Below are 72,089 nucleotides of genomic sequence, written 5' to 3'. Positions count from 1 at the left end.
TAAACTGCAAGAACAAGTACAGTATTTTTTCACATTTATATGAAAAACCTAACCACTTAAGAAACTCAATTTATTGTGACAAATTAATGTTTTCCAAGTGTACACAATTGCCTGCTAATATCTGAGCTGTTGTTCCATGTGTACTGCATGCTCATAGACTCCATACTTGTTTGTGCTTTCTGTTCTGTGTTGGATTCTAATTATGAAAGCTTTCTGTTGCCTTTATAATCAACATGCTCAGTGTACTTTAAGTATATAACCAACACTTTAACTTCTAATAACACTTAGTTCTCATATATGTAAATGCAGTGCAAGTATTTAGAAATTGGGTTAATGGTGCCCTCTACTGGTTGGCTTAAAGAATAACATTTCAGATTTAAAGAAACCAAAATTTTGGAGTTTGTAATTACCATTCCTGGGTAATTTATGTTTCAGTTTTGTCATTTTGATTATTTGTTTGATACGCACTTGATTGGTACTTATGTACTTACTGTATTTATTTAGTTAGTTCTGTTTAGATACCACACACATACGCACATACAGTATCTATTAAAGTGCTTGCTGAAAGGGTGTTCAAATGACTCTCTGGTGTGGCTTGCTATTCTTTCTGATAGAAGAATTAGGCCAGCTGGTGTACAATCAGACCAGTAGCATTCAACTATCCCTCACACCAAGTCTCTAAAAAAATAAGTTCAACTTGAAAAATAATGAAAATAGCCCTAAAAGCACATTATTATCAATTATTGAAGCCTTCATTTGCCAAAAATGACACTGAGCATGGCAACACCTGAGCATCAATTTCAATTCTCATTTAGTCGATAACAGAGACAAATGTCTGCCACGAATACCGCTACTTCCAGAGAAAAAAATTGAAACTGTAAACTATCTAGGATTAAATTTGTTTAGGCCTGCAACTGTAACTCTGAGAAGATTTAATGGCTTTAATTTTCTACTTTATGACAGTAACTGGGGCTGAATATGTAAATCCAAAATTAAAACCAGCAGAATACTGAAAATTAAACAACTGTGCTAAGTTTTGTAAAAAGGGTGAGACTGGAATCATTGTTTATAGGGTGCTTAAATTAGAAACTTTGCATTTCCAATAAAGTAAAGCTTTCTGTTTCCAAAGTAAAGTTCAAACAAAGCAGTCTCCACAACCCTACATCTTTAAATAGCTTGGTATTTGTTAAAGAACTCACTAGCACTAGTCCTCACAACAGCATCACTGCAGGGATGCATTCATGGAGACCAGAGGGACACTACATTTCATGATGTCATCAATCCCTGACCAAAAGAATGTGATAATGTAAATTAAAAAAAAAAAAACAGAAACAAAATTTTATGAACACCCAATTGGTCAAACACAATAGAAATCATACTAAAAAACAGCATTGATAGATTTGATTTAGATTTTAAACAACCATTTTGTTCCATTGCTATACAGGCACACTAAAGAAGCGTGAGAATGTTAAAACATACAGTATGTTTGGAAGGAAGAAAGCCCCCAACTGAAAGAAAACAGGACCAGCACATTTAGTGCATGTTGTTGTGTATCTTGCCTTTGTTAAGCAGAGATGTTAATACCCCAATTTACATAAAGAAATGTTGTGTGCTTTGCCTTGTGGGAAAAAAGAAGTGTTGGTAACTCACATCTGAAACAGAGTAAAGAGCAAGTGAAGTTAGCCGGTGTCTCTGTAGTTATTATTTGTTCGGAGTTGGAAGGAACACAATATACTTAATCTCTAAAAACTTGGCTTAATTGAGCACAACTCTTTAAATTAAACCAATTAACCATCGGCTCCTCCTCTTATGTTCCTATTAGTAAAGAAGGCAAAAAAAGTTATTTGGAAAAGACTGATACCAGAAAAAAAGAACATAATGACAGCAGTAAACTTGCAAATGACAAGCAGTTATCCATCAAGATCATTTAGTCAGTGTCACACACGTGCGAGTAGGAGGCAGCTGAAGGGCTTAAGTAATGTCAATACCACATCCGACCAGGGGAGGGCGGGGTGCACTGACTGTCTTTCTCAGTTCCCTGCAGACCTTTCCCGAGAAAATCCTACCAGGTTCCGGTGCCTTAGAAGACGTCACTTCCGGGTCCCGCCTCCTCAATGACATCACTTCCGGTCCAGATGACGACACTTCCGGGTTCTGCTGCCTTGATGATGTCACTTCCGGTCCTGGGCCTTTGGTGACGTCACTTCCAGGAAATGGCCCTTTGATGACGTCTCTTCCTGTATGGGCCTTTAAAGCCGCCATTTTACCACCATGGAATCAGTTCTGTTTTGGATTCAGTGTTGTGAACATCTCTGTTCAATTCTACAAACCTTTTGAAGCTAGGGATATTATATGGGTGGCTGCCCCAAACCTTTTTATGATGTCTGGTCTGTGTTTATATCACATCAGGTACTAACTAAGGTAATCCATTATCTTATTTAGATATTTTTATAAGCTATTATAGTTTCCACTACACCTACATAATAAATCAATTTGTTACAGATATCCTCATCCCTTTTGTGTGATAAGCAAAACAATATTTGCTTAGTTTGCCTCAAAGGCCATTGGTTCTATTTTCTATTAATTTCTTAAACTTAGGCTTTACATCCCTTGGTGAAAAAGAGACATTCGAAGTTCAGAACTATCAGATTCTTTCTTTCTATGTTTGCCTACAGCGTCAGACTCTCAAGACCACAGCCTGAAGTGTGGACAGTACAAACTGAAACCTGTATTTGGCCTAAAGATTCTTAAACACCTATACCCATGCAATTTTCAGATTAGTAATACTTTTAACAGTCTATTTGTATACAATCAAACATTACTTCTTTTATTTTCCAAAACCTCATATTACAGTGTGGGTTTGTTGGCTAGATGAAACCTCAATTGCAAACACTCATTTTAATATTAATTTATCCAAAATAAATAGTGAATATTAATTTAAGACATGCATAACATGCCTTTCTGATGTAAAAGGTCACATTTTATACTAAACAAAGTGAATGGCGAAATAAGCAGCACATCACAAACTACAACACCACTGACACAGTGTGACCCTGAGTAAGACACTTCACTTCCTGTGTTCCAATTGGTAAAAACAAAAAGAAATGTAAGCAATTGAATCTTAAACATTGCAAATCACTTTGGATAAATGTGTTGGACAGATAAATAAAAGTTAATGTAAAATGAAAATGTACAAAACGTAACAATTCAATTCATTGTAATAGTGGACGGCAGCATATTCAGGCAGCATCGGAACTGGGCAGACTGGGACAAAGCGTCAGACCATCGCAGATTCCAATTAAAAGGCAAATCTATAATAATAAAAGGCAAAGCCCTCACTCACTCACTCACTCACTCACTCACTCACTCACTCACTCACTCACTCACTCACTCACTCACTCACTCATCACTAATTCTCCAACTTCCCATGTAGGTAGAAAGCTGAAATTTGGTAGGCTTATTCCTTACAGCTTACTTACAAAAGTTAAGCAGGTTTCATTTCGAAATTCTACTCGTAACGGTCATAACAGTCGATAACGTTCGACAACGTCCGCCATGTTGAACTTTCTTATTTATGGCCCCATCTTCACGAAATTTGGTAGGCGTCTTCCCTGCACTCCAAAACCGATGTACGTACTTATTTCGGTGGTATGATGCCACTGTCGGCCGCCATATTGAATTTTCCAAACGTCACTAATTCTCCAACTTCTAGTGTAGGTAGAAGGCTGAAATTTGGCAGGCCAATTACTTACCAGCTTACTTACAAAAGTTAAGCAGGTTTCATTTTGAAATTCTATGCGTAATGGTCATAACGGTCAACAACGTCCGCCATGTTGAACTTTCTTATTTATGGCCCCATCTTCTCAAAATTTGGTAGGTGGCTTCCCTGCACTAACCGAAACCAATGTACGTACTTATTTCGGTGGTATGATGCCACTGTCGGAAGCCATATTGAACTTTTCAACAGCCTTTGTTACTTATGGGCCCATCTTCAAGAAATTTGGTACACGGGTTCCCAACGCTAAGGGCGGCACGGTGGCGCAGTGGTAGCGCTGCTGCCTCGCAGTTAGGAGACCCAGGTTCGCTTCCCGGGTCCTCCCTGCGTGGAGTTTGCATGTTCTCCCCGTGTCTGCGTGGGTTTCCTCCGGACGCTCCGGTTTCCTCCCACAATCCAAAGACATGCAGGTTAGGTGGATTGGCGATTCTAAATTGGCCCTAGTGTTTGCTTGGTGTGTGGGTGTGTTTGTGTGTGTCCTGCGGTGGGTTGGCACCCTGCCCAGGATTGGTTCCTGCCTTGTGCCCTGTGTGGGTTGGGATTGGCTCCAGCAGACCCCTGTAACCCTGTATTCGGATTCAGCGGGTTAGAAAATGGATGGATGGATGGGTTCCCAACACTAACTGAATCCTACTTACGTACATATATATGTCCATAGCCAGCACCTCGGTCATCGCGTGAGGTGGCGTTGTGTCCTCCATCCCAACGCCTCCCACGTTGTTGGCTGGCTGCCTGCCTATATAAGACTGTCCGTCACTCTGGTCTCTACATTCCCTTCACTGCTTCGCAACAGGATTCACGTCTGCCTACTGATAACTACAGCCCTAATTTGTTTAATCCACGGCTTCTCCGCTGTTTTATTGTTTGTTTATTACAATTATAGTTATTGTATAGGTATTTTACACTTACTTTACATTGTTCAGGCACCCATTTCCTTTATCATTCCAACCCCCATTACCATGTCTATCGAGATGATCACTATCGATCAAAGAACTGTCACTTACCGAGTGGTTTCCATGCCCGGAGATAGCACCTACCTTTTCCATTCTCTGTGATACATATTGCACGGCCATATCAGGCTCACTCTTGATATCCGGAGGAAGATTCTGTCTTATGTATTGAATGACTGGGACAGGTTCAAGGTGTGGACTGATGACGGTACAGGGGATAATTATACTACACAGGAGCACTAGAAGAGTGAAATGCTTAAGCCCTTCACCTATGGTTCTGCATGTGAGTTGATGGTTGCCGCTGAATTGTTCGGTTGTCGCTTTCAAGTGTACCGAAATGGGCAAATAGTTTACACCTTTCGACAACCGCCAATGCCTCTTAAACATCTTAGATTCACAGGTGACGATTTCAGTAGTGGACACTTTGATGTTTATGAATGTTTAAACTCTCAAAAGCTGGATGTGATTTTATCAATGAAACTGGTGTTGTGCTTACAACGCTTGACAGATGCCAAATGTCACTTCAACACAACAAATCCTGCAAATACTGTCATAATTGAAACAAACCATGAAACTCAAACCGATTATGACAGTAGCAATCCAAGCTGTGAGATTTGAAACAAGATTACTGTTCACATGGCCAACTGTAAGTTGCATGCTCAAGAGTAAGCTCAGTGCACAGCTTGGTCATGTTACAACCGGAGGGCCGAACTGACAACATGGTATACAAAGAGATCCTTAACAAATAATTATTGGCATATTTTCCCTCAGTTTAAAAAGGTTTAATTTTCTTCTTAATAAAAATTTTAATGCAGTACTTCGCCGCTGCGAAGTGCGGGTATTTTGCTAGTACTATATAAAGTTAAAGGAGCTGTTGGATGAATTTAAATTTTTGTGCTAACACTTTGTTGTGGTGTACAAAATCTGTAAATATATTTAAAACAACATATGTTGTTCAAGCCAACAATAAGTAAGTCTCTTGAAGTGCCAGGCTATCGTGTGGTTTAAAGTGCTAGAGGTTAACCAGCTGTGTGTGTGTCATTCATGGGCACTGTTGTATTTCTGTGTGTATGTTTGTATCTATGTATGTGTGCGTTAATCTTAAGGTGCGAGAGTAGACCATCCCAGTAATGAGCCTGATGAGTACACTTACTCCTAGGTAAAGGGTAAGTACAGGGAAATATCACGATAACACATTTTGGCGTAGTCAGCAGGATTTTGGGGGTAACCATGTTTTGCACCCTGTTTGTAAATACTGTTTTTATGTATGTGTGTGTGTGTATGTATTTGAATTTTAGGGCATCCAGTGTACAAATGCAGTGGATGTAAAACAGTGATTGGTTGCTGAATTAAATATAACGAAAAAATGTTTTGAGACTTCATGTGTACCCCTATACACCTGGATGTTTGTTAGCGCTGGTGGTAGTGAGTTCCTGATTGGAGAATAGTGGTGGTGATTGATTGTGCAAGCATCACTCACATGTACCTGAATGTATGGAATCTCAATGCGAAGCACTAATGAATGACTGGCAGAGTAGACATCATTCATAGTAAGTGCTTGTGTGGAAAGGAATGGTGTCTGTGTGTGTTAGTGTTAGCTTACATGGGCAAAAGAAGGCCAACCCATAACAAATTTGGCAAATTGTATTACAGAAGCATTGTGGACTCAAAAATGCCTAAATTCATATTAAAGCCAGCCATCTTCCAAAGGAGTGGCTGAGGCAAGCAGGCTAAAGCTAGGAAATAGAAATCTGTAGCGCAGGAAGAGAAAGAAGAAGCTGAGCTGCCACAAAATGGAAGACGGCTGGAAGGATTAAAAACGGGAAAACAGAGATCTTAACCATCAATCCACTGCTGTTCTTATCAATGATATAACACTAATGTCTAAGTTACAAATAAAGACATACAAAATATTTATCAACTTATATACAAAATTTCACACAACAACACACTTTGATCATGAATATTATACGTGAACTGATACCAATGAAGCACAAGCATTCACAACTGGCATACAACATAAATAATTCAATGTTTGTTATCTACGTTTGTGGGTCTTAAAGAAAACTAAAGTTCGATTTGGTAATCCTTACTATAGCCTGTCTTTTAGTTTTAAGGTTTGTTCTTATTATTGTAAACACCAATGATTGTTGCTACAGCACTTACCACATGACTGATTTTGTAAGGTTTGTCTTTAATATATTCTGCACTTTTTATACTAAAACAAATCAAGATTAATTTAAAATTTTCTTTTAAATTTTGAAGTGAATTATAATCAAAATAAAGACAATAATAATAGTATAACATAAACATGGAGCTAGCTGGTACTATTGGGTCTCATATTCTGGTTAAGACAGCAATTCCAGCTGAACTAAGTCAAACCACCTTACTTTGTTAAATTATCTAATAAAACTATACAAAACTCAGAATCATCCATGTTACATTGTGCAAAACACGTCACTCTTAATAAACTGTCAAGTCAATGGTAAATTTAATGTGAGTGGGCAGTATTCTGTGACTCGTATCCTGTAAGGAGGGGGCTACCTTCAAAGAAAACAGACAAACGGACAAATTATACTTCAGAAATTCAAAACTGACTAGCAGATTGGCCAATCACAGTTTAAAATGGAAACGCTTTGCCAAGACACTCAGCAATGTAGTTTGAAAACCTTCGCCTGTGTAACGAGTGAAAATAGGAAACAATATTCGAATTAACATGAGAGTTTGCTTGTGATTATTAAACATATTTCATTGTGGGCAATACATCTATGAAGCAGTGTAAGTAATATTAGTGTTATGCCAGGTCTACATTTTTCTCACACAATTTGAGTATTTTTGATTGTGGTATGTGGAAAAAAATCAGCTTTCGCAGGTTACCTTTTTTGGGTTACTTTAAAAAAAAAGTGGAATTCTGGGCTATTTTTCAACAACCCCCCCAAAATGAAGTTTTACTATGTTTTTCATCCATCTAGTACTCCTTGCCCTGCTATTTGCATTTGTATCATGTTCTTTACTGTTCTAAACCCCCCATTGTGTGATGGTATATCTCAAAGGTGACCACCCTTCTCACTGGGGCTTTGGTATGTACCTGATCCACTTGCTCTAATACCAATTCCCCCCATTTTCTAGTGTGTCATTTTCTGTACCTCAAGCACTGGACTATTCTTTGGGAAACCTTTTAAGCAGTCATAGGGATACGAAGTTTTTTGGAACCTAGCAACACTGAGTAAAATCAACGGTTAATTAGGCACAGTCAAATACGTATAAAGTACACAGAGCACAGTTTCTTAAAGGTGCAGAATACAGCTCATGGGGTATTTTTTGTAGTACTATTTTTATACTAGTTTCTTACTAATAAAAAAGACATAATAATAAAATATGCTATTCATAGGGCGTAGTGGTGGCTTTGAGGCTAGGGATCTGTCCCCGCAATCAGATGGTTGCCAGATCGACTCTACTCTGTTGGGCCCTTGAGCAAGGCCCTTAACCTTCATTTGCTTGGGTATGACATTAAACTGCATCCAGGCCTGCAAGGAGGTCTTCCAACTTACAGGGAAAACTTGGGGGCTGGTGGTAGGATTGGCACTCCTACCACTGTAAAAAAAATTACTGTTTCAGTGTGGTTTTGAGGTGTCACCCACTGCAGTTGGGTCCCAATCCAGGTGGTTTGTCATGTGGTGCATGTGGCAATGCATTATAAGCGCTTGCTCCCAACCCTTCACTCTATTAATTTCCTATAACGTAAATTTGTAGTGTGTTAAAAATAACATATGATTAGTAGTAGATTAGAAATGTCATTCATGCAAATTTCATTTTATGGAGTTGTGACAAAGGCACAGTGAGCTATAATTTTACACTTGGAGGGGATTGGGTGTTAGGGAAACTGCAATTCCTTGCTAAGCCTTTATTTTGAAAAGACTGCCAGAGGTAATGTGAACACAGGAAGGACTTTTATATTGAAGCAAAGTGTAACAGGAAGTTCATCATCCTGAGGAAGGTAGAGGAAAGGAAAACATGGAAATGAAAAATATATGAAGCCACTGGGGAGCAGGAGATCCTCCATCTTGGAAACAGGTTTGTAGAGTAAACTGCTGGGACTGGTCTTAAGGATTACAAAGTGGTTGTGGAATTCTAAGTGGAATGGAGAAGCTTTTAGATAATTTCTTTAATGCACTGGTTCTCAAACTAGTCTTTTTTTGGGAGCATTCTAGAATTCAACCTTGGTGTTTTAGTAGTTCAACTTGGTGATTGTTGATTGTTGCAGAGTCACTTAGTATTGAAATTAACAGTAATGCTTTGGCAATTTAAGGATATACAAGCACACAGAGTTGCAGCAACACATTCCCAAAGTTCAGTGTTGTCTCTCCAAACTTCATTTCTTCTTTCATTGTGGGAATAACCTTTATTAAATCTTATATGTATACAATATCTCCATTCAACGTATAGCAGATGGGCTCAGTGCATAAGTAAATTGATAATTTGTTGATGACATCTGATTTGAATTGCAAATCAGGATTTAAATGCTCACTTCATACAGTGTATTCTGAAACCAGTAAATTGAATGTTTACCACATTACAATGCAATATAAAATTTACTTAATTATGTAATATTAGGAATAAATTAACAGATGGCAGATATATGAAATAAACTATTGGTAGACAGTTTCAAAGTACACCCAAGAGATTTTACATGTTAAGTTTCAAGAGAATCTGTGGTATTAAAGAACAGAACAGGGAACACAGAAATACTGAGAAAAGAAGTACAGCAAAAAAGCTAAAGGGATTGAGTGTAATTAACAAATGAAAGGGGTACAAAATAGCAATATGATAAACTGAAAAAAACAAAGCACATGGGTCAAGAAAAACAGACATATCATATAGCAGGGCAGTGATCAAAATATAATTGACCCTGGAAATCCATTAATGAAGGCTCAACAAACCAAACTCCAGAAATAGCTGGTGGGTTTCCAAAGTCAAGAATATTGAAACCTCATGAAAAGAGTATTTGCCAAAATATAAGGAGTCCAACATCAGAAAATCTCAGCTCTTTGATAGGTTTATATGGTGTAAGCAACACAGGCGCCTTTTGTACAGGGTTGGAAAAACACCTTTGTAAGCCAACTTTAGGGTCTGCTGTTTGAGAGGATGTTGGTGTGGATGGGTACTCTTAGGGGTCATGTGGTTATTTTGATGAGAGTAGTTAGCCACAGCATGCTTTCCATCAAAAGGCACAGCGCAGTGATATTTACATAGCTGAATCTACTCATATATAGTATAATAAGAAACAATATGTTGTGCCATAACATTGATCCTCCAGATTGAAGTAGTGGAGAATTCTGACATGTATAAATTTATTATAAACACAAGTAAGTAATGTATAGCATTTTTAACATTTATATTTATGTTATACTTAAAGAAACTGATAAAGTTAATTTAAGACAGAAGGAAGCCAGGAGACACATCATTGTACAAACAGTCCTGTTAATCTGAAATAAGCTCCCGAGGCTATGCCCATACTACTACATTTTCATTTAAAAACAACATTTTCAAACAAAAATTATCTCTGTCCATACTAGTGTTTTCACATCATTTTTAAGAGTATCTCCACACTAAAACAACAGAAAATGCATATGAAGTAGCCATTCGCCAACACTGACCTAGAGCGCGTAATTGAAAAACTCACCACAATGAGCCCCATGGAAAGCAACTCTTTTTATGTCTGCTGTGTTGGAATATGTTCTTCTGCCCTAAAAGGTGAACAATCTGGGAATGAAATATTGTAATAAGCAGGATCCAATCAGGGAATGGGCATGTAACAAGCAAAAACAAATAAGAGCACTGTTAAGAGACTGCATTTTCAAAAGTCTATGTTTTCACCTTTTCACACTGTAAATCCAATCTGGTGTTTTCAGAAGTATTCTTCTACGATTAGAATTTAACCTCTTGAAAACAAAAGAAACTGAACAATTCGTCTTTACTATGAAAACAGAGAGAAGGCTAATAAGATCTTAGTTCAACAAATACACAAGCAGGAAGTTTGCATTGCAATAACAGAAATTACTAATGCAAATAAAAATAAAATCATTGACCATAAAACAAACCCATACATTTAAGGAGTACTATAAATCCTTATATTCTACTCAATTTAAAGAAAACAAGACACAATCCTAAAGAGTTTTCTGACACAATACAAATACCACAGCTAGATACTCTTAGTGCAGAGGAGCTGGACAAACCTCTGACACTCTCAGAACTACTGAATGTTATAAACTCACTCCAAAGTGGGAAAACACCATGCTCACATCGCGATGTATAAAAACTAAATTTGGCATAAAGCCATGCACATTCTCACAGCAGTTCTCCCCCTTGTTTACACGCGTTTCTGCTCAATTTTGTAAACTGGCGGCACCCAGCATCAAAGTAGTGCTACTGTTCCTGTGTGGTTTCCCTTTCTTTTTTTAGATTCACATCCATAATGCAGGCTTTATCAAATACACTGAAATTAACCGCATATCGTTTATTAACTTAAGGCACCTGATTGTAATTAACCTGTAACAATATAATGGTATGCAGAATGGCTAAGCTATTCCAAATACCATAGCTACGTTAGCATTGTTACTCCCAGTGCACCACTCAGAGTATTTTAACTCATTATATCTGAGTGTGGAGCCACAGCTGTACAGCAGCTGATTGGAAAGCTCTATGGCAGATTGTGTCGAGAGCGCAGAGGATTGTCGGCATACATCTTCCATCCCTGGAGGACATTTATAGCATATGCTGCCTTAGGAAAGCCACCAGCATCTGCATGGATTCCACTCAGCCATGCACACAGTCTATTTGAACTTCACCCATCCAGCTTCATAGCCTTCAGACCCTTTCCTGCATGGATCTCGAGGCTAAGAAACAGTTTCATGCCAAGAGCTATAAATGCACCCAATTAGTCCATGAGTGCTCCTGGTAGAACTGTTTGTACTTATAATTAAAATGACCTGACACAAAACTTGCAGTACAACTGTAATACTGCACAGCCTGAGTCACTTTATGAACCATTTGCTCTATCTACATTCTATGTACATGTTTATTGTACTTAATGCTTTCATACTATACATTTTTCATTGTTTTTATATTTATTATTGTTATTATATCATTTTTTAGGAAAATAAGTTTATCAAGTATCTGCATAGTGAATCTCATTGTACCATACAATGGCAATAAAGGAATTCAATTTAATTTAGTAGAAGAGAGTGCTTATTTACAAATGATAATGACTGGCTTCGATTTAGATTTCTAAGCTCTATCCTCTTGGAGCTGTGAGCTGTTAGAATACTAGGATGTATACTTGGTATCATTTTTAAGATGAAATGCATTAAAGTATGTGTATTACATTATATAGATAAATTCTTAATTTAAATAATGTATACTGTTAATAATTAAACATGTGGGGGCACAGTGGCACAGCAGTAGCAATGAGCTGGCGCCCTGTCCAGGGATTGTTCCTGCCTCACACTGTATGCTTGCTGGCACTGTCACAACCATTTAAAGTGCTACTTTAGTTACGATGGGATATGAGAAACTAGTAAATTAAACTTTGATTATAAGATGATGTTTCTGACGTTCTACTTTGATGACAAAATAAACTACAAGATTAGAGTGGAAATTTCAAAATTAAGTCAATTGTTTTACCTCTTTTTCTTCACTGTGTCCCTTTTTTTCTTTTCTCTATACCTTAGTACACTTCCGTATGACACTATGATGGTGAGCGACGACTCGCCTTTTCACAGTGACTTTGATTTCTGACTAATTCTTTTTTATTTCAGGAATTGGACAGCTTTCTGAACCAGAACTGTTGAGTGTCTCCACCACACTGTATCACTCGTTCAATTTCCTTTTTTTGCTTATACCCCTGCTTAAGCCAACAAATAGTATGTTTTCCATTACCTACAATTTGCATTTACTGAAATTCTTCTTTTTTCCCCAGTGGTTTTGCCATTGTCTTTTCACAAAATACTGAACTTAAGGGGCTATTTATGTTGATTTGCATATTCAAAGGGGCAGGAGTAGGGAAGGGACTGCAGGAACGTGCACCTGCATTACATTTCACGAAGATTGAGGATTTATATAGCATGAAAGTTGGCTTACGCACGGTTTTGTGCATCTGAATTTTTTTGTGTGCATGCACATTTCCGTTTTTTGACCGTACGCCACGTGTTAGTGTACATTCTACGCATGATGTTATACATGAGACCCCAGGCATATGCATAACCTTTTTGCTTGTTAATTACATTTATCTGTGTAACTTTCTACCAGTTAAATACCAGACATGATTGTAATATTAACCATTTGTGTAGTCTACCACATACATTAGAATATTACACACAGTCCTGAGTGAAATTAATAATCAAAAAGGTTATGGGCTCACACATGCACATACACACATGCACACGCGCACACACACACACACACACACACTGCAGGTCTGTCGAGTTTGCTTGGGAGTGGTTTGGCCAGAAAAAGAAACAAATGTCCTATTAACTCAACTAAATAAAACACTACCTATATAAGAGTTTAAAATAATAAAGTTATCTCATTGACACAGTCCAAAAACAGTTCTGTGGCTGAGTGGGTCCATAAAATGGCATTTCTCCAGCACAGCTTGAAACATTCTGAAGACCTTATTTGTGCAGTTGGTATAGTTCTCATGCCTCAATTCTTAGCAGTCTTTCAGTCCAAAACCAACCACTGTAGTGTTTTAAATGTGTATCAAACTTGTCAATGATCTTACAACAGTGAATAAAAACACATCAACGTAGTGTTTTGATGTTCAAGCAAATGCTCAGCTGGGCTTTACCCTACAAACTTAAACGCATACAATAGTTATTGCCAATCTTTACCATCTTGGCTTAAAATTGTTTCTCTCTTGGTTTCCTTTTTTTTTTTCCTCTTCTCAGCTACACCTGCATGTGTTTCTAAACTTATACTTGCACATCCTTTTTTCAACTCACCCTTACCATTTCCCAAATAACCCACTACAATTACCTTACAAAGTAAACCTGTGCTTTAAATAAATGCATGGCTCACAAACTAAACAGATTAGATATCCTTTACAGGGAAGCAGTTCTGCTATTTGTTGTTTTTTTTTTTTTTGCAGTAACAACTCAGCTGAGCTACACATAAAAGCTACACTTAAAATATTCAATGACCTTTCAGTATTTGTTTAATTTAAATTTAAATTAATTTTATGATTTCTCTATAATTCATTTTTAACTTAAAATAATTGCTTACTAAATTCTTTCTAAGGTTAACTTACAGCCTTTTAATTCTGTTACCTTAGAAAACCATTCCAAGTGATTAACTTTTAAACGGTCAGTACAAAATGTCACAGACGCTGGGGTTCTTACCCGGCCGGGACGCCTAGAAGGTCCAGAAGGTGGCAGTAAAAGCTTCCAGGTCAGGAGGACACAACCGCCCTGGAGCAGGAGAGGACCATGGGAGAGGAGATGAGACTTTCCAACTCGTTGGGACCCGTAGCAACCGCCAGGGGGCATCTTAAGCCTCCTAGAACCTGGGAGAACATTACTTCCGCCACACTTGGCAAGATGGCGGAGGAACTTGCCAGGGACGCCAGGAGTGCTTCCGGGGCAAAGGGCAGCACTTCCGCCACACCAGGAAGTGCTGCCAGGAGATCGTCATCAGCCACCTAGAGCAAATCTGGGTGGGAATAAAAGGTGCCGCCTCCCAGCAATCTGGGAGCTAGAGTCGGGAGTGGGAGCAGGACGAAGCTCCCAGGAGGAAATTGGCAGCGAAGGACTGAGTTATTGAAGAGTTCATTTTGGGTGATTATTGCTTTGTGCTTTGTGTCGTGTTTGGGACTGTGTTTATTAATGTTTAATAAACGTGTGACGTTTATAAAGATGTGGTCTCCGACTGGTGGTGTCCGGGCAAGACTCACAAAAGTTATTTATTGTTTTTCAATTTTCCAGGTTTGTAAACAAGAGAAAATTGCGAGGTAATTGTATTTATACATTCTGGGGCCAAAGGTTTGGATACAAATAGGAATCAGTTACCACCCAACATCCTCACAAAGATCCCACTGTACAAGTGGTGGAGGGATCCTTTCCAGGCAAGGGAGTGACACCGCTCGATCAAAGGGCATTTAAGAAATACAGTACTCTTTCATTCTACCTGGTCCCTATTTATTCCTAGTTTGAAGACTATAGATTAACTTGAAGAAGCCAGCTTCATGTGACCAACTGGAATAATTAAACACTGTTATGAGCAAAGTGAAAAATACAGCTTACCCGTTAAGTCTAGTTTCAAGCTTTTCTGAGTCCTAGGTATCAATGTAAGCCTTTCCCCAAACTTATACACTTTGGCCTATACAGACACAAAAAGGAGAAAGGCCCAAAGATAGTTTTAAGTAATCTATTAAGAGTATCAAAAAATCTGGCAAGGCAAGGAAAACTGCTAAACCTCTGGCCCAAGTAACAAAAAAGAAAGGCTCTTTATTCACATTAATGTATTTGCATGAATCAGGTAGAAAACAAAAGAAAGTAGGTCACATTTAAATGTTTTGCTGTATGTTTCCTCACAGTAAAACTGCTAGTGGTAAATTAAAACTTTAAGTGCATACAGTGGTGTGAAAAACTATTTGCCCCTTCCTGATTTCTTCTTCTTTTGCATGTTTGTCACACAAAATGTTTCTGATCATCAAACACATTTAATCATAAGTCAAATATAACACAAGTAAACACAAAATGCAGTTTTTAAATGATGGTTTTATTATTTAGGGAGAAAAAAATCCAAACCTAAATGGCCCTGTGTGAAAAAGTAATTGCCCCTGAACCTAATAACTGGTTGGGCCACCCTTAGCAGCAATAACTGCAATCAAGCGTTTGCGATAACTTGCAATGAGTCTTTTACAGCACTCTGGAGGAATTTTGGCCCACTCATCTTTGCAGAATTGTTGTAATTCAGCTTTATTTGAGGGTTTTCTAGCATGAACTGCCTTTTTAAGGTCATGCCATAGCATCTCAATTGGATTCAGGTCAGGACTTTGACTAGGCCACTCCAAAGTCTTCATTTTGTTTTTCTTCAGCCATTCAGAGGTGGATTTGCTGGTGTTTTTGGGTCATTGTCCTGTTGCAGCACCCAAGATCGCTTCAACTTGAGTTGGCGAACAGATGGCGGACATTCTCCTTCAGGATTTTTTGGTAGACAGTAGAATTCATGGTTCCATCTATCACAGCAAACCTTCCAGGTCCTGAAGCAGCAAAACAACCCCAGACCATCACACTACCACCACCATATTTTACTGTTGGTATGATGTTCTTTTTCTGAAATGCTGTGTTCCTTTTATGCCAGATGTAACGGGACATTTGCCTTCCAAAAGTTCAACTTTTGTCTCATCAGTCCACAAGGTATTTTCCCAAAAGTCTTGGCAATCATTGAGATGTTTCTTAGCAAAATTGAGACGAGCCATAATGTTCTTTTTACTTAACAGTGGTTTGCATCTTGGAAATCTGCCATGCAGGCCGTTTTTGCCCAGTCTCTTTCTTATGGTGGAGTCGTGAACACTGACCTTAATTGAGGCAAGTGAGGCCTGCAGTTCTTTAGACGTTGTCCTGGGATCTTTGTGACCTCTCGGATGAGTCGTCTCTGTGCTCTTGGGGTAATTTTGGTCAGCCGGCCACTCCTGGGAAGGTTCACCACTGTTCCATGTTTTTGCCATTTGTGGATAATGGCTCTCACTGTGGTTCGCTGGAGTCCCAAAGCTTTAGAAATGGCTTTATAACCTTTACCAGACTGATAGATCTCAATTACTTCTGTTCTCATTTGTTCCTGAATTTCTTTGGATCTTGGCATGATGTCTAGCTTTTGAGGTGCTTTTGGTCTACTTCTCTGTGTCAGGCAGCTCCTATTGAAGTGATTTCTTGATTGAAACAGGTGTGGCAGTAATCAGGCCTGGGGTGGCTACGGAAATTGAACTCAAGTGTGATACACCACAGTTAGGTTATTTTTAACAAGGGGCAATTACTTTTTCACACAGGGCCATGTAGGTTTGGATTTTTTCTCCATAAATAATAAAACCATCATTTAAAAATGCATTTTGTGTTTACTTGTGTTATATTTGACTAATGGTTAAATGTGTTTGATGATCAGAAACATTTTGTGTGACAAACATGCAAAAGAAGAAGAAATCAGGAAGGGGGCAAATAGTTTTCACACCACTGTATATGAGTCCATATTTATACACTTCTTTTACATTAAGCTTTCTTCATTTATTTTAGATCAATGCATTACAATAGAAGTTAAAATAATATGGCATTCAAATATAAGTTTTGGTAAAACAAAATGACAGAATTTTAAGTCTGTTCAATCAAAGCTACAAATGATCCCATATATCACAAAAAAATTTAAAATATGTAATTATAAACCACACTAAAACCCTCACCCTTAATTACATTAGAGAACAAATTAGTAGTAAAATGAGAAAACAAATACGAAGGAACACTGCGTTATACAGCCTATAGTAATTATAATGATAGGAGTTGAGCAGACACACAAGCAGGAGCTTAGTAAAGTTCTTTTAAAATGACGTTAATGCATTCTTGGCAAATTCTAAACAAGCTGTGTGCAGTTGCATGTAAATAAATTTTGATTTTTTTTTAGGTTTAGGTCATTTAAAATATTTTTCCATTGAGTTATGGAGGTTACGTTAGGATTCTTCAAATTAAAGAGAATTAGTTGATGTGGTGTTAGCAAAGTGTAATAAAATAATGTTCAGTTAATTACCAGATAAGCTAAGCTCTGATAAAATAACTGCAAAGACTGCTGTAGGAGGATCTGCAATGATCTTAAATCCTACACTATCTGGTAGATAAGAAAAAAATCTTTTTCTAAAACATATGCCCAAGTGAGGCTGGAGCGCCCTGATAAATTTTATATAGGTTTAATTGGGAAAGGTGTATACATTGGGTGACTTTCATCAGGATTACAGTGTGTTCGCATGAATTGAAGGCGAATGAATGTTGCAGATTTTCGACTTCCACTCTTTGCCTGAGATAGTGAAGAAGTGGTCTCTTTCCCAGGACTGTCAAAGGTGGAGTACTGTGACAATGCTTGATAAAGTCTGGAAATGCTTCCAATATTTTTCTGATTTCTAGTTAAAATGGGTGGAGTGGTGGCTCTGAGACTAGGGATCTGTACCTGGAATCGGAAGGTTGCCGGTTTGAATCCTGCAAACACCAGAAATGACTCTACTCCATTGGGTCCTTGAGCAAAGACCTTAACCTGCAATTGCTTAGTCTTAGGTATGTTAATCTGCATCCAGCCCTGCAAGCAGGTCCTCCAACTTGCAGAGAAAACTTGAGGGTTGGTGGCAGGATTGGCACTTCAACCACTATAAAAAAAAAACAAACCTCACACTGTTTCAGTGTGGTGTTGAGGTTAAACTTGGGTCTCAATCCAGGTGGTTCATTGTGTGGTGGGTGCGTCAATGTGCTGTATCAGCGCATGCTCCCAACTTCCTCCTAGTTAAAAAAATTTCAAGTGTAGGCTCTGGAGGTGGATTAGGGAAGTTATGCTCATTCTTTTTTGTAAAGTTCCAAACAGCATTTATATACTTATAAGTGCTTTAACACTGTAGAAGTTAATTTAACACTGGTAACTTATTATATTGCCCTTGTATTGTGAATCATCATCTCTCATCATATGATCTTAGGATGTAGTGATCTATATAATGTTGCTGTAAAATTATTTACTGAATTCATTTTTAGTTAACACAATTAAGAAGAGTGATTTATAAATGATGTGAGGTCAAATTCTAAAATCCCAAATCATCTAGCTCTGTTTTTTCAAGAACACGTGAATGTATCAAGCAATTTTGCCACTTTGTTTGAATTAGATAATATGGCAAAATTTCCCATGCCAACTAAATTGTTAAAATTAACCTCTTACAAAGTTTTTTATATGCTGACACATAGCTGAGCGTTTCAGGTTATTTCTTAACCAAATTCTCTCACCATCTTTTACGGTGCATTGAGCATGAAATTGTTCACCACAAACCTGTTTTATAAAAATTGACCATCCTAAACTGTAGTAGTGATGATGTTTTAGAACAAATGTCATTTAGAATGTGTGCATAGTGTGTGAACAAACAAACCACTTTAAATGCGTAGTAAAAATCCAATTAAGTATATGGTGGGTCAAAACTGACACATGGGACATGGCAGTGTTCCGGTTTTGTAGAAACTGGATTTTTTTTTTAAGTTTGCATTTTGTAAAGTTAGGCCCCATTACTAAAAGCCTTAACAATTCTGAAAAAGATGACACACCGGATAGTTTTATACAGTATATGTTGAACAAACATATTACCTTAAATGTAGCAGAAAATCCATTATGGTTAATGGTGGGATAAAACTGACTCAAAAGAAATAAAAAGTTAGCATTTTTTCATCCATAAGAGATTAACTTTAGGGCACTTTTAGTGATTTCAACCCCACAACCAGGTCACATTTGACTTGAAAATGTTGTAAGAGTTTAATTGGAATGTTTGACAAGTAGCCATCTTTCAGTGATATGTTACTTAAAAGCAGGTTCTTGGTTGTGGGGTATGAGATGTCTTCAACCATCACATAATTCAACGACACAAATTCAGTTATTTGTATTCCTTTTTTCAGTTCCATTAGTATTTTTCTCATTATAAAAGACAGAAGATTCCAGTCCATTTGAACAAGTTTTCAAAACCTGTCTGCAGTGGGCTGATGTCCCTTCTAAGAGTGGTTCTTGTCCTTATACCTGATGTTGCCCGGGTAGGGTCCAGCTTCTTGCTGCCCTGTATTGTAATAAATGGGTACAGAAAGTCAATGGATAGCATATGGCATCACTGTTGATGAGTGGAATCATCATCATGCAACAAGTTGCTCTTTAGTAAGCTGTTTTTTCCCTTGAGGGAGTAGAGTTCATGCAGTTATTCTTAATTTAATCTGCTTATCCATTTCAGGGTTCTACCATTGATTGTATAGCATGAGCCAATCCAGTCAATCACACTTGTCCAACATTTGCAAATGACTCTGCATTTAACGTCTTTAGAATGAGGAAGAAAAACCTAAAACATTTTGAAAAAAAGCCTATTCAGCCTATTCAGATGCTGAATGAAACAGGATTCAAAATTACAGCAGACCTGTAAGATGGTAGAGACACTAACCACTTTTCCACCATGTCACCTAGGCAAATAGGAGAATCAGTATAACAGGGTATTTAATTACCAGTATGGAAGAAAGTTCACAAACATCAAAAACAATTGTTTCAGTTTGGTAACAAAGTAGTAAAAAATCCCCCTACAAAAGTTTGTTATGCAGCAGTGGTGACAATAAATCTAAAGAGTAACAACATGAAAATGTTTCCAAATGAGAAAGGACTAATCGGTCTAGCAGATTTTTTTTTTTACTTAAACATATTAGAAAGTATTTTAATTTACAGATAAATGAATTTTGAAGTAAATATGATGGTAATCAACTGCTTAGAAACAGTTTAGTATTTCATTAGTTTTTTCACAAACTCTTTCCATGTTGGAATCACAAGATATATCATGCCAGGTGTTTAGGAAGTGTGCCCACGGTCTTAAATGAACACAGTCCTCCCCAGTTGGATTAGTTTCTTTCCAATCATCAGGCTGTCCTCTTGTCCAGTAGCTGAATTAAAACAAATAATAATAACATTAAAATGATTGATTTGGATCCTGACATTCAGTTATCTACAATAAATTCAAAAAGACTTTAGACCACTTCACCTTTCTTCACATTTTTATGTTGCAGCCTTGCACTAAAATCATTTAATTATTTCCCTCATCAAGCAACACTCAATACCCGAGAATGACAAAGCAAAAGCAGGATTTTAGAAAACACAGACCTGAAATATTCTCTGTACTTTGTTCTGTTAAACTTTTCCTCCACTCTGTCTGGTCTTCCAGCCCCTGCTACTGTAAAACAACCCCACAGCGTGATGCTGCAACCACTGCACTTTACTGCTGAAAATGTGACATTAATTTTGATTTCATCAGACCAGAGAATCTTGTTTCTAACAATTTCAGTTTCCTTGAGGGTGCCTTTTTTATAAAATTCAAGTGGGCTTTAATGTCTGTTCTACTGAGGTGAAGTGCTACAGGAATAGTTGTCCATCTAGAAGTTTCTCCTGTCTCCACACTGGTTCTCTGGAACTCAGCTAGAGTGACCATTTGATTCTTGGCCACTTCTCTTGCCAAGGCCCTTCTCTCATGATTGCTTAGTCAGCTCTAGGAAGAGTCATGGTTGTTCCTAACATCTTTCATTTAAGAATTATGAAGGCAACTGTGATCTCTCTGGAACCTTCAATTCTGCAAGAATGTTTTAAGAGATTTGGAAGGTATGTATTTCAAGCATATGTTTGCATATATTTTAGGAATGTCCTCCAGTCTCAGCTTTCTGGTTTTCTATTGCTAAAGTCCTCTTCCTTAGATTTTTCTCTTACTAGACCTCTTGTTTTTCTCCCTTCTAACCAGACGAAGATCTTTTTCCTAGACACAATAGCTGCAAAGATGTCTTTAGCATCTTGGTGGAACTCTGATGTTTTAGTCTGCAATTCAATGTTTTCAAATTGCATCTAACTCTTCTAGAAATGTCAGTGGCGATAGTCAATGGCTCATCTGCTTCATATAATACTGAAAGGCATGCTCTTGTGCAGTTTCTGCATATACAGATAGTCTGTGATTGGTGTGGTTGTTTTCTGTCTTTCTACTTTGCTTAAACTTCATCTCAAAAGGTCCTGATATCCGGACCATGTTTCCCTTCTAGGTTTTTTCTCAGGCAGTTTTCTTTGTACCTTTTTAAAAGGACACATTTTGTGGGTGGTTGGGGTGGGGTTGTATTTTTACTGCTATTTCTGTCATCATCATTGTCCACTTTTGACTTTTTTGATTTTTTTTTCAATTCAATAAATTTTTTATTACAGACTCTTCCACAAAGTATTTATCCAAACATTTAATCACACATTCTTCCAGAGACAGTTCACAAAAATGGACAGAAAAATAATCAAAAACATAAAACTGAAAAAATAATGCATAAGACAATAATGAAAAAATAAGCACCTACAAACACAGATTCCTTTCCCCCAAAAATATATACAAATTGGAAGTAAACTGTCCTCACTAATATTTACAATTTGAAAGCACACCTGGTGAAAATATAGTGGCATTGGTCACGTACTGTGGCATAGTGCTGGTTCAAGCCCAGAGGAGCCCTCTGACTTGCAGGCCAAATCAGTGGGGAGACACTGGACACCAGGGCAACTTTGCCCATCATCACGTTCTCTCTCGCTAGAGTGCTAAAATAACAGGCAAGTAACTTTTACCTCTACTATAACTATTTATATATTTGTGATAAGCTATAAATAGCTATACAGAATGCTACTTGTAAATTGTCTGCAGGACTGACTTATTGGGCAACACTCAGTCTCCTGTTAACCTAACTTGCATTTCTTTATGAATGTAGGAGGAAAACTCAAAGTCACAGGAATAGGACTCAGAATACAGCAGCAGCATTAACTAGTATATAAGTGGAAATTAATTAAACAAATGACAGCAATAAAAAAAGAAAGAAAAATACTACCTTAAAGTGAGTGCTGTGTTGTCTACCCAAAGCCATTTTTCTTCTTGTTTTGAATCGGTCAGACCTATCCATGCATCTGAGCTGGCGACATGTTTATTCAAAAATCTCTAAACATAAAAGGGAATGCAGTAATGATGGCAGTCAGACTACAATATATCCATATTTTCTGAATTTGCTATTTTCCATTGCAAAATCACTGGAACCACGGTTTGGTGGCAACTGGGCGACAGACAACTCAGCCAAAAGACAAGTGGGCAAAAGACAAATCAGTGAAAAGACGACTCAGCGAAGAAACAATAGAACTCGACGACATCCTTTCCGTGATAGGTTATAGTTAGGTTCAAGGAGATTTTTTAATTATATTTAAATGATGTGATTGGAAATGTTGAAAATAAATGAATTTATATTACTGACGAACGAACTTTATTCTGCAAATGGAACAAACTCTATCTTACATTATCTTCTGCAACCAAAATTGCTAATCCTTTATATAATTGTATTGATTTTAATTGTATGAATAAATAATAAAGTTTGTTCGTCAGTAATATAAATTTATTTATTTTCAACATTTTAAATCACGTTGTCATTTAAATATAATTAAAAAATCTCTTTGAACCTAACTATTACCTAACTGGTAAGGGATGTCGCTGAGTTGTCTTTTCACCGAGTTGTGTTTTTGCAGAGTTGTCTGTCGCCCAGTTGCCCCTGAACGTGGAACCCCAGTCATTCTTGGCACCATCAGCGTTAAAGGAGATACCAAAACTGGATATGATGATAGTCACCATGAGAAACAGTCACTTAGTCATTCAACATTCTCACAGCGACACTCTCTCAAATTCAACAAATTTAACAATGAAAATTAAACTAATGTAGCCAAAGGTGTATCATCAATGAACATGTGACATTTCTGGGTGAGTTTACCTGCTTTAACAAGTAGAAACTATAGAAACTTAAGCTCATCTACAGTATAAGCTGATAAAGCCATCACAATTATGCAATTGTCTGTGGAAAATGGTTCCAAAATGTTATCATGAATCAGGGTATGCTATTATCAAGGTTGTTGCCTAATTATAATCACTGTTATGAGTGCCATAAAAAAGCCAGAAAGCTTTTAAACATTTTCTGACTGGGAAATTAAGCTACAAGGCAAAGAGTAGACTGACGTGAAGAACAAAGGGTTTCATGAGAATGTCAATTTTTAAAGCTGAAAATAAGGATTGAAAACCATTGCCAGAGTCAGGAGCCTAATAATCTCTAGTCTGTAAATCCTTTACGTTATCAAACACTGCAATTTTTGTTTCATGAGGAATGATCTAAAGCTAAGATGGCAACTGTTGCGTGAGTTTGATTATGTCAAATGTTGGTGATTATGCAAAATGGCATCACCCATAAATCAAACCATTACAAATTTGGAGGTTTTGGAATATTATTGTTATTATTTTGAATTGCTTTCTAATTAAACATTATGTTTAATTTTGTGTTTATATTTTTTCATTATTTTTGCTGCATTTCCGTGGTGCCATTTTGTGACTTCTTCACATTCGAAATGGTCCCATTACCAAAAGTATTTGGAAGTTGTGTTGAGACACCAGCATGCAGACAGATGAGCTTCTCATCTGTCCAAAATGTGCATTCTACTTTCAGAAGTGTATTCATTTCATTTGCACACATAGTCACCCCTACGACTTCAGGAAGTGTGAGGAAAGTTAAAGAGCAAGAAGCTAGATTTAGAAGTGTATCAAATACAATACTAGATAGGTTCCTCACAGTACAAGTTTAGAGGCATTAAAGGATACGCTTATCTTGTGTTTTTCAAAGCAAAGTTATTTCTTCGTAAACATGGTATAAATGCATTTGCCACATGAAATTGTGTTCCAAACTCCAGTAATTTGTATTCATTTTAAAAAATAACGTGCCGCCCTAGCATTTTACATTGGACTTAATGGAGTATGGGTATAGTCACAAAAGAAAACCCTTAAAACTTACAAAATTCTTTTTCAAGCCATGAAAGATGTTTAGTATTGGTCTGCATCTTGCAATTACACACACATTGTAAAGTAGCTTATACATATCATATTTGAACAAAAAATATAATGAAATTCAGCCTTAAAAAAAAACCACGACCCTTGTAGTCTTTCACCAACCCTTCATGCCCTACAAGCCATGGTTTCCTCCAAGTCAGACCAAATTACAGTTAACTGTTTGTAATGTGTAGTTGGTTTTATTGCGATTTACTTCTGTATTTATGTTCAAACTCAAACTATAAAATAGAAAACGTATCCTCGCCTTGAGAAACATAGTACCAGGAATACATAATAAATTGATTATTTCCAGATTTCCTTTGTTGTCACAAACATGCATTGGTAACACGGCAGCCATGAATTCTTATCTAAAAACTTAAAGAGGACGTATTTAGTACGTTTTAGGCTTTTATTTACCAGTGGTGCTTCATGCTCCATTGCCTCCATATAAAGTGCGGGCAAGATATGTTTACAAATTGATAAAAATTGCTGCATTTGTAACACAATTTCACAAGGCAAATGTATGTACAGTATTTGTGAACAAATAATGTTGACTTGAAAAATACCAAACTTATCCTTTAAGACAACTCCACAAGCGGTATAAATTAGGAGTACAGAAAGAGATTGAACAAATTGTATATCCTGTACAGTACAATACAAACAACTTTAGAACTAGCTGTAGGGTTTAGTAGTACATGAAAGCATTATTTAAAAAGAAAATTATAAATTCAGTTAGTCAGGAAAATTGTGGAAAATGCAAAACTCATCCTTAGGGGAAGGTAAACCTATAAGAAAAGAATAAAATCTACAGAAAAAGATTACAATAAATATACAAAAAGGAATGTTCCCAAATCCTTCCTTTTTTCCTAATTTTTCTCCTTTTAAATTGTTAATAAAATTCCATTAGCTATTAGGAATATTAAGGATTAATATTAAATATTTATAAACAAAAATCAAATATTAATATCAAGGATTCAGAGAGTTCATTAAGATAAATGCTAAGATTACAAATGTTCAGGGGTGGGGGTTGATTTGTTTCTAATCTTTTTTTTTGTATTTGTAAAACTTGAGTTATGTGTATAGAATAGTTAGTTGATCCTAATAAATTAAAAAAAAAAAGATTACAAATGCTGAAATCAAATAAATTGCCAGGACCAGAAAGCATAAAGGTTTCTGGTCATGGCATTTCTTGGGTTAAAGAAGTACTTGGGGAGGCTGCTTAATGAGGAGGAGAATGAAATGGATAATGAGAAAACAGAAGGACTGAGCTGTAATATTTTGGTAGAGGAGGTTACAAGAATGCTGAAAAAGATAAAGATAGGAAAAGCAGAGGGGCTAACTAGGGTGTGTCAAAAATGGCAGGGTTTCTAAATGTTTAAAAAGTAGTGTGCTCATTTCAGTATACAAGGGAATGGATGAAGGAAAATTTTGCATTAATGTTGTAAACCTTATTTCCACAAAATAACTAAAGATATGGGGAACAGTTTACCAAGTAGTGTAGTAAGTAGCAGTACTGTGGGGACCTTTGTTTTTTGTTTATTGTGCAATCGAAGCTTTTGACTTCTGAACCAGGAGCGAAGCCCTCTTTCTGTTTTGCTTTAAGGTGAAATGGCTCTCAGTTCTATTAAGTTGCTATTAAGGTCACTTTCCTTTATTTCACATGCCTACATAGAAATGTAACAAATTTGATAAATGACAGTAGATCACTAAGTCCTTCAAATAGATTTGGTTTGCTAATGAGTAAGATGTTCCATTATGTCATCCAGATATATTTAAAAATTGTGAAGTGTTCTCTTCAACTTGATGACTCAGAGTTTTATTTTTCTGCAATCTTGAGTGTGTGCTCTCTTTGTTTCATCTTTAATGCACTTCCCTTCATCCTTCACTAGGCGTCCTTAGGTGTTCCATATGTTTCTTAATTGAAGGAATTCTGCTGGATTATATCCTTCCATGACTGCAGTGATGCCTAGCCTGTCTGTGGCTGTGGTGCTGTTGTTGATTTGTGCATATTTACAATTTTTGCTGATGATTTTGAGCATGAAAATGGAATATAGGAGGATATGGATTAGGTAATGGTATCATAAAAGTACTGTGAACACAGAGACCAAAAGCTAACATGTCTTTCTGTTACTTTCTTCCCTTTTATTTTTATATAATATGGGTGAATGCTTAGTATACAAGAATTCCATCTCACCTGCTCACTTTCATTCTCAATTATCACCAGATGTGCACCTTTAGCTAAACAATCGTCTTGACTAGCCGTCCAATCCATGTAATCAGTCGAGATTAAGTAACATGATGTATGATGAGTCAACCATCCATCTGGACAAACTGAGCACTTCTTTTCTATTAGATGAAGTAAAACATACCATTACTGAAGCACCCACCCATTCATACATACATACATACATATATTATCAAACTAGATTAATTCAGGTTAGGGTTTAGCTACATCAAGGCCATGGCCATTCCAAGACACTCTGTTGATGTCCAGTCACCAGTTGCCTATGGGAGATGGGAGAAAAGCTTGAGTATCTGAAGAACAAGTCCTCCAGACATGGAAGATCATGCACACTCTGTACAAACAGACAGTGACCAAGAAAAGCTATGAGGCAGCACACCAAACCAGTACATTCTATTAATGCAACATTGCATTTTAATTGTGGAATGCAAGAAATGTAACTGTGTATATATTGTGGTCTATGGCCGGCTTGTCATCCCGGCCAATACCCCCAGGCCGCCAGATGGAGCTCTCCCTGCAGCATGGAGGTGCCCCGGATACCAGCAGGGAATCATGGACTATGGAGTTTTCTCCTACAAACCTGCTGGATACCCCAGGGTCCAACTGAGGACGCTGCAGGGAGGCCCAGAGAGTCACATGTGCCCTATAACCCGGAAGTGCGTCATAGACAAAGCGACAGCGGAAGTGTTGTACTTCCAGGATGAAGAAGAGGACTTTTTATCTGACCCGAAAGTGATAAGGAATCATGGACTGTGGGAACACTTCCGGGTCAGAGACCATAAAAGACTGAGAGAGACACCAGAGTGTTGAGCTGAGCTGGGTGGAAGGGTAGCAACGCATCTTTGGAGTGTTGGATTGTGATTATTATTGAGAATTATTGTGTATTTATGAATATTGTGAAGAGGAGGGTGTTTTGTGCACTGTTTAGTTCAAATACATTTCATTATCGGACTTTTACCTGGTGTCTGAGGGTTCAAGAGGATGATAGCGCCCCCTTACCTGTCACAGTATATATACATACTAGCAAAATACCCGCTCTTCGCAGCGGAGAAGTAGTGTGTTAAAGAAGTAATGAAAAAGAAAAGGAAACATTTTGAAAATAACGTAACATGATTGTCAATGTAATTGTTTTGTCACTGTTATGAGTGTTGCTGTCATATATATATATATATATATATATATATATATATACACACACACATATAATCATATATATATACATACATATATACACATACATCCACATATATATATATATATATATATATATATATATATATATATATATATATATATATATATATACATATCTACATATACACACACACACACATATATATATATATATATATATACATACACTCTTTGGGGTGTGAGCAACTGTTGCTGGGGTGCCAGAATCCATGAAGGAAGAAAAATGTAAAACATTATTTGTACAAAATCTTAATTTATTTATCCATTCCTAAATAATTAAATGGGCAGGCTATTTTGTATCAGTGCAATACGCTGTTTGTTAAAACGGATGACTCCGCTCTTACGTGCAAGTCTGCGTGGATATTATGAACTATCGTATCTGTTCAAGTTCTATTTAAATTTTAAATAGAAGAATTTTTATTTAGTCGACAGAATATTATTCGAATAAATCAACTCAAACCTTAAATAACTTATAATATTTTGCTCTCCATAAAAATATATCCTGTCTAAATTATACAAGTTAGAAATAAAGTAAATGTTAAAAGAACAAACATTCAAATTTTTTACTCTTATGTAATTTTATATAAAAATAAACTTAAATTTTAAATATCCCAAAAGATTTTGCTCTCCATAAAAATATATCCTGTCAAATTCAAATATGAACATGCTGCATAACAAAACCTGGAAATATAAATAAAATGTGTTCTTTTCAGCAATAACAAATCAAATCATTCAGTTGTCTTTGCTCTTATGTCATTTTATCAGAGCTGGACGACTGGCATCTTTTTTTGGCAACAGGTTCGTTTATGTTTGGTGTGAGGTTCTGTGTTGTGGAGATTCTCAGGATGGACTGCAGGTGCTCATCAGTGAGGCGACTCCTGTGTGCTGTTTTGTTAGTCTTCATCACTGAGAAGAGCTTCTCACACAGATATGTGCTACCAAACATGCACAAGGTTCGAGCCGCATGTAGACAGAGCTGGAGCATTTGTGCGGAATGTAGTGAATAAACTGTGCGGGCCGTGCAGTATCGTACTTTGCCTTCAGTGTGCCATTACACTGCAGCTCAATCACCTCCATCTGAATCTGCACAGGTGCAGTTTCCACATCGACGGCAAATGGGTTGCGAAACAACTCAAAATTCTTTTTTTGTTCTTCAAAGTCACCAAAGCGCCGTGCGAACTCAGTGCGCAGTGCTCAGTTTATCAGCAAAGTGTGTATTTGGGAACACCGTTGTGCCGACTTGGTTCAAGATTACTTGGCAAAGGGAAAGTGGGGCAAGTTGCACTGGTGCATTTGTGTCTCCCATAAAAGTAGCTTCACTTGAAATCACTTTGTGATTTTGCACGGGTAAAAACGTCTGCTGAAGTGTCAGATTCTTCTTTAACTCTTCTGCTTTCTGTATCTTGTGCATTGCATTCAGGTCTTTCAGGTTATCTTGATGTTTTGTCTCATAGTGCCGTCTTAGATTAAATTCTGTAATTACAGCCACATTAGCTCCACAAATGAGACACACGGGTTTACCAGCAATGTCAGTAAACATATACTCAGCCTCCCATCGGTTTTTAAAGGCTCTATGTTCAGAATCACCTTTTCTCTTCGCATCGTGTGGCTAGCTTCTCAGTAACTTGCAGCATCATAAGCTAGACTTGATTAACGCGTAAGTGTTGGCAAGGCAGCTGAAGCGCTGCATTATGGGATCTGTAGTTTATTGTGTTACCAGCGCTTCATATCCCCGGGCCATTAATAACAATAATACAGTATATAAAATGATCTCGCGGCTGGATATAATTACACGCCGGGCCGGATGTGGCCCTTGAGTTTGACACATATGGACTAAATAGAACTTGAAAAGAAATATTTTTTCAATGTGATCGCACAATTCAAATAGAGTTGATGCGCACTACAGTACATCGAGCCCGCGTGCTATTGTGGTTTTGCCTGTGTGCCTCAATAAGTTACCCTCCCTCGCTCTTACTTTTTTACCGTTCATCTAATGAATACACTGAGTATGGCTTTACCAAAACAATCATTGATCGTGAATAAAGTATCCATTATTCATAAAGCTTCAATTGGTGATCTGTCTTTCTGCGTTAACCGCATATTTTTTCATACGTCTCAAACCAAGGGGATGCGAGGCTAAAATGAATCGAGAAGCGCGCATACATACTTAGTGCATCCCTCTCGGAATCAAACCTCGAAGTCAGCGCTAGAGGCGAAGCCTCTACTATTGCGCCACGGCGTGCGGTTTGTCTTATTTGAGCGTCGCAGTGTAATTCAGTTTTTGATCAGCACTCTTTGGAACTGTTGCTTTTGTCTGCGCTCGTCCAGTTCACGTGTGCCACTGAATATGGTTTTATATGTCACTCGCCGCTTTTAATTTTTTCGCTGCCTTCTTAATTATATAATGCATGTTTTCTTCAGCGCTTTTGTAGCTCTTCCTGGTTTTCTACGTAATGCGTGATTACGTGAGAGGCGTGATGATGTCACACGAAACTCCGCCCTCCATGGCTTTCGAGCTCAACTCCATTACAGTAAATGGAGAAAAATAGCTTCTAGTTATGACCATTATGCGTAGAATTGCGAAATGAAACCTGCCCAACTTTTGTAAGGAAGCTGTAAGGAATGAGCCTGCCAAATTTCAGCCTTCTACCTACACATGAGTCAGTCAGTCAGTGAGTCGGTCAGTCAGTGAGGGCTTTGCCTTTTATTAATATAGATTGCGATGGATGGCCGGCCATTTATCCCGGCCAATACCCCCAAGCCGCGAGGTGGAGCGCTCCTTGCAGTATGGAGGTCCCCGGAAGACCAGCAGGGCATCATGGACATTGTGGTGTTTATGCGCAGCCCTGCTGGATGCCATGGGGGCCACTAGGGGACGCTGCAGGGAGGAATAACGGATATATTCCCTACGCCCCGGAAGCACACGTTGACAAGAGGTCTGACGTGCTTCCGGGGTGAAGAAAAGAACTTGTACCTGACCTGGAAGTGATTGAGAGTCACATGGACTGGGGATTGGGAACACTTCCGGGTCAGGAGATATAAAAGGACTGTGGAAGCTCCCAAACGGCGAGCTGATCTGGGTGGAAGGGTGGCAACGTGTCTGGGAGCTGGAGGATTGGTTTATTGTGATTAGTATTTGTGATTTAATGAGTATAGTGGAGGAGAGGGATGTTTTGTACACTGTGGAGATTTAATAAAGTCAATTTGAGGACTTTTACCTGGTGTCTGGAGTCGTGGACAGGGGTTCAATGGAGCGAGAGCACCCCCTATTGACCACAGTGGCGTAGTCGGCAGGATACTGCAGCGTCTATTGCGGAGGACCTGCATACAAAATTTCTGTGGGCAGTGAACCCTGAACAGACAATGGCGTCAGGAATCACCACAACATCGCTGAAACCCGAAAAATCCGAGTCCAAAATGGGGAATAGGAAGGGCAAAGTGACAACGCCAGCAGGAGAGCCTTAACACTAGAATTACCAGAGCCTACCAAAAAAACTCATAGATCCGTCCCACCTTAAATCGCTTCTTAAAACCATTCTCACCTCTCCACCAGCCTCCTTTGTCCTATAAATGTGCCGATAAAAACAAACTGCAAGCAGCCGGCTATTCCATCCCCCCACCGACTCAGAACGTGCACAAACTTCTCTGAGCTCATGCCTCGATTATCTGGGAGTGAAGTGGAGGTTTAGAGTGGAAATAATAGATTGTTATTTGGAACACACGCATTTCATGTGTGTTCTGTTTCTACAGTGATCTGTGTAAACACAATGTTAAAACAGAAACTTTTTCATATTTTAGTAATAAATGTTTCAAAATGTATACATATACTATAAAATGTGTGAAGCCTGACAGCCAAAGAGCAAATAAACACTTTCAGAAAAGGTTCAAGAGTTTTACAACAGTTTCTGTGGTGTACTGGTAAGATTTCGTCACTTAGAGCACAGCAGACTTGCTGTACTTCAAGAGATCTGAGTTCGATTTCCCACTGGGGAGAAAATTTATTTCTTTTAACCTTCGCCGTTCTGCCTGCCTGAACTCCCTGTCTATCTATATAGTAATAACAGTAATTTTATTATTATATAGGAGCTTCCCTGTCTGCCTATCATATAGTGCCTTTCCTTCCTACCTATCTATATATCTATCCCCTTAGCTGTTTTTTATATATCTATTATACAGTGCCTTCCCTGTTTATTTATAGATCTATTGCCTACTCTGCCTGTCTGTCTGTCTGATTGCATATAGCGCTGAACTTACTGCTCTGTACTATTCTGTCCTCTGCATGTCCTGGAGTACAAAAGAAACACCACCATACAGCAACATGTGTGAACTGGGAAGATCGGGGAAAAAACACGCGGTCACTGATTACAAACCGCAAGATGAATGAAAGAGACAATATATGTAAAACATCATCGCACTAATGCAATATTATTTGAAAACGAACAGCGTCAGATCGGGTTTGAATATGCGCCCGATCTGACGCTGTTCGGTTTCAGATAATATTGCATGTACTGTGCGTTGAAACTGCTGCACTGAATAAGCTGACTCCTTCTGTAACAGCGTCAGCGTGTATTCAAACCCGATCTGACGCTGTTCGTTTTCAAATAATATTGCATGTACTGAACTATTTTAGAATAAAAACATTTGATTTCAGTCAGTGTGTAAGAGCCAATGTAAATGCATGATAATTGTAAAGGTTAGCTTTTTTTTTAAAAATTCAGTTCCATTCTCTCAGTCGCGTTAACGATCCCCCCCCCCAATCTGACAATGCTGTTTTCACATAAAGACGCGCTATAGCTCGAATGTGGTTTATTTGGAGACGCGCTATACTCGAATGTGATTTATTTGGAGACGCTATACTCGAATGTTATTTATATAGGGAAGAAAGTACAATGTCAGATGCTCATTCAGTGTAATAGGAACCATAGCCCAGAGAGATGTGTACACTGCAACGAGTACACATGTCGTGAATGTAGGAAGGGTGTGTGGAATCTATACTAATAAAAGGCAAAGCCCTCACTCACTCACTCACTCACTCACTCACTCACTGACTCATCACTAATTCTCCAACTTCCGTGTGGGTGGAAGGCTGAAATTTGGCAGGTTGATTCCTTACAGCTTCCTTACAAAAGTTGGACAGGTTTTATATCGAAATTCTACGCGTAATGGTCATAACTGGAAGCAGTTTTCTCCATTTACTGTAATGGAGATGAGCTTCAACGCCGTGGGGCGGAGTTTCGTGTGACATCATCACGCCTCCCACGTAATCACGCCGTACATAGAAAACCAGGAAGACCTCAAAAAAGCGCTCAAGAAAACATGCATTATATAATTGAGAAGGCAGCGAAACAATAAGAAGCGAGTTCTGCTACTTGAAACAAAGCACGATGTAAACCTACACTTTAAATTAAGTTCATAGACAGGCTGCCGCTGGCGTTTGTAATTTAGTGCCTGCCCATATAAGGCCATCCGTCAGCGGCAATCCAATAGCAAACTGCCACGGGTAAATATTCACGGGTGAAGGACTGTGCTTATGGAGAGGAAGATGAGATGGTCAGGGTGGTGTTTGACACAAACTCAGCGAAACTGCCAGAGAAAGTTTTAAGTGCCAGGACTAAGGTAACATTAAATAAAGCTATGGACATAGCACGAGATGGCACCAGCACAGCTGGGAACCTTCGATGCAAGTACACCGAGTGGCTCACGTGAACTGATGCAGTGCACAGATAAAAGCAACAGTTCCAAAGAGTGCTGAACAAAACCGAATTACACAATTGAAAAGGCAGCAAAAAATATGAAGCGTCTGATAAGCATATTCATAAATGCAGCTACTGTGGAAACAAAGCACACGGTGGAAAAAGTCAATGTCCCGCTAAAGGAAGACAGCGTAAAAAAAACCCGTGCATGCAGTTTGTCACATCACAGATAAAAAGGAAGACGAGCTGTTTATTGATGCAGTAAGGAACTAATCGATGAATGAAACCTCTTATCTTTACAACGATTGACAAACACGGAATGTAACTTGAACACATCATACAAATACGAGCCTGATTGAAAGAAATAATGATAATCAAATCCTTGATGACAGCAACATTCAATAACACTCACAAAACAATTACTGTATATTGACAATCATGTTACGTTATTTTTAAAATGTTCCCTTTTCTTTTTCATAACTTCTACTTCTCCACTGCGATACACGGGTATATATATATAAATGTATATCTATAGCCCGATCTACAATATATACTTTAGCATAGACAAGCGGTGGCGCAATTGTAGAGTCTTCGCCTCTAACGCCGACATTCGAGGTTCGATTCCCGAGAGGGGATGTACGGACTATGTACGTGCTACCGATTCATTTTACCTTCCCATCTCCTTGGTTTGGGACGTATGAAAAATATTAGGTTAACGCAGAATCATGTTACGTTATTTTTAAAATTTTCCCTTTCTTAGCACAAGCACAGTTGAGAAGCTTCGATGCATGTACTCCATAACGCGTTAAAAAATAACGCATTTAATCACACTTTCAATTCCAAGCAAACGGGAACTTTTGTCAATGCATGATTTCCTGGTACATCCATTACACTGATGCACACATCACAGCTACAAAAATGTTAGAGTCGGAATAAAGCGCGTTCCTACGACTGATCATTTCGACTACCCGAAGCTTGATAAAAGCATGGTTTTGTGCACACTGAAAAGCAAGCAAAATTAGATGCATTACAGAAAGCGGACTTTGTGGCTCTTACTGGGGATCATTGGACTTCCGTGACCGTTAGTAATTCTAAATACATCTAATTACAAAATGTTCAATGATCACACTGTTTTAGCCTAATGTACAAAATAATTTTGGCTAATGTTACTCAGAGTTTAAAGAGTAAGCTGGTCAAATTACCTTTTATGTTTCTGACTTATTTTTTTAAGAAGAAAAACTGCACTTTATGGTGAAATTTTGGTTATTATTATTTAAAGACAATACTATTCTGAAAATGTACTTAAAGTACTTAAACTACCACTTTATTTTTAAGTCTGCCCAATTTTAACCAGGGATGATATTTTTGTTTCTGTTTTGAATTCAAATGCAGTTTAAAAGCTTTTTTTTCAGAAATTAAAACAGCTTCAGTTTACAATATTCATGTCCATGTCTATTATTTGATTCTGTCGCCCACTAAAACCGTTTTAAATAAAAAAAAAACATTTGCGATTTGGGGCAAATTTACGTGTGTGATTACATACGATTAATCAAGATTAATTCTTACACAGCCTCTAATTAATTGGATTAATTTTTTAATCGAGTCCCACCCTAATATATATATGTAGATATATATATGTAGATTTGTATATATATGTGTATATACAGTATATATGTAGATATGTATATGTTGTATATACAGTATGTATATATGTGTGTGTATATATACAGTATGTTTATATGTATATATATGTTTATATATGTGTCTGTGTGTGTGTGTATATATATATATATATATATATATATATATATATATATATATGCCAGCAACACTCATGACAATTACAAAACAATTACATTGTCAATCATGTTACGTTATTATTAAAATGTTTCCTTTTCTTTTTACTTCTCCGCTGCCAATCGCAGCTATTTTGCTATATATATATATATATATATATATATATATATATATATATATATATATATATATATATATATATATATATATATATATATAAATAGATAGATATGACAACAACACTCATATCAATGACAAAACAATTACATTAACAATCATCTTACGTTATTTTTAAAATGTTTGCTTTTCTTTTCATAACTTCTTTAACACACTACTTCTCCGCTGGCTGGTATTCTGCTAGTTGTTAATATTTGAATGTGATGATTTTGTATAGCACGGATTGAAAATCAGCAGTTCTTAGCATTGTACCACGCAAGCTGTCGTATCAACCGCCTACTGTGACTTGCTTTATTTTTTCTTCACTTATAGTCTAGAATAAAAGTGCACTTGTTTTGTTATACTTGTACACCAACATATGTTCCTGTGTTTGAGCGACACGGGCATGCTCAAAAAAATAGACGTGTAATGCCACGAAAAGTGCACGCAGGCACTTCAGTTCGCAAGCATTTGTACGAGAATGCAGTCACAAGTACGCTGCAGAGCTGTAGCGCATCTTTATGTGAAAACATTATTCTCAGATGGAGGGAATGATCCTGAACATGACTGAGAGAATGAAAAGTGAATAAAAAAAAAACTAACCTTTACAAGTATCATAAATTACACCGGCTGTTACACACTGAAATCAAATGCATGTTTTTATTCTAAAATAGTAGGAATAAGAGTAGTTTACTTCTCAAAACTGAATCGTGTGGGATCAAACTCATGACCTTTTGAATACTAGTCAGCAGCTGATACCATTACACTACTGTGGCTGCTGTAGTAAATATGTGTCAATGTGGCATGCTAAGGCGTTTTTTCTGCAGTTATATTTTTGAATAAAAGCATACTCATTCTGTTAAATTTGTATTCTTTTGTGAAAGTGTTTGATATTTGGACTTCAGGCTTCATACATTATATAGTTTATGCTTACATTTTGTCATTTACTACTACAATATGAAAAACATTTCTGTTTTAAAAATGTGTTTACACGGATTACTGTAGAAACGGAACACACGTGAAATGCGTGTATTCCAAATAATGCTCTATTATTTCCACTCTAAAACTCCACTTCCCTCCCAGATAATCAATCAAGGCATGAGCTGGGAGGTTTGTGCACGTTCTGAGTCGGTTGGGGGATGGAATAGCCGGCTGCTTGCAGTTTGTTTTATCGGCACATTTATAGGACAAAGGAGGCTGGTGGAGAGGTGAGAATGGTTTTAAGAAGCGATTTAAGGTGGGACGGATCTATGAGTTTTTTTGGTAGGCTCTGGTAATTCTAGTGTTAAGGCTCTCCTGCTGGCGTTGTCACTTTGCCCTTCCTATTCCCCATTTTGGACTCGGATTTTTCGGGTTTCAGCGATGTTGTGGTGATTCCTGACGCCATTGTCGAAGAGGGACACGACAACAAACCCGGTGCTTGCTGGAAAGGAGGAGGTCCGCGTCCCGCTGTTTGCGCCTTCGAGTCCAAAGTAGAAGACTTGGACTTTCCGAAGGGAAAGGGGGAGGCGAACGAGGCACCGCTCACCCCACAAAAAGGTAAGGAGGGTCGGGAAATGGCTAGTTGGGATGTTGTAAAATTAAATAAGACAGACCACAGCCTGCCGAAAGAGGCAACCCGACTCTCCAAGAACTCCAAGTCCCAGAAGCCTCCGCGAGACACTCCAGAGCACGTGCCAGAAGCGGACGTGCTCATTGCCTCCCGGAACAGGGAAGTAAGTCTTATGCCGGCCGAAGTAAACGATATTGACTTACGGGAACTCGAACGGTTAGTCAAGCCTGTTAATAGTTTCTTGCAGGTCCTGAAGACCATTGAACATATCATTGAGGAGTTGGGAGCAGCAGCCAGAGAGAAGTTAGAGTAGGTGAGGGCCTACGTGCGGCAATTTGGTGGGGAGCCTCCTGAGATGAATAATGCGGCGATACAGGTAAACGAGACCCGTATCGTACATAATAGAGGGACGTGGTGTGATCCGGGCCCGCGTTTAATAAGTAGTGGGTGCCAGTACACGGCGGGCCCTACAAATGAGATTGATACAATGACGGACCGGTCGGAGGAAGGATCGATCGAGCCAGTGCAGCTGAATAGTGCTGGATTCTGGAGCGTGGCGGTCCTTAAGACGCCGCTACCGGTCATCTTTAAATCTAAAGGGGTGCAGACAGTAAAGGGTCTCTCTTCATCTAGTAGAGAGACTCAGACTGTGGACAAGCCCCAGATTAAACAGGACATCCCGAAAATAAAACAGGGGTCTCCTAATAAGAAAGAAATAGAAGAGAAAGCACCATTAGAGGCAGCAGGGGTTTCTCTCCCAGCAAGACAAGGGGTGGACCTAACATTTCCTAATTGTTTTCAGTCCCGCAGGGGGAGAATACTAGGAGGACAGAGGCAGTGTTACGGGTGCCGAAGGTTGGGCCACATTTGGAGAAACTGTCCTTGGAGAGAGGGGGACAAGCTGTCAATATGGACTAATATTCCCCCTAGATTCTCCAGGGACCAAGATATTTGGATCAATCAAGGCTTAACCAGAACGTCCTCTTAGAGGAAGACTTCCCTCTCGGGGCAGGCCGCTCTGAATTATAATTCGTTGCTAGGAGGGGAATACTGTGATGGATGGCCGGCCGTTTATCCCGGCCAATACCCCGACACCGCCAGGTGGAGCCCTCCCTCCCAACTTTTGGACTTTTATCTAGTGTCTGGAGTCTTGGAGAAGGGTTCAAGGGAGCGATAGTGCCCCCTATCTGTCACAATATATATGTATCTAATGTGATAAACCCTGGCTGTCTGAAACCCCCAAACCCAAACACGATCACAAAAACACAGTTCTTTATCAAATAAATGACAGTTTTTATTTAAATGTCACCAGTTCTCTTCAAAACGTTGGTTCTTTTCCTCTGACCACCACACTGCCCTCCTCGAGTCAAGTGTTGCCTCTCTACCACCCAGCTCGACTCGCCTAATTAAGGGAGTGTGGTCCCTTTTATTACAGACCCGGGAGTACTTCCGGTGCCAGGGCGATTGCCCGATGGAAGTACTTCTGGGTCACACTGAAGTCCATTATTTATTTAGGGATCTTTTTTCTGTGGAACGCTCTTTTGCGGCACCCCGTGACTCCAGCAGGGCTGCCTTGCCAGACTACATTTTCCAGCATGCCCTGCTGGCCTCCCACTGGGTGGAGATATCTGAGACTGCTGCCATCTAGCCTACTGGGAGAATAACAGTTCTTTAGCAATCTCCCTGCTTTTATAAAGGTTGTCTGATTTGTGGTTCAGGCAGAATACATTTAAAGACACATGGAATACTTGTTGGAGTGAGTGCTATTTGTTTCTCTTCACCAAGGTCAGAGAATAGTTCACACTGCACTCCCTTATTATGTACTATACATGGTTCACTCACCTGTATAGCTGAATCCACAGTACGTATGTCCACCAGTTTATTTTGCCGAAGGTACTAATTCACGGATTCAATTTGAAGCCTCGCCAGTTTTTCCACCTCTTGAACAGCTATTTGAATTGTGCCCAAGGTTGAAATCAGCGAGTATATCGGTTCCAATAACTCCGTCAGCTTGCATAGCTCAATCGGTCCTTCTGGTTTTTCCGTAGGCTGTCGGCGAAGGCTTCGTGCATTTCCATTAACAGTTGGGGAATCGGACGCGACGGCAACTTCCGGTTTAGGTTCCGCCCTTAGCGGCTGGGAAATTTCAATGCGATATGCTTCCAGACAATCGTGGACAGGATTGATCTGTCGCTGCGAACTCAATTTGTTGCAGGGATCGGAACATTCATCTGATTCCATTTGATCGCCCTTAAAAGAAACTGATGAGAGACCCATCCAGGCCTTTTCTTGCTGTTGGGAGGCTGGGCTTTCCTCTTGGTTTGTCAAATCTGCAAACCTGTTGCCATACTGATTTTCCCAGCCTGCCCTGGGGTTGTTCACGTGACCTTCTTCCACGAATAGAGTTTCCAGCGTGTTTAGGCCAGATAGGCTAGACTAGTCATCATCATTGTCAAGTCATCGTCAAGTGGTTGGCCTTTTGGGATTTTCCCGGTTTTCTTGCTGGATTTTCTCCCCATTCTTATACTCCAGGGCCACGGAACAAAATAAAAATTAAAAATTTTAAACACAAAAAAATATGCAAGAATCATGCGTGTGAGGGGGAGTGTTGTCCACTCATAATATAATTAAATAAAAAACAGCCAGAAAATCCTGCCGACTACACATATTGTGATAAACCCTGGGCGTCTGAGTCCCACAAACCCCAAGACGATCACCAAAACAGAGTTCTTTATCAAACAAATGATGCTTTTTATTTAAATATCATCAAAATATTACCAATTCTCTTCAAAACACTGGTTCTTTTCTTCTCACCACTTCATTGCCCTCCTCCAGTCAAGTGTTGCCTCTCTACCACCCAGCTCCGACTCGCCTGAGTAAGGGAGTGCAGTCTCTTTTATTTCAGACCCGGGAGTACTTCCGGTGCCAGGGCGATTGCCCGATGGAAGTACTTCCGGGTGACACGGAAGTCCATTATTTATGTAGGGATCTTGTTTCTCTGGAATGCCCTCTTGCGAAACCCCATGACTTCCATCTGACATGAATCCGATTGAACATCTATGGAGAGATCTTAAAATGGCTGTGCACCGACACTTCCCATCCAACCAGATGGAGCTTGAGAGGTGCTGTAAAGAGGAATGGGCGAAATTGGCCAAGGATAGGTGTGCCAAGCTTGTGGCATCATATTCAAAAAGACTTGAGGCTGTAATTGCTGCCAAAGGTGCATCGACAAAGTATTGAGCAAAGGCTGTGAATACTTATGTACATGTGCTTTCTCAATTTTTACATTTTTAATGAATTTGTAAAAACCTCAAGTAAACTTTTTTCACGTTGTCATTATGGGGTGTGTGTAGAATTCTGAGGAAAAAAATGAACTTAATCCATTTTGGAATAAGGCTGTAACATAACAAAATGTGGAAAAAATGATGCACTGTGAATACTTTCCAGATGCACTGTAAGAAGTTAAGAATCTTTAAGTATAGAAGAACAATTTAAGAACTTTTAAGTACAGAAATAACTAAACTTTCTCAAGAAAAGCTAAGTTTAGAGAAGATATATTTTTCTTTTTATGCCTTTTATTCTAGGTGTGTAACTACTTTTTTCTTTATTCTTGTGTGGATTATTTACTTTTAACTTTCACTAAATATTTTTAAAATGAACTTTTGGACTGAGAGATTTCTTTCGGCACGTATTTTACCCATGCTTGATCTTGCCTTATACTTCGGCAGCTACATTAAAGTTTAAAACCTGCCTAAGACTGAATACTTGAAAACTGCCTTGGATTAAAAGAAAGAAACCTATGTTTTCTAAGCCTGATTCCAGACTCTGATGAAAGAAAGCAACGACAACTTGAAAAGACTCCACAGGTACTTTTAATCTTTGTCTTTAATTGAAGTTGGACATTTTTGGGAGAATTGTTAGTGCTCCTCGCGAGACTGTATAAATTATAAAGGAGCTTAAGTACCTAATAAGATCGTCATGGCACTTGATTCTGGCAACCAGAGGAAATATCAAACAGCAAACGAAAGTCTGAGTGGCGTGAGTGAAAGTCGCGTTGAATATGACATCATAAAGGACCATCTCCAAGACGACAGAAAGCCGTTCAACTCAGTGACAACTAATCTTCAGTCAGTGATAGATTACAAGTACAAACAATTATCTGGTCTAATGAAGTACATAAAGGATTTACAACAAAATGAATTTAGAATCAATTATCAAGAATGAGTTTTCCAACCTGAGAATGGAATGTAAAAGACTCAATAATGAACTCTTATCCATCCAGAACACCGAAGATATACGGAAAATGATACAAAGGGATTGTGATGCTAAAATAAAAAAAACTATACGTTCGTTTTTGGGATATACAATGGAATGGATTATATGAGTTGTGGTGAGCAGCTGGGGGCAGTACCCAGCTGGGATGCCCAGAAACACCGGAAGAGGGATTGCACCTCTTCCAGACCACGAGGGGGCAGCCATCCTGGTTGGTATGGGGACCACAGGAACAGAGCATGGAAGCTCAACCCTATGGGGCCTGTGGTGACCGCCAGGGGATGCCCGAATGCCTGAAGAGCCCTGGATGTCAGCACTTCCGTCACACCCGGAGGTGCTGGCGGAAGGATTACCAGGGATGCCCGGAGTGCTTCCAGGTGCTCAGCCGGCACTTCTTCCACACCAGGAAGTGTTGGTGGAAGTTCATCGGGAGACACCTGGAGCACGTCCGGGTGAACATGAAAGGGGCCACCTCCCTCCATTCGGGAGCTGGAGTTTGATGGAAAAGGACGAAGCCTGGAGGAGAGGAGTGGAGGCGGTCAGAAGGAGAGGCATTGAGGAAAGAGGCCTGGACTAAGGGTGATTGGTGTAAATAGTGGCAGAATGTATAATAAGCGTGTGTTGATGCTTGAACCATCAGTGTCTGCCTGTCTGTGTCCGGGCTGTTCCCCACAGAGTATGTCAAAATAAAAGCCTCAACCAGCAACCCGACTCTTCTACTAAACAATTCAGGGATTACAGAATGAAAGATGACATTTCCCCTGCAGTTAATGACTCCTAAGTTTCTGCAAAAACTAAAAGTCGTGCAAGTACAGTGACTTCTTCAGTCAAGGACTCCCAAATCTCTGCAAAAACTAAAAGTCGCACAAGTTCAGTGGCTACTTCAGTTAGTGTCCTCAGATCTCAAGAGGCAGCACACGCTGTGCTGTTGGCTAAAGCAGAGAACCAAAGAAGGCAACAGGCTCTAGATATGGAAGAGAGACAGTTGAAAGCCAAAAGAGAAGCTGAGGAAACACAGTTGAAAGCTAAAAGAGAACTTGAAGAAGCACAGTTAAAGGCTAAAAGAGATCAATTGGCTTTGTAAGCAGCTATTGCAGAATCCAATGCAAAGCTGAGGGCTCTTAAAGGACACAATCGCAGTCCAGGTAAACCGAATCCTTATAATGTTCCTCAGAAACCAGATGTGAAAAATGCAAAACCACATGATATAAGTATTCGTGACTTTTTATATAACAATGAAGTATTAACAATCCTCAGAAACTGCTTTATGATAAGTGTCACGATCAACAGAAAGAACAACAGTACAAGACTCAAGTGCCTTATGTGTCATACAGAAAGATCCCAAGAAAAAAATTAATGTCAATTATGCTCTCACTTACATCCAATCATTCTGCATATAAATTAGGAAAAAGGCACCAACGATAAAGGAACACCTCCTAAAAAGGAGAACGCTAAGTCGGAAAAGAAGAACATTTCTTCTGCCCATATTTCTGTGGAACCACTAGAGACTTGTACTGATACCGGGGCCGGTAAAGAGTGCATCTTAGCTGTGACTCCAGTTGAAGTTAAGTCTGAAATGAGTGAAAAATGTGTAGAAACATATGCTCTAAAAGACTGTGGCAGAAAGTTTGCAAGAGCAGTTAAATCTTTCTGGAAGATAGTCTCACATCTACATCAGCACTGTAGAAAGGGACAAAGTAAATAGACAGAAATTAGTAAAGTGTACAGTTTTAACAGAGTTACAAGTCTGGGGGATAGAGGAAAAAACATTTTTCGATTTACCAGAAGTGTACACGCTGAACTCTATACCAGTGAAAAGGGAGAACATCCCTATACAAGAAGATGTCAAGAAATGGTTTTATTTAAAAGACGTGCATCTATCCCAGATAAATGCTGACCAAAGCAATAATATTGTCATTACAATTCTATTATTAATATTATTGTTATTAGGTACATGGAGCCATGGCAAATCATACATAGTGAAAATGAAGGACTTTATACTGTGAAAACATTCCGTGGGTGGATTGTTGATGGATTGATAAAGGATCAGACAAAGAAAGACTGCAAAGTTATTCAGTCAATCATATGACAATAATGGAGGTAGAACAAATGTTACTCCAGCAATACAATACAGACTTTCCAGAACGCAGCTGTGTGAAAAAGAAGGAAATGTCACAGGAAGACATTAAATTCATGCGCATAGCTTCAAATACTGCAAGGCTAGTGGATGGACACTATTGAATTAATCTGCCTTTTAAAGATGAGACACTTAAAGTGCCAAACAATCGTTGTGTGGCAGAAAAACATACTATTGGACTTAAACGGAAACTTAAAAAGTATCCAACATTCCATGAGGATTACAAAATTTTCATGAAAGACATTTTAGATAAAGGATATGTCATTAAGTTGCCCACTGAACAGCTAACCCTCGAAAGAGAGTGTGGTACATACCTCACCATGGAGTATATCATCCAAAGAAAGATAAGATTAGAGTGTTTTTTGACTGTACAACCACTTACCAAGGGTTTTCCCAAATTGAACAGTTGGGGAAAGGACCTGATTTAACTATTACACTCATTGGAGTTCTTACAAGATTCAGAGAGGAACCAATTGCTCTCATGGTAGGTATTAAATCAATGTTTTATCAAGTGAAAGTTCCAGATGAAGACACTGATCTTCTTCACTTCCTATGGTGGCCAGAAGGTAATCTAAACAATGGACTTGAGGAATAAAAATGACAGTGCATCTTTATGGTGCTACTTCATCACCCAGTTGTACCTCTTATGCCTTATGAAAATGGATTATTTGCTTTTAACTTTTACTAAATATCTTTAAAACAAACTTTTAGACTGAGAGATTTCTTTTGGCACACGTTTTACCCGTGTTTGATCTCGCCTTATACTTAGGCGGCTACAGGTGTATAGACATTTAAGTCAAGTCTCCATGGAGTCATGACAACATCACCCCCCAAGTTTAAAATGAGATTATAAACTGATCAATGAGGGAAGTCAAAACCCAAACATGGGAGATGCACAAACCAGCTATGAAGAGGATGAAGAACGGAAAGGGTGTTGGTCCAGATGGCATAGCTGTGGAAGCATGGAGGTGTTTAGAAGAGGTGGCAGTGGAGTATTTAACCAGGTTGTTTAATGCAATCTTTGAAAGTGAGAGGATGCCTGAGGAGTGGAGATGAAGTGTACTAGTACTAAGAATAATGGAGATGTGCAGAGCTGTAATAACTACAGAGGGATAAAATTGATCAGCCACAGCATGAAGTTATGGGAGAGAATAATGGAAACTAGGTTAAGAAGGGAGGTGATGATTACCAAGCAGCAGTATGGTTTCATCCTGGAAAAGAGTACTACAGATGTGATGTTTGCTCTGAGGGTGTTGATGGAGAAGAATGGAGAACGCCAGAAGGAATTGCATTGTTTTGGGAGTGGCAGAGAAGTATGTAAGAGTGGTAGAGGATATGTATGAGGGAAGTGTGACAGTGGGGAGGACTGTGGTAGGAGTGACACATGCATTCAAGGTGGAGGTGGGATTACATCGGGGATCAGCTCTGAGCCCTTTCTTATTTGCAATGGTGATGGACAGGTTGACAGACGAGATTAGACAGGAGTACCTGTGGACTATGATGTTTGCTGATGACATTGTGATCTGTAGTGATAGACCCTGGAGAGGTGCAGATATGCTCTAAAGAGGAGAGGAATGAAGGTCAGCAGGAACAAGACAGAATACATGTTTGTAAATGAGAGGGAGGTCAGTGGAATGGTGAGGATGCAGGGAATACAGTTGGTGAAGGTGGATGACTTTAAATACTTGAGATCAATAGTGCAGAGTAACAGGAAGTGTGGAAGAGAGGTGAAGGAGAGAATACAGGCAGGGTGGAGTGGGTGGAGAAGAGTGATTTTGGACAGATGGGTACCAGCAAGAGTGAAAGATCTACAAGATGGTAGTGAGACCAGCTATGCTATAAAGGTTGGACACTGTGGCACTGACAAAAAGACAGGAGACAGAGCTGGAGGTGGCAGAATTAAAGATGCTAAGATTTTCAATGGGTGTGATGAGGATAAACAGGACTAGACATGAGTATATTAGAGAGTCAGCTCAAGCTGGACAGTTTGGAGACAAACCCAGAGGGGCGAGATTGTGTTGGTTTGGTCGTGTGCAGAGGGGAGATGTTGGGTATATTAAGAGAACGATGCTAGGGATAGAGCTGTAAAGCAAGAGGAAAAGAGGAAGTGTATGGATGAGGTGAGAGAGGACATACAGGTGGTGGGTGAGAAAGAGTAAGATGCAGAGCACAGAAACATATGGAAATAGATGATCCAATGTGGGTACCCCTAACGGGAACAGTCAAAAGATGGAGAAGAGGGAAGTGAAAATGAAAATGTCCTCAGTCACTGCCAAAAATTTGTGAAGCTACAATACAAAAGGTAACATATATTGGATGTATTACTGATATTTTTCTGCTTTCCAGAACTCCTCGATGACCCAGGTTGTATGGTGTGGACTGCCATACTCTATTTCCTTTTGTCAGTGGCACTAGTTATTGGGATAGGAATAAAATTTATTGAGCCTGCTCTGCTGCTTACATTTTGCTCTGTTCTACCACCTGGAGCTGGGAAGACAGATGGTTCCAACAGAGAACAGTACAGTAGAAGTTGCGCATAGCTGGTCTTTAGCATCTGGGGAAACCAGTGTCTTGTTCGTGATAAATCTATTGTGTCCCTAAATGGAGTATTTTTGAAATGATAGGCTGTACAATCATCACTCATATTTGATGATTAAGTGAATAGGGTCAATGATCTGTTAAAGTTTGGGTCACTCCAAAAATGAACTTGGTGAATTCAATACAATAATCAAAATGTCACTACTGTGGATACCTGCCATTTGTCATTGGACTACCTTTAATACTGACTTCTACTTTTCAATACTGGGGAAAGATGTCCTAAAGTTCAAATGAAAGTAATTTGTAAAAAGAAAGAGTCAGTGGATTTCTATAGCGGGGCTAGATTTCAGTGATTGTACCCAAAAAGAATAACCTCTGCTGGATAACAGTAAACAGAGAGAAGAGAAAAGGGAATCTTTGATGCACTATAGGTATATCAGTAGAAAGAATGAAGGACAAATAAGTAGACACAACAGACTAGAAATCATGAATTGGTGGGCACTCCCATAATATCTGCAACAATATGCCTAGAGCAGTCATACATACATAGATGGCAATTATGATGCATAACCAGGCCCATAGAAAACACTTTAAGATAAAGACAGTGTACATATTTGAACTGGACATGTTAATAGTTTGTGGTCTTATATGAAAATGTTGTATTTTTAAAAATTGATTTTTATGAGAGTGGATCAGAGATAAGGTTGTTCTGCGAGACTGACAATAAGAAGCCTGTAGTATACTTTACACAAAGTCACATACAAAACTGCCTCTGACTTCAAAGTAGGTGACTGAGAACAAAATAAGTTATAGAGGATATAAAATAAATGGAGAAGATAGTGGTACACTGCTCACATTAATAACAAACATAAGTTGTAAGGAGAAGAAAATAGAGGAAGAATGAACATTGCAACTTGACATCAGTGACTGGAAAGTCCAAAAACAAGAATCTTCAAAAACAAAGTCCCTCTGATTCTGAAATCTCTGATGCATTCAAGATAGGAAAAAATTTGGAAGTGCCAAACTAGACAAGAAATGTTTTGACTCTACACCAAGTCCTCAAAGCTTATGAATTAAATGGGGCAAATATAAATTCTAACCTTAGTTTAAGGGTAGTGAAAAGAAGAAAAAGGAGAAACAAAGGAAGTACTATATTAAATTCAAGGGAACACCAAGAAAGGGAATTGACAGGGTATCTGTCTGGATCAAAATCGGAGGAAGTATAAATTAGAACATTAGAATAATCTAGACAAGAACAGGCCATTCAGCCCAACAAAGATTGCCAGTCCTATCCACTTATTTTTTCCACAAAAATATCGTCTAGTATTGAAAGTCCCTAAAGTCTTAATGTAAATGCCAGATGATATAGTTTCAATTATAGTAAAGATTCCCCACCCTCAATGGAGGTCTTTTATAATCCATAAGAAAGAGGATATTAAAGCTCTAACATTACTCCAGTACTTTATACATTATGTCACATACTGTATATATAACAGGTAGTAGGAATAATTAGATCATTACCATTACATTAAAGTAATCACACAGAATGTCCAATATTTGCCTAAAAACCTTTCGGACCCCTGCTGAACTTGACAATGTCTATGATGTCTAGATAGCTCCGTTATATGTATGAAGGAAAGAACATACAAGTAGCTAAGTACAATCAGGCAGCTTACCGCCTGCAGGCTAACTTTGCAGATCCATTATGTAGTGTAGCAAGCTTATATGGCTTATATTTGTGCAAATATTGATAGTAACACCATCACACTACAGTAGTGAACAAACATAATTTATGCAATGACATAAAGTTTGTACCTCTCCTTCTTTTTTCCTTTTGTCGTATTGAGCTTTTGCTTTTTCATTTCCTCTTATTGGCACTTCACTTGCAATGTATTTTTTTGGTTGTGCTGATGGGTGGGGTGAATCCCACCAAACTAATAACCTAACAGCAGCCTTAACAACATTTCTATCATTGTTATTTCCGTTAATGAAAACTAAAATGAAACATGTCTAACAGAAACATAATAATTTCGATAACTAAAAAAAATGTCTGAAGACTAGAATTAAGAGATAAGGAGAAAATAAGAATGAAGCCAAAAGTAGTTTTTATAATTTTAATTTTCAACAGGATAATCTTTGAGTATAATGCACACGTAACTGTGCAGTTGATAGTATATTTATTAAAGATTATTATTACTGTACAGGTTTGTGAATATGTAAAATAACCCCTCACTGGTGGAGTTGGAGTCTATGGATTTCTTTGGTCATTTATCCATCAGTCAGCTTTCCCTTCTAGAAATGAGAGCAAATACCAATGCTTCATCACTCACCAATGACTTATTCTGTTTTTTCATGCTGCTTATAAAGTGAATGATCTGAGATGTTGTTCTAACAAGATGTTCCATATTGAATGTGAATAATATGCTTGTAGAAATGCACTATATATACTGAAAAACTCATTTCATATCTTCTTCCTTATCTGCTTTCCCTATACGGGTCATGGTACATGAAAAAAACCTGCACATGAAAAAAGTTAACATCCTCTAATCCTTGGCTATACCTAGAAATTCTGTTCATAAAAACTAAGAAAAGAATCAGTGGTAACGGGAAGCCCTGACAGAGTCCCACACTCACCGGGAATGTATCCCACTTGGTACGACAATTTGAACCAAGTTTTCACTCTGGTTGTATAAGGACCGAATAGCCCACTACAGCAGGCCTGGTACCCATTACTGCCAAAGTATCCCCCAAAAGACACCCTGAAAGATGTGGTTGTATGCCTTTTCCAAACCCACAAAACACATGTAGAGTTGTTGTGCATTCTCCCATGAACCTTACAGAGCCCCTGTGAGGGTAAAAAGCTGGTTCAGTTTTCCATGACCAGGGCAAAGTATGTAATCCTGAATCTGTGGCTAAACCAACAGCTGGATCATACTTTCCAGAACCATAGAATAGAATACTTTGATCCCTCTGATGTTGAAACACCCTCTGGTCTCTTTTCTTAAAGGATGAGCACCCCTTCCCCAATTTACCAATCCACAGGCACTGTCTCCAACCTTTACGGAATTTGCCAGAATCACTTCAAGCCAGACTGAAAGGAATTTTCCATGGCCACTCCAAACTCCTTCCTGTCCTGATTTTTTACTTCCAATACTGCCATCACCACACACTGTTTGGCCTTTTGGCACCTTTAAACTGCCTCTTTAGATGCACAAGCTAACCTAGCTAGGGAGGTCTCCTTCTTCAGTCTGAGGACTCCCTTTACTGTTGGCGTCCACCACTGGGTTTGGGAATTACCAATGCAACAGGCAATAATGACCTTACAGTCTCAACAACAAAGTCACGGAACATGGCCCATTAAGGTTTGGTGTTCCCAGCCTCCCTCAGAATGGTAGTGAGACCAGCTATGCTATAAGGGTTGGACACCGTGACACTGAGAAAAAGACAGGAGACAGAGCTGGAGGTGGCAGAGTTAAAGATACTAAGATTTTTAATAGGTGTGATGAGGATAGACAGGACTAGACATGAGTACATTAGAGAGTCAGCTCAATACAACAGGTGTTTGCCCGGAGGTGCAAGTTGATGATCTCCAGGGGCTACAGGGACATCTGCCAAATGTTCCCAGTGTACCCACACCATATATTTGGGTCTGCCTCAAGCAAAGGAGTTTAAATATACCAGGATCTTGTTCACAAGTCATTCAAAGAAGACAATGGAAGATTAATAGGTGGATTGGAGCAGTACCTGCAGTCATGTGGATTTTGTACCAGTCAGTTGTGGTGAAGAGAGACTTGAGTGAAAAGGTGGAGCTTTTGAATTCAATCTACGTTCCAACCCTCACCTATGGTCATGAAATGTGAGTAGTGACCAAAACAAGTAGATCACAGATCCCTTTGTAGGGAGTCTGGGCCAAGCCTTAGGAAATAGGATTTGAAGTGCCAAAAGTAGAGCCACATCCCCTCTGCATCAAAAGAGGCCAGTTGAGGTGATTCGGGCATCTGTTCAAGATGCCTCCTGGAGGCCTATAAGGCAAGATGTTTCGGGCATAACTAAGAAATGATATCGTTCAGCTGGAAAGGGAATGCATCAGTATCCCACCCAGAAGAACTGAAGGAGGTGATGAGAAAAAAGGAAATCTGCTTAGACTGCTGGCCCTGTGATCCAGACTCAGATAAGAAACAAATGGATGAAAAAACTAAAGGTTTAAAAAACTAAAGGTTTATTGTTGAAAAACTAAATAAGAACAAAAAAAAAAACTAAAATTTAATCAAAAACAAAATAAGAACTAAATCTAAAATATATCTTAAAACTAGAAAAACATATCCCCACATGGCATAGCTATCCTGTGCCAGAGCTGCAGAAGGCAGAGCATGTAAGAACCAAAGCAAAACTTACTTGCTAAACTGGCAACCTAGCTGACTGTCTGTGTTGTCTAATGGGCTGACTGGTACTGCTGTCATTTTTCTTGTGAGCATGTGCTGCCTTCTGCCAGCTAAGTCATAAGTTTATGTGTATGCAGAAACCACTATACAATGTCAAATGTTACTTAGTAGAGACATAGCCAGAAAATTATTTTTGGATGGGCATGTTCAAACATGGGTGACATGGAATATAACTGACCATCCTGCAAGCACAGAGACAGTCCTCCAACTATTCCCTTTCAGTATAATTAAATAGTAGAAGCAGCAAAACTTTATATTTACATTAGGGTCAGGATTTCATTGGTGGCATGATTACCCAATAAATACAAGTAATTGAATAAATCTAAAAACATATGAGATCTCCTGCATCCTCCAAAGAATCTGAGCCCATTGTCATAAAGCCAGCTTTTTAAATGTAGTCATTATTTGCAAGGCACCTTGCTAGCCTGTTATCCACTTTTATACTTCCTGTCTTGGAAGGCAACTCTCAGTGTGGCCTTTACTCCTCTTCATGTATCTCATCCTCAAACTTCTTATTTTGATCTTGTTACCAAAACCAAACTGACCAATTGGATTATTCTGAAAATGGACATAGTGTTTTATTATACAGTTGATGATATGACCCTTTTGATTGTACTATAAATGCATTCATAGCTACTGCAACTGAAAAATAAACACTGTAAAAGTAACAACGAAATACTGTCAAAGAAGGATGACAGTCTGCAATTGCATTACACTTCTGATCTTCTAAGTTACCCTGGATAAAGACTTCAACCTTATGTATGACAGTACATATTTTCTTTAAAGCTAAGCTTTTAACCTAGCACACATGTACTAATAAATTATTTCTAATAGTATTTAATAGTGTATTTATATGAGGTGGCAATCTCTGAGCAGAAATTTGGTTTCTTGCAAGGAAAGAGAACTACAGATGTGATGTTTGCTTTAAGAGTGTTGATGGAGAAGTACAGAGAATGTCAGAAGGAACTGGAATGCATGTATGTAGACATAGAGAAAGCATATGACAGGGTTTTCTGCAAAGAGTTATGGTGCTATATGAGGAAGTCGGGAATAGCAGATATGTATGTGAGGTTGCTACAGGATATGTATGGGAACAATATGGCTATGGTGAGGTGTACAGTAGGAATGATTGCCTTATTCAAGGTAAGAGCGGGATTATATCAGATTGACTCTGTGCCCTTTCCTGTTTGCAATGGTGATGGACAGGCTGACAGACAAGGTTAGACAGGAGTGTCCGTGGACTATGATGTTTGCTGTTGTGATTTGCAGTGAGTGTGGACAGCAGGTTTACATGAACATGGAGAAATGGAGATACACATTGGAGAGAAGGGGAATGAAAATCAGTAGGAGTAAGACAGAGTTAATGAGTGTGAATGAGAGGGAAGATGGTGGATCCTAAAAGGTTCAAGTAAATGTCATTTGTAACTTCTTTTTCTTCCTCTTTATCTTTTCCCATTTCTATGCGGGGTCAATGTACTTAATCAACCTTCACCAAACAGCATCTCCGTGCTGGTCATGACCTTTTCCTTCCGATCATCTTTCACTTTATACATCCATCTCCGCTTTGGCCTCTTCCCCGACACTTCCATTCCTATCATTCTTTATCCCACATATTCATTGTTTCTCCTCATCACATTTCCATACCACTTCAAGATATTTTCTTGCATTTTCTTAGGTATCTCTCCCACTTTTGAGGTACCTCTGTTATTATAATTTCTTATGCTGCCCTTTTTGGTAACCCTACACATCCATGTCCACACTCTTTTTTCTGCCACATCCAACTTCTTCTCATGTATTCGCTTCACATCCCATGTTTCAGCTACATGAATCATTGCTGATCTTACCAGTCTTAAAAACCTTACCTTTAACCTTCATCTTATTTCTTCTATCACACAATAGTCCTGATAATTAGATTAAAAGTAATTTATAACATAATCTAATAAATTCATATATTATTATACAGTAATTTAATATGAAAAATGGGAAGCTTGTTGTTGACATTGAACACAATTCATTTTTTTTACCATCAATTTTATCATCTGCTAACATTTTCTATTCTTTTCTTACCAAAACGTGTGCTGTAATTAAATTGAAGAGTCAGGTACTTTGTTGATAAACGGCTGAAGTTACTCCTCGTCTGGTTGAGCTCCTCATTTGCTAAGGTGTAATTTTCTGATAAACTGGCATAGGTCTTTTTCAAATCATGTAATTTTTTTTCAGCTGTGAAATGAGAGAAAAAACATAAGAGATCAAGTTCTTGGTATACTATGGTGGGCCTGGTTTCTTACTTAGAACTCAATTTTTTGATGCTAAAGTAATATGTTTTTGGGATTATCTTTAGTTGGCTCACTTGTTACAATTCACAATGCTTAATTGCCTGTTTTAGCTTTAAGCTGCTGCACTTATTTTTTAATTGTTTCCTTCCTAATTGTTAAAGCACTTTGAGCTACATTATTTGTATGAAAATGTGCTGTATAAATAAATGTTGTTGTTTTCTTAACCAGCTATGATTAACAATGAAAATGCAAATAACAAAGAAACCACCAGCTCTCCAGCTAACTGGGTTCCATTTACAATACTGAATTTGCATCATGGAGTATCATATGTTAATAAGCAAATGGATACCATTCTCAGAAAAGGAAACTCGACAATGTATTTAAAATTTGTCTTGGATGAATGAAAGTACTAATAAGTAATACAGTTAAATAGATAGATAGATAGATAGATAGATAGATAGATAGATAGATAGATAGATAGATAGATAGATAGATAGATAGATAGATAGATAGATAGATAGATAGATAGATAGATAGATAGATAAATACTTAGATTCATTATTATCAAGATCTTTCTTCTAATTTGGAACCTAGTTGGATTGAATATCTGCAACCACTACTGCCTTCCAGAGCCATGATTGAGGACCTCTGGTGTACATGTGGTAAGGGACAGTACATGTTCATCATGGACTCACTTTACAGAAAAATAGACAACTCATATTAAAGAAATTGTATCTTTAACATTTCATTGGATTATTCCAAACATTGCTTGTGGCCAAACCTTTAAAGAAATTAAGTTAGGCTGATTGTAAAATGACACCCCATTAGTAATAAAGTATGATAATCAGTGCATTCTGTCATGCTTCTTTTTGTTGAACTAATGTTCATTTATACAAGTTGTGTCAGTCCCTGCTGTTCTTTTTTATCACTATGTATCTGACTGCAGGACCGCACCATAGGCTGAATGTTTTTAAATAAAGGGATCATTCTTGATACTTCTGTTACACACAAAGGCACTGATAAAATTGATTCATCAAAATTCTTTTTGTTAAGTAGTTAATCAAATACTCAAGGACACACCAAATTATTGGAAGAGATGTGAGAAAAATCTTAAACAGAAGAACACCTATGAAGAACCACTCTAGCACTGTGTTAAGGTATGGCCCAGTTTGAGGGAGAGGAGAAAGACATAGGCCTCAAACAGCCAGGATTCTTCATTAGGGAAAACATCTCGTGGAACATCTACTCGGGAAGCTAGGATTAAGGATTGAAGGCTTGTAATTGCCGTAATGTAAGTGTACCTTTTCATTTAAAGAAGAGTAGTTTTAAATATTTGTAAATGCAGCATCAATAATTTTCAGATGTTTCAGTGAAAGTTCTTGTGCAAATGCAAGCAAGGTGTTAATCCACGCGGGTGGTGCAATGGTAGCACTGCTGCTTTGCTGTAAGGAGATTGAAGGTTTGCTTCCTGGGTCCTCCCTGTGTGAAGGGCACTCTGAGTAGTGAGAAAATTGCTATTTAAATGTAAACAATTATTATTAGATGTTTCCAGATCTAGGATGGGGGAAGTTTGCAGTCTGAAGGAAATGGAGTGATACAGACTTTGACTATGTCTGAACATTTACAAACTAAGTTATACTGTAAGTTTATTTTGTTATTGTTGTTCAAAATAAAGTTATTGAACTGTTAACAGAAGTCTCGTATCCAATCTATGCTACAATTTGAATAATTTAAATAATTGGGAATTACATCCTGCATACAAAAGGGCAAATGTCATTACAAAGCACATATACTGTAAGGTTGTACAGCCAAATCTGAGTTTGGACCTCTTCATCTCTGTCTAAAACCTGACACACCATGTGTCATTCCCAGCATCTATATCAGCAGGCTAATATCATAAAAATGTATGATGTAATGAAAATGAGTGCTAAACAAATTGAGCCAGGATATGAAAGATCTGAAGAAACATTAAAACTAAATTTTAGGAAAGCTAAATGAAAAGTTAGAGAAAATGGAAGATAATATAGAGAACAGAGTAAAGAAACCTGAGAATAAAATGAAATGTTTGGAGTTGATATTGAGAATAGGAAGCATATGTTAACAACCAACATGAAACAACCAGAACAGACACAGTGACTGCCACAAGTAAAAACTGTAAAGCATCCATCCATTTACTAACCTGCTGAATCTGAATACAGTGTTACGGGGGTCTGCTGGAGCCAATCCCAGCCAACACAGGGCACAAGGCAGGAACCAATCCCAGGCAGGGTGCCAACCCACCGCAGGACACACAGAAACTAGGGCCAATTTAGAATCACCAATCCACCTAACCTGCATGTCTTTGGATTGTGGGAGGAAACCCACGCAGACACGGGGAGAACATGCAAACTCCACGCAGGGAAGACCCAGGAAGCAAACCCGGGTCCCCTAACTGCGAGGCAGCAGCGCTACCACTGCGCCAACGTGCCGCCCCAACTATAAAGCATTCAGTAACACATTTGATGAATCTCTATATTTATCTAAAAGAAAGACACCTGAACTGTGGGCCTACTGAAAACACTAGAAATTAACAATCCAGTGAAATTTGCTTTAAAGCAGATGCTGAAATTGTAAATGTTTAGTTTTAACCCATCACATGATATCCATTGATCTTCATAATTAGATGTGAAAACTATCAAGTAAAGAAAATATGGTATTCCACATCAGATAAAAGAACATTAGAACACAGTACTTAAGATGAGGCCTCACCAGTGCATTATAAAGGTTGAGCATAACCTCCTTGGACTTGTACTCCACAGATCATGCTATATAACCTAACATTCTGTTAGCCTTCTTAATGGCTTCTGAACACTGTTGGGAACTTGATAGCTTGGAGTCCACTATGACTCCTAAATCCTTCTCATAAGGTGTACTCTCAATTTTCTGACCACCCATTGTGTATTCAAACCTAATATTTTTACTTCCTATGTGTAATACTTTACATTTACTGACATTAAATTTCATTTGCCACAAATCTGCCCAAGCCTGTATGCTATCCAAGTCCTTCTGTAATGATATAACGGATTCCAAATTATCTGCTAATCCACCTATCTTGGTATCATCTGCAAACTTAACCAGCTTGTTACTTATATTCCTATCTAAATCATTTATATATATTAAAAATAGCAGCGGCCCTAGCACTGACCCCTGTGGAACACCACTCTTAACATCGGCCAGTTCTGATGAGGTTCCTCGCACCATCACCCTCTGCTTCCTGTGTTTGAGCCAATTCTGCACCCATCTAAAAACATCACCCTGAACTCCCACTTCTTTAATTTGATGCCCAACCTCTCATGTGGCACCTTATCAAATGCTTTCTGAAAGTCCAGATAAATAATATCATAAGCTCCACTTTGATCGTCTCCTTTTGTTGCCTCCTCATAGAATTCCAACATGTTAGTAAAACACGACCTCCCCCTTCTGAACCCATGCTGACTGTTCAGAATAACTCCTGTCCTTGTCCTTGTGTTGCTCAATCTTATCCTTAATAATTCCTTCCATTAATTTTCCTGTGATGCTTGTTAAGCTTACTGGCCTATAGTTGCTTGGATCTGCTCTGTCACCCTTTTTATATAATGGGATGATATTTGCCATTTTCCAGTCCTTTGGAATCTCTCCAGTGCACAGTGACTTCCTAAAAATATGTGTCAAGGGTTTATATATGTACTCACTAGCCTCCTTAAAAACACGAGGATAAATATTATCTGGGCCTGGTGATTTGTTTGATTTCATCTTTAATCTGAGCAGCACTTCTCCCTCTACAATTTCCAAATCCCTCAGTACCTCCTTAGTAGTTGTGTTTACCTCTGGCAGGTTATTCACTTGCTCACTTGTAAACACCTCAGAAAAATGTAAGTTTAGGGCATCTGCTATTTCATTGTCTGTATCTTTTAATTCCTCTTTACTATTCCTGATGAACTTGACCTCCTCCTTAACTGTTCTTTTACTACTAAAATACTGAAAGAATCTCTTGGGGTCTTCTTTCCTTATCTGCTATATTCCTCTCCAACTGTCTTTTAGCCTCTCTAATATCCTTCTTAATGGTTGCCCCCATTTTCTCATATGCGCTACGATTCTCTTTGCAGTCATTAGTCTTATATGCCTTATAAAGCAGTTTTTTCCTTTGCAACTTCTTTTTTAAATCTTTATTAATCCATCGTGGAGTTTTTTTTAGTTTCCTATTACTTCCAAATTTAGGTATGTATTTGTCCTGCATTACATGTAAAACATTTTTAAACCTGCTCCACTGCTCCTCGACTGTCTCCACACTTAAAAGCTTATCCCAGTCTATCCTACTTAGACTTTGTCACATCTGCTCAAAATTAGCCCTACCAAAGTTCAACTGAACAATTTTAGTCTTTGCATCTGCACTCTTACAGAATACTGAGAATTGTATTACATTATGGTCACTCGACCCTAGTGGTTCAATCACCTCTACACCCTCAATTCTATCCTGATTATTACAGAATACTAAATCCAAACAGGCTTCACCCCGTGTTGGTGCTTTAACAGAAGGAAATTCAGATTGAAAACAGTAGGATTCATATTTTGGGGAGATCTTTACTTCTAACACTATCAGGCAAACTGAATTTTACAGCACTAAACAGCACTTGTGATATCAGATACAGTCTACAGTTGCGTTTAGACTCAAAGTAACTGTCGACGGTCAATCCGATATTTGAACATCTCCACTGAAAGCTGAAGAACAAGTATTCCCACAATTGTTAAAATATTAATGGGTCATACTGATGATGATTATAAAGAAGCTGTTTAAAGTCAATGTTTGACAATTAAGTTAGGAGGAAAACAAAGAAAGATGTCAACAATGGGACCTATATGGCTGCAATATGTATTGTGACTAACAGTAACTTGTTGTATTAGCATATGATAGTGGAAGTATTTATCTCCCTGTGCTGTTTTTTAATAAAAATGATAAAATTAACAGCACAATTAGAATATAAATTATACCATACTAAATATATAATATACAAACACAATTAGTATATATCAGTAGACATTGAGAGCATACATTACTAATAAAAAATATTTTTTTTGGTCTGATGATAATAATAATAATAATAATAATAATAAAAAAAAGAAGAAGAAGAAGAAGAAGAAGAAAAAAACATACATACACAATATAGAATATTCTGCATATTCTGAATTGTTTAGGGAAGTGAGGGGCAAGATAGCAAGTGTAATTGTTGTGCCTTTTTCAACCATAGTCTTACTGGGTATGACAAAAATAAGGATACCATTTAAAATTTCCAATATCTTTCTCCTTTCATCTCATACTCAACCACTAAGGGTTATGCATCATGAGTAACATTTTTGAGAAAGAGGAAACAGTATAAATCTTTCAAAACAGTATAGATTATTCAAAATATGTAGTAAGCCAAAATGTAAAAGACATCACAATGACCTTAAGAGAGATAAAAGTGTTCTTACATCTCACTTCCTTAAAGGCTGAGATAATATAAAAGTCAGATTTTCATTCTAAGTATGATAATAATTTGTAGTGTTGGAGTGTGAAGGCAGATATATTATGTCATGGTTTTAGAGGACCTACATTAATCTACTTTAATTCTGCCTAACAAATACGCACCAAATACAGTTGACAGGATTTTAATTGTGTGTTAAATGCGATATTAAATAGTCCTAATACAACATAAGATACTGCAGCACCAATTACATAGTTTCTTGGATATCATAATCTTTCTGACCCATGAAGGTCTTGTACCCAAATTCGAGGGAATATAATTTCTTCTTGTCATTACATCATAGTTACTTTAGAATCAACTACATTTTTATTGATAATAATTTACTACACTCTATTAAATCTTGCAAAGGTGATGCCATTGTCTTCTCTGATTATGCTCCTCTTATTTTGGAGCTCCATTTAAATTGTTGACTTACTGTAATTTGTTCAATGCAGTTGTGTTTTCTTATAACGTTTGGTTTCCAAAATAAGGAAAAAATTATCTGCTATAGTTGAGTCTCACATTTTAAAGTCCTTCATGAGCTCTGATTATAATCATGCTAACCCAACTGAGTCCATTTTGATATAGAGGCCTCCTGACTATTATATCCTCTTGATGACCTTTAAAGACATATTTACAGCTTTATTATAATTAGAGTTGCAGGTTATAGTAAGAGCCTAATGTACCTTTATTATACACAGATTGGGGGTCTCATTCAAATGCTGAAAACTTTTTGAAAGAAAGAAAAATGAGTCAACAATCACAGAGCCCAAAAAAGTTTAGAACTGCCTCCATTTTAAAAAATCAAATGGTTCACTCTCATTATGTGGCACTTACCGTGTATGAAAAACATTCCAAAGGCAATCAGCAACACTATCAGCAACAGAGTAAGAGAAGATACCACCCAACAGCAAGAGCGAGCAGACAGACCACAGAAGTCTGCAAAAAGAAAAGAACAAAAGACATCACATGAACGAGTTGTTGTACCAAAAAGTTAATTAATTTTGTTTAAGAAACACCCCTCATTTTTTTTGCATATGACACATTTCCATGGTTTAACACTATCCCAGGTTGCTTTATAAAAACACGGCTATAAAAGAATTGTTTGAATATAAATTTTTACACTTTGAGTGGCAAGTATTGTGCATCAGTGAGTGTCCCTTAAATTCAGTTGTATGGATTGAACTGCTAATCATATGCATTGCAGTTTAAGACTTTTGCCCGTAGGCCATCTTTTTTATGGCACCATTTCTCTATTAACACCAGCCTTAGATCTTAAAGGGATATTACACCCCAAAATAATATTTTTATCTTACTTCCTCCATGTGTAATGACAGAAAAATGCATAATATCATGTTTTCAGGAAAATGGAGATAACAAACTTCCTAAAAAAATGTGAATCTATGGAGATCAACAAAACATCCATGAGAAAAAACTAACGTTAACTTGTGCTGCATAATCTACAGGTCACGACATCCAGTTTACGGAAAAAAAAAAAACTCCAGACGGCTGGAGAAAAAATAAAATCTGCAGGGATTCCAGACCACGAGACCGCCCAGTCCACTCTGACCATAGATACCTGTTCAATCAGAAATATTATTTCCGTTCTCCATTTTCTTGGCCATTGCTACAAACTAAGTAAGATAAATAAGATAAAGGGATAAGTAAGATGAAATATACATGCTTGAGTCAGAAAGTTGCACAGGTTCATTCAGGGTTTTCAAGAGACAGAAATTTTATTCAAATACAGGTCTTCAAACACACGTCTCTTATATACAGTGTATATATATATATATATATATATATATATATATATATATATATATATATATTTATATATATATATATAATTTTTGGGTGAAGTACTTCTTTGAAGCTGCAAAATGAAAATCAAAAATAAAGTACCCTATTAAAAACATTAAAGCACATAAAGTTTACAAAAGCTTGGTGAACTGACTTACATTTCAGTTAACATCAAAGTAAATTTTAAAACTCTTCATTTATAAAGCCCTAATTGTAGAAAATCTTTCATTAAAAAACTTTTAATCTCTACTTCTCTTCTAAAAGTCAGATGACTAGCTAAATACACATGTCTACTATTCTAGAGTGTTCAGCAGAAATTTAAGAAACCTTGAAGGTTTTCTTTTGGTAAAGGTTTATGAAGCATTGTAACAGGAGGTTTGAAACATAATGGACTGACTCATTACTACCCACATTCAGTTTGTAGAAATGATTGAAAAAGCCACTTGGCTGCCGGGTAACATAGCAGAATGTATTGAGTACAAAGTACAAGAGAGACTTTAGTACGTTGCACATGTGATGTCTTATTTGGTGTGCAGACTGGTCTTAGTGTTACAAGAAAAAAACTCCATTAGAATCTGCTAAAGAGAGTAAAGTTATAAATAGGAAGTAAAACTGCGTAGCTGCACAGGAAATGCTGAACAAGCAATCACTCGTGTGTCAACAATTCCCAGGGTCCTTTACCGTTTCTTCTGGAAACTGCTTTTAGAGTTAAGATGTTTTGCTTGTCTAACAAAAGTCAGACCCTTGAAGGAAATAACATTCACAGAGTTTATTTGAATGATTCATAATTTAAATGCATTATGATGGACAGACGGCGTTTCAGTCTGGCCAGGGCGTCCCTCAACTAAGAAAAACAGCCTTTTCAGGGCACTACATCCCCGGAACGCTAGATGGCAGCTCCCCTGGATGAAAATGGTTCCTTAGATTCCCGCAGGGCAGCATGGGACATGTAGTCTGTATCTTCAGACCTGTTGGGTGCCGTGGGTGCCGCCAGGGGGAGCTCACCAAGAACCAGGGGGATATTATGAAGACATCAACCCGGGAGTACTTCGGGGTCACGACGACGGAAACCCGTAGTACTTCCGGGACAGTTGGTGAAGGAAGATGTGGTGTTGACCCGGAGAAGAAATACTTCCGGGTCATGAACTTTAAAAGGACTCTGGGAAAACCCAGCAGATGAGCCAGAGTTGGGTGGCTGAGGACGGAGCTGCTGGGAGTGGAGGATTGTGGATTATTGTTATTATGATTGTTTATTAATTATTAGAGAATTGTGGAGAGTGTGGTGCTTTGTGCACTTTATTGAATAATTATTATTAAAGAATATTCTTGGTGTTTTTACACGTGTGTCTAGGACGTCTGTCTGGCAGGTTCAATGGGGCAACAGCTCCTCTAGCGTACACAGTATTAATATGTGCAGTTGCCAAAAACTGGCTCTGTGTTATTTTGTATAAAATATTCCAAGAGCAAATATTCAAAAAGTGAGACATGGTGGTGTAGTGGTTAGCATTTTTTTGCCCACAGTAATCTGTCCAGCACAGTTGGCACACACATCTGTTGCACTCAGGAACACTTAAAATACCATTGCATTATCATCCACTCAAAAGTAGTTAATTTCCTCCTTCACCATTGATTTCAAAGCATTTCACTGAGTTTGGCGAAGTTCCCAAATATTTCCACGATTTTGCCGAACCCGAGGTGAAGACAACCCAGTCGGGTTTGCTCATCACTACTCTATACTAGCACTAATTTGTTCCATTGTGGGTGCTATGTACAGCTCTATCCAATTATATACCTTAATTTAATCCTACTAAGGAATAGCAGTTACTTTTAACTATTCAGCACTACCATGACAGTTATTTACTTACTGACCTGCTGGTTTCCGAAACTGATGTTTCTGCTCTTTGCCCCACATTGCACCCTACCAATGCTACAGGTTTTGACTACAAGTACTTTTTCCAAACAGTCAACTATCTTTGCTGCTGTGCAAGCAAAAAGATGCAAAGAAACCATTCCAATTGGAAAACAGCTATACATTTCTTGCACAGCTCCTGAGCATTATTGGTATTCAATGTGCATCACAAGTGAATTAATGAAAGGAATTATTAAGGAAAAAAGTGAGCTACACATGGCAAGAACAGAAGTTTTACTGAACAGTCAGCATGGGATCAGATGAGGGAGATCATATTTTACTAACATGCTGGAATTCTATGAGGAAGCAACAAAAATGTATGATCAAATTAAATGTGATATTATTTATCTTGACTTTCAGGAAACATTTGATAAGGTGCCACATGAGAGGTTGGGCATAAACCTGAAAAAATTGGGAATTCACAGAGTTGTGGGTAGATGGAGCAGAATTGGCTAAAACACAGGAAGCAGAGGGTAATTGTATGAGGAACCCTATCAGAATTGGGTGAAGATAAGAGTGGTGTCCAGCAGGGGTCAGTGCTGTGGCGGCTGCTATTTTTATTATATGTAAATGATTTGGATTGGAATATAAGTAACAAACTTGTAAAGTTTGCAAATGATATCAAGCTACATGGATTGGCAGATAATCGAAAATCAGTTGAGCCATTACAGAAGGAACTGGATAACATATAGACTTGGGAAAAATTATAGTAGGTGATATTTAATGTCAGTAAATGTAAAGTATTACATGTAGGAGGTAAAAATGTAAGGTTTGAATACACAATGAGAAGTCTGAAAATCAAAAGTACACCTCATGAAAAGGATTTAGGAGTCATAGTGGACTCAACATTATCAACTCCCATATTGCTCAGAAACCATTAAGAAGACAAACAGAATGTTAAGTTATATAGCGCCTTGATGTGTGGAGAACAAATCCAAGAAAGTTCTGCTGAAGCTTCATAACACACTGGTGAGGCCTCATCTAGAGTCCTGTGTGTAGTTTTGGTCTCCAGGCTACAAAAAGGACACAGCAGCACTAGAAAAGGTCCAAAGAGTGACTAGGCTGATTCCAGGGATACAGGAAATGACTTATGAGGAAAGATTAAAAGAGATGAGCCTTTAAAAGAAGATTAAGAGGAGACATGATTGAAGTGCTTAAAATATGAAGGCAATTAGTACAGTGGATTGAGACAATTACTTTAAAATGAGCTCATCAAAGGCACTACAACATAGTTGGAAACACAAACATTAGGACATTTTTTTTCACACAGAGAACCCATAAAACACATTGCATAAGGTACCTAGTAATGTAGTGGACTGCAAAACTTTAGAGACTTTTCAAATTAGACTTGATGTTATTTAGGAAGAATTAAGTGGATTGGACTGGTGAGCTGTTGGGCTGAATGGCCTGTTCTCGACAAAATCGTTCTAATATTCTAAAGCTAAAAAAAACTATGTTTTTAAGACCAAAACCTGTATTTTACTTAACTCTCACACAAAAGTGATTCACTACATTCAGCACATCAGTACATCAATCTCAGTAAATCAGCACCAGTCAGTAATGAGGTATTCTACTTACTAGTAATAGTTCTAGTCAGTAATCATGGCGCCAGAAAGAATGGTGACATTCTGTATTGTGATCAGCCTGTATAAGTATGAATTTAACTGTAGTCTATATTTGTGACAATATTGACAATATGAATCCATGAATGAAAGATTCAGGTGAAAGAGTGAAGACTTACTTGATAGCTTCCTTTGTTAAGGTTCCTTGACTGCTTGTTAAGACAAAAACGTAGGCAGAATAACAACAACAGCAAGTTATCATATTACATGAAATCAACAACAATTAACTTTTAACACTAGAATTCCTGCAGCCTACAGAAAACTTGTAATCCCGGTCCACCATAAACCCCTTCGCACCTCTCCATCAGCGTCTTTTGTTTTGTAAATCAGCACAAGCAGCAAGCAGCCTGATGTCCCATCCCCCACTTTGACGGAGCTCAACTCGAACAAAAACTTCTACAAACTCAAGCCAAGGCTTCTTATCTGCGTGTGAAGTGAGGTGTCTGGATTTGTATATGGTAAATAAAACAATATATTGTTAAATAAAACAATATATTGTTATTTAGAATACATGTCTACAAAGATCTGGGTAAGTGTAGGATGAAAGAAAATGCGAGAAATGCTGAACACATACCTAAAACAGAAACTTTTTCATTTTATACTAATAATGATGTGAAGTGTATAATGTGTGAAGACTTTAGTTCAAATATCAAATAAACATGTGCGCTTTTATTCAAGAATATAACCAAAGAAAAAAAAAATTTGATTTACATGTTGCTGTCAGTGAGTTAAAATCCAAAACTCAAATGTCAATTGACAGGATGATAATATATGTATTCTTGAATTGTGTAGAGGTAAGAACTGCTGTTTTACAACTCAAAGGTACCAGGTTCGAGAAGGGGTGCTCTGCGTTTTGAGTAGTGAGCTATTATTATTATTAGTTGTATAATATAATAAAAACATACATTTAATTTGAGTCTGTAACACCCAGTGTAAATTTTAGCAACTTGTAAAAGTTAGCGCTTGTTTTTTTTATTATTCAGTTTTATTCTCTCAGTGACATTCACATGCTACAACGAACTTGCTTCTCCCTCTCTGATTTGATGACCTTTATCTCCACTGTTTTCAGAAGTGGCTGATGCCTGCTTTGTTGTATTGGTTGTATCGGCAATCAAAGACTGCTATCAGACTGGACAAAGGCAGGACTGTAACAACAGACAGTTTCTTCCCAGCGCTTTCGCTGGCTAATAGACACAACGCAACTCTGATTGGCACCATAAGTAAAATGGGACAACCACCTGCAGCTAAAGTCACTTTAGTACGCGAGCAAATCGCCACGCAGCTGTTTAGATCTGGCAGTGCCATGATAACAGTGTTTCTCAATTACACAATATTCCTGATATCTTCTTTTAATTGTTCAATCCACATTGTACTCTATGGGTTTTTCTACATCTAGTTTTCAGTCTTGGGCTAGATATTTCAATTTATCCACTTTTTTCAATAGATTTGAAAAGGCTAACTTATGGATTTTAATCAACATTAAACCTCCTGTTTTCTCTTTTTTTTTCTAATTTATCTTCAACCCTGTATCTCCAAAAGCCCTTCTCCATTTTTCCAACTTCCTCTGCACTCCTTCCTTTTGATTCCACAAAATACAAGGTCATCAGCAAAAAGCATTCACCAGGTAGATTGATCCCACAATCAATACACCCACAACTAAATTAGTTTCTGGACAAATGAATTCGCAAACTGTGAGATGTTTTAAATTTGCATAATTAAGTATGTCCCAACAATCCATCCACACACTTCTCCATCGGGTCAAGTTAGGGAGCATGCACTGGTACAGTGTATTGCCACAACCAACCCACACAACGAAATAGCTCAGGATCCTGGTAGGCAACCCCACAGGCAAACACGCAGTGCAGGTAATATGCCTCATTCAGGACTCCATGAGCAACCGCTCATTCGACACAAAGTCAAACCATTAGTACCCAAGGATTCTCTGATGAAACAGTACCAAAGAAATCCATCATCTCAGGTCACTGGATAACGTTTATGTCTTGCAAACATATAGCAAGACAAAAAGCACCAGGGGCCTCATGTATAAACGGTGTGTACGCACAGAAATGTTGCGTAAGAACTTTTCCACATTCAAATCGTGATGTATAAAACCTACACTTGGCGTAAAGCCACGCACTTTTCCACAGTACCTCATACCTTGTTGTACGCAAGTTCTCCGCTCGGTTTTGCAGACTGGCGGCACCCAGCGTCAAAGCAATGCTACTGTTCCTGTGTGGTTACTCCTTATTTTCCTGACGCAGCTTTATAAATACACTGAAACTAACCGCATATTGTTTATTAGTGTAACGCATCTGATTGTAATTAACTTGTAACAATATAATGGTCCAGGGAACAGCCATAGTATTCCAAATACCATAACTGATTTAGCGTTGTTACTCTCACTGCACCTTCTTCTTTCAGCTGCTCCCATTAGGAGTTGCCACAGCGGATCATCTTTTTCCATATTACTCTCACTGCATCACTCAGAGTATTTATATCACTGTATCTGAGTGTGAATCACAGCAGCAGCTGATCGGAAAGAGAATTATCGGTATACCGCTTCAAGTACACGCTGTCTCAGCCACGGCAAAACGTTTCAAAGCCTTTCCTGTACGGACCTCACGGTTCAGAAACAGTTTCATCCCAAGAACTTTAAATGCACTCAATCAATTGCTGTTTGTACTGGTAAGTACAATTACCTCAATGGAAACTTGCACTACAGTTATAATATCGCATAACCTGAGCCACTTTATAAAGCGCGTATTTACATATGATGACGATATCATGTTTAAGGTGAAATGCAGCAAAATATGTTTATTATATTATACAGATAAAACTTTAACTTCATTTAAATAATCTATATTCTTCACTGGGAGAGTCGTGAAGGATAGCATAATTAAACATGTACTACGAAGATATTTCAATGTTCCTTAAACATTTTGAAGAATCGGTGCTCTGAGTTTACAGATGGCTTAACTTCTATTACAGAGCTGATTGTGTGGTGATTGGGTATTTTGGGAAAGAAAAGCAAGGACTGCAGTGGCGGCTACGAATATATATTTAATATATAACACAAAGAGGAAATAACAACACAGCTAAAATTGCAGCGACAAATTTCAGCAAAAGTTAAATGCTTGTGTCATGAGCACAAGGCGGCTATGCAGTGTCTGCAACGGACGAGGCCATCCACCGTGCATAATATACCATATTGATATTGGCGGGAGGAGGAGCCACCAATTCTTCCTCTGCCCAGTGCCACCACAAGCCTAGAGCCGCCCCTGAGTACTGCTGCAATAAATTATTTCATCGAAGGTCTCACACAATCACTGCGCCATGAAACCCATGTTTAATAACGTGCTTTAACTCCTATCGTCATGAAAATGATATCACGTATACATCTCAGTATTTTAGTTATTCAGAGAACTGTAATATCACGAATGTAATGGATTCTGTGTCCAGTTGGAGGAAGAAAGCCAGTTTAAGAAGCAAGTAGTGAATCACACACATAGAGCACATAGAAGATCAAATACAAAACAAAGCATTTAACGTGCTACTTTAATTACGATGTGATTTGAATTGAAGTTGATTGAAGTTGACATTTCGTGCTTTTTCCCCACTGTGTGCCTTTTTTTTCTTTGTATCCTAATAAGCTTTCATATGACACTCAGACAGTGGGCTACAACTCGCCTTTTCACGGCGACTTTGATATATGACTTAATTTTTATTTCCGGCACTGTGCAATTTTGTGAACGTGAGCTTTCAAGTTTCCCCAACACGCTATGTCACTCGATCAACTTCCTTTTGTTGATTATACCACGGTTTATTTGAACAAATAGTATGTTTTTCCTTTGCCTCCACTTGGTATTCGCTGAAATTCTTATATTTTCTCCCGTGCTTTTCCCATTGTCTTTTCACAGAAGGCTGAGCTTAAGGGCGATTTATATTGATTTGCATATTTAAAGAGGCGTAATTCTGGGAGGAGTTGGGGCATTACATAAAGCACGTGCACGAGCATTACTTTTCACGGCGACCGGGATTTATGTAGCGAAAGAACCTGGAAGTTGGAGTACGCACAGATTCCTGCATCTGGATTTTTCTGTGCGTAAGCACGTTTCGGCTTTTGTGCTTACGCCATGTTATAGTGCGATTTCTACACACGGCGTTATACATGAGGCCCCAGGACTCTAAAGACTTGGACCTTCGTCCCTTTGCATAGGTATCGGAAGCACCACACACCCGTTTTCTGTGACCTCATGACCCAACCGCTCTCCCTCTCTGTCTCCTGACTTCACAGGAAGAGTCACCAGAGACAAGGTAAGTAAACCTCTCGACACAACTGACACTCTCTCTGTAGACAGACACACTGCTGATGGCTGTGCCCAAGAAGTCATTAAAGGTCTGGATCTTGGTTTTGATCCAGGACACTCATAAGCCCAGCCACTCAGACTCCTTACTCAATCTCTCGAGAGCCCTAATCAGAGCCTCCATTGAATCCGCGAAGATCACAGCATCATCAGCAAAGTCAAGATCAGCCAATCTTTATTCACCAACAGATGCCCCACAGCCGCTGGACCCCATGACCTTGCCCAACACCCAGTCCATTAAAGCATTGAACAGAGTAGGAGCAGAACACACCCCTGATGAATCCCAGAATCAACTGGGAAAAACACAGAGTTCCTGCCTCCACTCTGCACAGCACTTACAGTAAAGGTGTACAGGCCAGCCATGATATCCTGCAACATTGAGGGGATCCCGCAAACCCTCAAGATGTCCCACAGAGCAGCTCGATCAACTGAGTCGAATGCATTACGAAAATCGAGAAAGGCTGCAAAGAAACTGCTGACATTCACGTTTGCGCTCCATGAGAACCCTCAGTTCCAGGATGCAGTCGATGGTAGACTTCTTAGTCATAAAACTAAGCTTCTCTGGTCACTGGTAGGTGAGCAAGTGATCACAGATCCTATTGAGGATGACCTTAGCAAGGACCTTACCCAGCACCAAGGGCAGTGTGATCCCCCTGTAATTGCTGCAATCCAGGCAATCACCCTTCACTGTGCAGATAGGGACGACGAGTCACGTTTTTCAGTGAATTAGGTTAATGCCACTCTCTCAAATGGAAGCAAAGATTGCTTGTAATGCCAGGAGGACAGCCTTACCACCAGCCTGGAGAAGTTCACCCCGGATACCACAGATCCCTGCAGCCTTCCCTACCCTCAGCTGGTTCACCACCGGTGCAATCTCAGTGTGACTGGGTGGTCCACTGCTAATTGGAGGATCAGCCTAAAGAACTGTCAACCTAGAGATATCCAACATCCCATCCGGAGGATCAGCTTTGAACAGCTGCTCAAAATAGCCAGCCCAGCGGGTCACAACTACAGTGTTATCTGTAAAGACTGTTCCATCAGCTACCCTGACTGTGACTCTCTGAGGAACAGACTCAGATTTGCGTAATGCTTTGATTCCTCTGTAAGAAGGACGTGGGTCACTAGGCCACAGATGATGTGTCACTTGCTCGCAGATTCCTCTAACAAAGACATCCTTATCTGCCCTCAGAACCCTCACAGCCGTCCTTCTCAGTTCCTGGTACAGACCAGAGTTGCCATCAAGCCGTGCACTGTGACTCTTCTCGATAATATCCAGGGTGTCCTGCGAGATAAAACACCTCCTTCTGGGAACGCCGATAACACCAACACAACCCTCAGCAACTTTCATGGGCTTGACATGGAAGGTCTCCCATATCACATTAGGATCGACAGTCACACACAAATCTTCAAGTTCCTCACACAAACTGTGTGCAGACTCATTACAAACAGCCTGATCTTGGAGTTTGTCAGGTCCAGCCTCATTTTCCTAGTAGGTGGTAGCCTACTGGATGTAAGCTGGATCTTCAGAGTAGCAACAACAAGTTTGTGGCCAGAATTCACAAACTGGGCACTTCTGTAGACCCTGCAGTTTTGTAAGAGCCACCAGCATCTGTCCACGAGTGTGTGATCATTCTCCTTCACTGCACCACCAGTATTGGAGTACCAAGTCCAACAATGCCGCTCATAGTGATGGAGCCAGGTTCCAGTGATCCGCAGCCCCTGACATTTTGCAAAGTCAAGGAACATGGAGCCACGTTCACCATGGTCATCAGATGCACGAGGACCAAGACAATCCTCATAGCCAGCCCTGTCAGTGCCAGTGATTACATTGAAGTCACCCATGACCAGAGGAGTGTCACCTCGCGGGCACCCATCAACCACTGAGCGATGGTGCAAATAAAATGTCTCCCTCACCAAGACATCACTCACCATGGTCGGAGCGTACACTGAGATAACAGACATGACTCCCAGGGAGTGCCTTAATCTGAGTCTCATAATATGCCTGTTGAAAGGAGTGACATCCGACACCATCAGGAGGAGCCAATACACTACAGCAACAGCTGCACCCTGAGTAAGACAGCCATCAGAGGGACCAGACCAATAAATGGTGTACCCACCTATAGAGATCAGGCAGTCCCAGGTCTGTGCACATCAGAGAGTGCCACCACTGAAATGCGGAGTTTAGGAAGCTTCTCCGACAACAGAGGAAGATGATCATCGTGCCGGAGAGACAGACATCGCAATACTCATTAAAAGGATTCTTTAGGAAATTTGCAACTTTATACCCCAGTCCCAACAATGATTGCCTATTACCCCTTCATCTACTGGCCTTTAACTTTCATATTTACATGTTTCCTTGACTAAAAGCAAAAAAAAACTCACCCATTGTACAAAAAAAAAAAATGTTCCCTTCTGATATTGACAGCATTTGGTTGAAAATAGGAGCAAGAGGAGTACAAATCCTTTGAGGTTCACTGTAACATTTGGTTAAAAAAGTGTTATCAATTAATTTAATCCTAAATTTATTCTTTCAGTTTGTGGGGCTTGAGGAAAAAAAAACATAATATTTGGAGAAACACCTATGCAAAAAGCATACAGACAGTGACCAGGCTGCAAGCCCCACATAGCGTTCTGGTGCTCTAAGGCAGCAGTGCTTACTTCTTTACTTTAGTCTAGTAACAGTTTAAATTAACTGTAAATTGTGTTTGAAGGTAAAAATTATAAGCATTTGATGCAGAGCAACATACTGGGGTTAGAGACTTAAAGCCATGGCACCTACCTGCCTCTCTGCCATGATGCGTCCTTTCTTCTCTTTCTTCTAATGAAGAGTTGCATACTTTAGCAGTTCTGGGGTGACTGCCAGAAAAAGTAGAAACCCTGATGCCTCCACGATTCAAATAGATATTTTGAACCTCTGCCTCAGCCTTCAGTGGGCTTTGGCGTGGTTTTAGCATCTCATGCTTCATGGGAGATGGGGATGTAGCTGATGAGAATAACTCTTCATTGTTCATATAGATGTCATCCATAGCTGTAGAAGTTTTGAGTGCCTTTATGAGGAAGTGTATGCTTTATAGTATTGCAAAGTTGTGGCTCAGTGGGCTGGCAAGCTGAAAACAAGCTAAAGTATTTTTTTGGTGTTTTATTTTCCTATTCTAATCTAAGGAAAAAGCAGGAAAAAAGACAACATTTACAGTAAATCCTTCATCTTTAACCTTTCCAGAGTACATGAAGTAAAATAATAACTACACAGACATGGGGAGAATGTGCAAACTCCACCAACACAGTGTACTGTGTAAGTGCCAGAGAATAAGAATGGGCATCCCGGTCAGGATGGAGGATAATTTCTTACCCGGATGGGAGACCAGAATGAAAGGTCAGATGCTGGCTGCATAAGGTAATGGTTTCTTGCCCGGCCAGAATCATATGTATGAGGGATAAGCAAAAGCCAGTGACAAAGAGCAGTTCCATCCTGCAAATGTCAGGTGGCAGTGGTTGTTCTGAGGTGTCCCAGTTTGGATGCCCGCAGGGATACATGGGAGTTGGAGTCCGAAATGCAGCCCTGTCAGGGTCCCTAGGTGCTGTTAGATGGCACTGTCAGAGGAGGACCTCCCTTGTTTCTATACGATCCAGAACTGCTTCCAAGAGGACATGTTGTGGCACCAGAATCATTCCTGGGTCCAAGATAAAAGGAGCCCGCCACTTCATATCAGGGAGTAAGGGTCAGGAGGCCTTGGGCGACACTCTTGGAGGAAAGAATGAGGAAGAATTTGATTGTATTGTGACTGATCTTTTCATGGGTGATTATTGTAAGGGTGCTTTGGTTTAATAAATCTTTTATTTAACCCAGAATCATATTAGGTATTACAGTGTCTGAGGTTTGGGGCACAGTGGCACCCCTTGGTAGTTAAACTGTTAAATCCTAAATAATGAAAGAATTTACTAATTATTTAACAAGACTAGTTTTTTTGATAATAAACAATGCTTCTCAAGGCAATTATCCATAATCATCATCTATAATATAATAAAACACTACCATCTGTATCTGTGTCTGTGTGTGTGTATATAATGGTCTGGTCGCTCTGAGCAATAGGATTGGTTAGTTTGTCTTTGGTCTGATAAGTCAGTTTAGTGGTAGGGATGATGAAACAAAAGTTTAGGGGTGGAAAGCTCAACTCCAGGTTGTGA

General features: G+C 38.6%; 1 protein-coding gene across 1 annotated transcript; it reads right to left on the bottom strand.

The window, feature by feature from the left end:
- Window positions 1-21,177: 21,177 nt before the first annotated feature.
- On the bottom strand, window positions 21,178-70,930 carry LOC120526450 (C-type lectin domain family 7 member A-like). The gene is made up of 6 exons (XM_039749617.1): window positions 70,684-70,930; window positions 59,044-59,145; window positions 52,479-52,631; window positions 26,583-26,734; window positions 22,394-22,474; window positions 21,178-21,336 (listed from the first exon to the last, which is right to left on the bottom strand). The coding sequence occupies exons 1-6, from the start codon at window positions 70,928-70,930 to the stop codon at window positions 21,178-21,180; spliced, it is 894 nt and encodes a 297-aa protein (XP_039605551.1).
- Window positions 70,931-72,089: the final 1,159 nt, after the last annotated feature.

The sequence above is a fragment of the Polypterus senegalus genome, chromosome 3, assembly GCF_016835505.1.
Source record: "Polypterus senegalus isolate Bchr_013 chromosome 3, ASM1683550v1, whole genome shotgun sequence".
NCBI lineage: Eukaryota > Metazoa > Chordata > Cladistia > Polypteriformes > Polypteridae > Polypterus > Polypterus senegalus.
The sequence above is the reverse complement of the archived record's forward strand: the minus strand, read 5'-3'. Positions and strand labels throughout refer to the sequence as shown.

Excerpts from the sequence above, each read along its gene's own strand:
- LOC120526450 (XM_039749617.1), bottom strand. The coding sequence starts at position 70,930 with ATGGATGACATCTATATGAACAATGAAGAGTTATTCTCATCAGCTACA. Across the intron at positions 26,735-52,478 it reads TAATTACAGCACACGTTTTG|AAAAGAAGTGCTCAGTTTGT; the intron begins GTAAGAAAAGAA and ends TTCATCTAATAG. Across the intron at positions 21,337-22,393 it reads AAGAAGAAAAATGGCTTTGG|ACTAAAACATCAGAGTTCCA; the intron begins GTAGACAACACA and ends ATTGAATTGCAG.